At 41.7% G+C, this 60,948-nt stretch overlaps 3 protein-coding genes across 4 annotated transcripts; all 3 read left to right on the forward strand.

The window, feature by feature from the left end:
* Positions 1-2,674: 2,674 nt before the first annotated feature.
* Positions 2,675-19,798, forward strand: LOC139459869 (uncharacterized). Of its 2 annotated transcripts, none has more exons than XM_071241581.1 (5): positions 2,675-2,781; positions 12,445-12,882; positions 14,448-14,566; positions 15,088-15,215; positions 17,268-19,798. In XM_071241581.1, exons 1-5 carry the CDS (start codon positions 2,749-2,751, stop codon positions 18,245-18,247), a joined length of 1,698 nt encoding a protein of 565 aa, XP_071097682.1. In that variant the 5' UTR covers positions 2,675-2,748; the 3' UTR covers positions 18,248-19,798. The 2 variants fall into 2 exon arrangements, with proteins under 2 accessions (XP_071097682.1, XP_071097691.1); XM_071241590.1 differs by having other exon boundaries at positions 2,711-3,025.
* Positions 19,799-28,617: 8,819 nt separating this feature from the next.
* Positions 28,618-44,559, forward strand: LOC139459883 (gamma-interferon-inducible lysosomal thiol reductase-like). The gene is made up of 7 exons (XM_071241602.1): positions 28,618-28,874; positions 33,516-33,704; positions 34,729-34,803; positions 36,133-36,231; positions 37,472-37,621; positions 42,367-42,435; positions 43,359-44,559. Exons 1-7 carry the CDS (start codon positions 28,755-28,757, stop codon positions 43,413-43,415), a joined length of 759 nt encoding a protein of 252 aa, XP_071097703.1. The 5' UTR covers positions 28,618-28,754; the 3' UTR covers positions 43,416-44,559.
* A 6,955-nt stretch (positions 44,560-51,514) lies between these two features.
* Positions 51,515-59,510, forward strand: LOC139459892 (gamma-interferon-inducible lysosomal thiol reductase-like). Its single transcript, XM_071241611.1, has 5 exons — positions 51,515-51,632; positions 52,577-52,744; positions 56,495-56,569; positions 56,773-56,880; positions 59,161-59,510. The coding sequence occupies exons 1-5, from the start codon at positions 51,561-51,563 to the stop codon at positions 59,422-59,424; spliced, it is 687 nt and encodes a 228-aa protein (XP_071097712.1). The 5' UTR covers positions 51,515-51,560; the 3' UTR covers positions 59,425-59,510.
* Positions 59,511-60,948: the final 1,438 nt, after the last annotated feature.

Genomic DNA, 60,948 nt, shown 5'->3' on the forward strand with positions numbered 1-60,948 from the left:
AGCAGTTGCGTTTTTGTGACTTGATTCCATAAATGACACTAAAATATTGGTGTCACAGGAACTTTTGTTGTTGAGTATATTTTTTAAAAAATGGATCGATATTCATGGTGTTAATCAAGAACGTGTCTGGCTCATACTCGATTATGTATAGCTATCGTTATATAGATGGAATGATGCGGCGTGCGGCGTGCGGCGTTACACACCAAAATAAATAAACACTAGCGTGCATAAGGTTCCATCTGCAATGATCAACACCGATAACGGTCATATCATTAAGTTTTGGTTATTTCTTCCCTGCACACGGAATAATTCAGACTTGACAAAACAATCTAAATCTGATACGTGCATTTCTGCATTCACTAGTTATTAAGTCGTTTAAGTACCTCCCAGGGTCAAGACATGGTCATGTATCTTTAACATCAGATATAGAGCTGTAATTTAAGTAGCATACCCATTCCTGAGAAAACGTATCAGAGTAGTTGCAGTATACTCTTCGTTGTAGTAGAATGATTACAATGGTACCTGTGAAGATCCGGGGTAGAACAGGACTTCAGCAACCCATGCTTGCCGTAACAGACGACGAAGAGGCGACTAACGGGATCGGGTGGTCAGGTTCGCATGTCATCGTATCCCAATTGCGTGGATCGATGCTCATGACATCAATCACTGGATTGTCTGGTCCAGACTCGATTATTTACAGCCCGCCGTCATATAGCTGGACTACTGCTGAGTGCGGCGTTGAACAACAAACAAAGAAAGATAAGAAAAATTGCAATGGAAATCGAATGACGCGTCACGGTCTATGATTTCACGTGCATGGACACACTAGTGTTGGGGACCGTTGCGTTTGGGCGAAGCTGTCCAATACAAGGAACAACCTCACACTTTTCGTCCCATTTCGCTTACTTATCATTCAGCTCTGCGCTATTATCCCTCCAGGCTCAGATGTAGTTGATGGACATTTTAAATGTTTTGAACACATCTCACCAAATGAGTTATATGTGGTAATACAATGAATTTTCACGTAATAAATAATAGATACATTACTTATCTCAAGAGATATTACTTGTCTTTTATATTTTGGACAACCTAGCTGCGTGCTCATTGCTGCATGTGCGAAATTGATTGGCGACTGTCGAATCCATATGGCCAATCATTTAAGTATTGTTTTTTGCTCAATATTTGACATATTTCCTGAATTCATTCTGACATATTTGATCATTGCTGGTCGATATGAAAGCAAGATAAAAACTATCCTACCCGGTTGTGCATAGGATTGTAAACCTTGGAGACCAGAGCCTCGGGGCCAGACGTCGTGCATCGCCCCAGGTCTTACTTTCCTCGCCTTTCTGCCACCCGCTTTTGCAATCTCAGTTGTCTTATTTCAAGTGTAACCTCGGGGCTCTGTTTAGCCTGACCATAGTCAATAATGGTTTGCTTGCGTTACGTGACCGAAGGCCACATGTCAACGTGTAAACATTTAATTAAAATATCACTGACCCGGGGGACTTGTATATCTTTGGACTAGCATTAATAACAGCTCGATTGTATTCCATGTTCTTATCATGCCAAGGGCCCGTGTTCGATTACTAAATGGGTACAATGTGTGAAACCATATCTGGTGTCCACCTCTGTGTTATTGCTGAAATATTGCTAAAAGAAGAGTAAAAAAGAACTCACTCACTTTTCAATGTTTGCCGAACGATTATAATTTAGCTATTGAACAAGCTTGACATTTTTAACATAAGAATAGGTACAAAACTCGAAAAGTTGTTTAGTTAAGTCTCACTTTCTGAACAGTATTGTGTTACACCTTGTCTCTCCTACAGACCCTAAAACAAATACAGTAAACTACGGTTATAGCGAACACGCTTATAACGAACTGACCGATATAACGAACTTATTTTTTAGTCCCGGTCATTTGTTGTATATATGCTGTATATATGCTTATAACGAACTACGGTTATAACGAACTAAAATGAGTGGTCCCTTTGAGTTCGTTATAACCGTAGTTTACTGTATATCCAATAGGATATCCATGAAAAGTCTACTATACTTGGCAAGTCTAGAGTATTGTAGTTTCTGAAAATGAAGTCTCTGGGCTCCTTTTTGTCATATTATTTTAGATAATTTAACAACTGTTTTTGTTTTGTTTTAAATAATTAAGAGACTAGATGTTAGTCTACCATAGACTAACATCTAGTCTCTTAATTATTTACCTGTCTACGTCACTTAAAAAGTCTTAAAGAGTTTGCTAATCCTCTTTGCTGTGTCAACAAGGGCTGTATGTGCACAGGTATATGCCAATAAGGATTAAGCTATTGTTCCTTATGTCTTGATTAAAATGAGGTGTCAACCACTGGCAATTAGAGCGTTTGTTGACGACGAGACGCAGCGTTTATATAAAACCTTTAGGGAAGCTAATTACTCGACGTTTCTTTTGTTTCCATGTTTCCAACGTGCCCTGCGGCCTTTAAACAAACATATCTCCCAGGCATGCGGAACTGCATTTAAGACATACAGCGTTATAACGAGGATCGAGTGTATATAAAGACGGTATACCAGCCACCCGTGACCTAATTTCAGCTGTAGGTGTGGTTCGTGTTGTTTGAATACCGGCAACGGAAATAACACACAGCATTGAACACGGCGTCTGAGTCGCGTTATACCGAGGCGTAGGTCTATAAAGCAGTAGACTGCATGGTGACATTTTGCTCACGTTGACAGCAGAGTCATACTTGACTGGTCATGAAGTTGACACAGGGAACATCCCTGAACTCGGTATGTATCAAACTGTCTGTACACGACTCGCGACCTATGAGGTTAAACATTGTTTGAGGATATACCTCTGTGTGTGTGTACTGTCCACGTAGCCGCAATTCTAGTCATACCTAGATCGATATTCCGAGATTGCACGTTTGTACAGGAGCACTCGTGTCGTTACGGACTAGGTCAGTTGCTCTGTATGTATTTCCCTGGACATGCACGAGGAGGACATTTTTTAATGTAAAGAAGTAGCTTCAAGGTAAGTTTTACCGCTATTTAGCGGATGTTAATCGGCAGGACGATGGTGTGGCGTCAACCGGAGTGTCGCCAGGAGCATGTCAGTGCAAGATGCACAATTCGATAAATCTATAAAACTCACTGATTAGGTGATATAGCAGTGTTCTGAGTATACCTTTGAATATATCATGCCTTACTTGATTAATAGAGTTTAATGTTACATATAAATATACCTGGGTCATATCTACTTTAAAACATAGATGACATTTGTTTATTAGTCAACACGTTTATTAGGCCTGTGATTATGGCGTCACTCGATATGCTTGAGGAAGACCAGCTCTCTGCTTTGGGGATCTACATCTAAACTGCCATTTCTCTGTCAGGAGTTTGATGTTAAAATTCTGTATTATTTTGCGTTTTAAATGTATTGTTATTAGAGATATACATACCTAAAGACCATAAACTGCTTTTCCCCACAAGCCATACAAACTCATTATTTAAGTTGTTAAACTCACGAATCGCTATGCTTGAATAACCATATATCTTGTCCATAACTTTAAAGCGACCAAACCCTTTCTATATTCATAACGGATATTAGATCAAATTGTTTCTTTCACATATAAGGTTATGATATCAAAACCGTGTTGTTTGGAAATATAACTCTGTCATCTGAAACACATATATTACCCTAACAAAACGCCTTGAAAGCCTTTTAAGTATGTTAGACATTTTATGTTCATTTATATATATTTGATGTTGATCATTTTATATTCCACTGTGTCTTGTGCTATTTTATATGAATATTCTTGTGTCGGAGAGGTCTTTAAATAGACACTGTGCCTGTGGACCAATCCAATTTGCAGAAAATAAAAGATTGTTTAAACCATATTCATAAGAAATATCTGCCAAAACAGTCGACTGTACGATGAACACGATAAATATAAATCATAGATTGAAGCTCGAGTGTTGTACATCCAACCGCGGGCTGTTTTGTATATGGAACGGTCTTGATACTGACAAATTGCCAGCTGACCAATCCATTTGCTATAAACACTTCTAAATAATTAAGTAGGGATAAGAAATTTATTGATGAACAACTTCTTTATTCTAAATAATTGCTCAGGCCATTTAATCAATTTCCCCAAACTTACTTTCTCAAGGTGTCCTCTTATACCCTGAACCTAACTGTGTTGAAATCAATTTAGTAATACTAAATACAAAGTGAGTGATGTGAACTATATTTCTTCACAGATTGATTAATGTAACTGTGAAGATACACACCAAAAACAGTTAGCCTCATGTTGTTCCGAGCATAAGCGTCCGGATTAACAAATGTCCGGATTAACGAATCATTGGTATGTAGTAATGTCTTTAATGAGGTCCGGATTAACGAGGTTTGAGCATGTTAGGGTAAAGCAGAGAGTCATATTAAGTTTTGATTTCTTTCAATCCCTGCCCTCTATCTCGACTGGAAATATATTTTCAGAGACTAAGCGTGAGTCTACCAGCTTTATCTGCACGGGAACATTATCTCCACAATGTAATCATCTCAGGTAAACAGTAGCAATTTAACAAAGCAGGCATAGTCAGGGATGAGTGACTTTGCTGGTTGCACAAAGTAGGCATGTTTGATCTACCCATTTTATTGTTAGCAGGGGTGCTCAAAATTGAAAGAAAAGACATTTTTTTATTGCATCATTTATTTATCTTTTTATCTAACAAAGATACCTTCATTGTTCGCAAGAAAAAGATTAATCAAAGTCAAGCATACTCTCCTAGAAGATGTGCAACTCTGTCAGTATAGTTCAACTTTTGTCCTCGCCTCTAAGACCCTGCTCCACTGCCGCATACTGTCTGCGTCTCGTAGGTAATATTAATCTCTTTATTGACAAACTATCTTTGTTCACTTACATTTCTTTAATTAATCATATCCCATTTCTAATATAAGCAATATCTTAAGCTGTCCCCATCCAAACACCTCTAAGCCCACTGATAATCTCTCCCAAACAGATAATACGAGTCAGTGACTACACGGAAAACACGGGGCCATGCAGAAACCACTGGCATGGTCAGACAACCTAGGCATAGTGAAGCTCTATAACGCAGGCGACCCCGTTGTAGTCGAGTTAACGATGGTTGTCTATATCACTTGAATGACACGCCGGGTCACGCATCGTTATAAAAGATAACGCCAAGTGGTCGTTTAGTACTTTAGCAACTGGCATGTCAGTTGGAACCCAATACAGACAACCAAGGGCAATATCTCATCATTATACCACGACGGATTGAAGTCAGTAATATCTCAGACTTATATCACGGCGGACTGAAGTCAGTAATATCTCAGCATTATATCACGGCGGACTGAAGTCAGTAATATCTCAGACCTATACCACCGCGGACTGAAGTCAGAAATATCTCAGCATTATATCACGGCGGACTGAAGTCGGTAATATCTCAGACTTATACCACGACGGACTGAAGTCAGTAATATCTCAGACTTATGCCAATGTGACAAGGCATCTGCATTGGGGATTCGGCATCGATGAGGAGTTGTCTGCGTTGCAGAATCTCATTGTCAACTCGCCGATATTTTTCGTATACGGACACTGCTAGACTGTTCTTTAGTAAGTAAAAAAACTGAATAGGTTGTGATGAGACTGTCCAACGTTAGCTATCTAGTGTAACATACTCAATATTCACTAGAGCATGAGCCATGTTGAATGACAGCGCAATGGGGGAATTCTCTATTTGAAGGTCTAGTGTACTGTTATAAATGCTCTTAATTTCTGAAGGTCGCAAAGGGGGAATAGTTAGCTGGTTTCAGCTGAGCTCATTAGTGAGGGCTTGGATCGGCTGAAAGACAGACAGATTTTTATTATATACTTCAGTGTGAAAGACTGAGTTTTCTGAAGTTGAGAAAGGTGATATTTTCATTGCAGTAGATACAACACTTGATATTTCACTACAGTGAACATAACACTTGATAGTTCACTGCAGTGAACATAACACATGATGTTTCACTGAAGTGAACATAGCACTTGATATTTCACTACAGTGAACATAACACTTGATAGTTCACTGCAGTGAACATAACATGATGTTTCACTGAAGTGAACATAGCGCTTGATATTTCACTACAGTGAACATAACACTTGATATTTCACTACAGTGAACATAACACTTGATAGTTCACTGCAGTGAACATAGGACTTTGATGGAACTATTGTCATACAAGCGCTACCTCTCCCTTTATCGTAAGTGTTCAGTCCGTACACAAACTGTTGACTTCCTCTTCACGTTATTTCCACATTGACAAGGTAAAATAAGGACAGATCGTCATTTATGGAGTTAATGTCACTTCTTGCCGTTTGTTATTATTATTATTTAAATTTTTCGTTATAAACTGTACATTTCTCATTTAACTCGTCAATTTGTTACTTGACCAGCGTGCATTCCTTCGCTTCCAACAGCGGTCTTGTAGCTTTCAAGAATATATATTTTTGAAGTTGATTTTCTATATTATCATATCCAAATGTGATATTCCATGTGTCTCGTGAAATATCATTTTCTTTAACTCGTGACGGAGGAAAGGAGATATTTAACTCGACACATTGAATATCCTGTATTTATTGCAGTATCACCAATCCATTACACTGTTACATAATAAAATGCATATATGGGCCCCTCCTTACGGACGTAAGAGAGACCCTTCTAAAATGTATATTAAAAATAGAAGCTGACTAGCAGCTGTATAAAACACTTCCCTTTTTGTAAAATGTCATTGCAGGTTTTGTCGGTAAGAGGACATAAAATAATATCTGACAAAATAGAGGTTATTTTCTGTACATCACACACTGGTTGATCAAATTTGGTGTCACTTAATTAGGAGACCATGTCGCCCAACAATATACACATGACACCAATGGCATGACATTCATCTTCGACGGCGTTAAGACACCGAAAACCCTTCCTGTCCCCTAAAGGCATCTGAATGAATGAATGAATGAATGAATTGTTCATTTAAGTGTCACACATAAAAATACATTAGTTATATACGTCATAAAAACATGTTTATATTTTTATGCAAGGCCAATATAAGCCGACGCCAAACCATGAGACTCAAAACTATGTTTTTAACATAAATATAGAATTACAGTAGGTGTAAAAAATAGAACTTTGCTAAAAAATTTTTTGTTAAACAACGTTTAAAAAACGTTTTTGCCGGGCATAAATATTAAAACACATTTTACCTAAGTCAGCGATATTTGAGGCAGTTGGCATGAATATCCCGTCTTAATATACCGCCCTAATTCAATTTCAATAGGAGCGGTGCCACATCTGAATTTAGCCACAGCGCTACACAGCAAAGACATCTACTTGTGATAAGAACCCTTCTTAATGCCCAACAAGCTGCCCGCACGGCTGATCCATCCATCCATGCATTAAGGCATTTGTCTCCACAAGGTAGATGTGAGGTTTAACCTCACTGCGCCTTGGGATTAAGAGCTCAATTAAGATTAACAGACCCACTGTATACCATTGTGACTCCAGCATTCACCCGGTCAACCATTCACTCAGTTATATACTTATTCAGACGGAAACTAATAATGTATTTTTTAAAATAGTTTGAGCAATATTCTATTACTGTGAAGGAAATATGGGTTGGCTAACAGACGTAATGCCTGTTTGAAGACCTCCCCAGTACACGTATCATCAATAGAAATTTCAGAACAACACACTACGCACTGTTGCATAATATCAATATGTAAATAGTATTATTTAGCTCGACTTAGGCATTAAACCATACTTTTACACAATGTTATCATTTTGTATAAACATGTAACACTTATAAGCTACGGGGGTAATTTGTTTTGGTAAAATATTGATGGACATATCTGAATTACAGAACCATATAATCGTATACCATTGAAATACATTGTAGTTATACTAGATGGATGCAAGCGGTCCAGATCCTGCATGTCTTCAGTATCAGTGAGTGAGTTAAGATTTAACGTCACATCGGCAGTATTTCAGCCATATCGTGACGAGAAGTACATTAATAATACACATAATTATACGAAATAAAAACCTGTCGACGAAGGACAGTAGAATAACTAGAATATCACAGACTTGATTTAAAACTAGTTGTGAATAATAAAAACAGTAAGCATTAATGAACATCACAATATAAAAATGGGCTAGAAATCGTCAGCCACTGAAAGGAGATCACCATACTGGGGACCATGGGGACTTACAGTACCTTAGCTTCCTGCACGGACCCCGGCAGGATTTATATCATCCCTTCAGTCACTGACGACAGTGTATCAATTAAGCCTCAGATTAAAATAACGAATATACTACGTTTAAAAGCCTGGTATGCAGAAAAATACCTGGAATGAAATGGGACTTACATACCCTCTAAGGGGGACAATAATTTTACGCTACTTCAACCCCCCTTGAGGGTATAGCCACTAACAATCTAAGTTATTAAATTGCACTACCAATTTTTAAAACAATACAGTTAGCACATCAAAATCTATGAAAAAGCTCTATTTCTTTTAAAAAACATAACAATAAACGAGAATTAACATCATTAAAAAGGTCCTTAATTGTTTTAACATTGAAATATTTATCCCTTGTGATGGAAAAATCAATACAATCAAGCAGGACATGCTTGACTGTGATTCTTTCATCACAAGGGATGCAAAACGGAGGATCCTCACCATTTAAAAGATACTCATGTGTATATCTTGAATGGCCAATACGACATCGTCGCATAATGACCTCTTCAAATCTGGACTGACAGCCCAAGTAGGTGTAACCGATATTTGGTTTAATTTCATGTAATTTATTGATACCTACTTGAGTGTCCCACTTCTTTTGCATTAGATCAGAAATGTAACATCTAATTATGGGTTTATAATCAGTGTATGGTAGAAGAAGTGGTGTCACAGATTTGGTGAGTGCTGCTTTTGCAGCAGCATCGGCCATTGTATTACCATTGATACCAACATGGCTTGGTAACCAACAAAAGACGATGTCGTACTGGCCAGTAGCAAGATCATTTTGTAGTTCAATGATTTCACGTAAAAGTGGATGATGACAAGAGATATTATTAATTGCCTGAAGACAGGAAAGTGAATCAGAAAAGATAATGAACCGTTTATGTTTAGATTGGGTATTTATATATTTAAGAGCAGTTAATATTGCCTGCGATTCTGCTGTAAAAATAGAACTGTCATTCGGTAATCTAGATGATATGGTTCTGGATCCAATGACAGTGGCGCTGGCAACAGCGGCACCATCCTTGGATCCATCAGTAAATATGGATTTGTAAGTATTATATGTGTTCCGCTATTGCGAACAGATGGGCGGTAAATGTGGCGCGCGACAGGTGTGCGAAGTTATTGCTAGTCATCATAATGCCTTCATATGCTATAATCGTCAATGGAAACATATTGCGGTTATTGTTCTCATCTCAGGGACGAGCTCGTGGCATGGAGCTTTTCAAGGACCGGCCATTTTGCTCTGGGACCAGCTGCAGCTGCAAAAACAGATATTTTATTTAATTAAAACTATGAGCCAAACTATTTTTTTCTCCAAAAACACGTTGCAACAATGTAATATTTGCGGTAGACATTTTTTTATTTTTCCAACAATATGACAGTGAAAGGATTTTAGTACTTTAATGTCACGTATATAGTAATGGAAAACTGCATTATTTAGACACCAACGACTTCAATATATTGGCTTCATGTATTTCATTTTTGCAATTTGTAACTAGTATTTACGTTTAGCACTATCTTATAAAACCAGCTGTGTTTATGTTATTACCTGGAGAGGTATTTACATGAGCTAGTTTTGCTTGTTTACCGATCCTTTTGAAATAATAAAATGTATGTAAGCCAAAATTCAAATAAAATTACATATTTGCGATATTAGTTACTCGGCAATAATATTCTCTTTCTGAACTGCCGTTTTCTGTGAAAAAAATGTGCAATATGAAATATGGACTGCGTCGTGTATATTCTCGGTCTAAAGTTATACGCAGACGCTTATAGAGAGTACTTACATATTGATATTAAAGTTGGCCTGGGGGCGTTTATTGGACACGGGAGCTTAATACGGCGAATACGGTACGTGTAAGAACCAACCAAAATGACTCGGGTGGCTAGGTGACAGCGATATCTGCATGTTATCGTTTCCCGTAGGCGTTGATCGTTGCTCATAATATCAGTCACTGGTTTGTCTGGTCCAGATTGTTCACATGACGGCGTGATGGGTATTGCTCATTCGTGACCAACTCGTGTTATTCCGGGACAAGCCGAATAGGTTACGGAAAGGGGCGAGTGGTGACGGAGGCCGAACAAGTATACGACCTCCTCCCAACCGCCGTACCCACCGAGCCGACGATTTACGCCAGAATCTCCACGCGGTTATTGTAAAGGGACATCGCCCCCCATCACGCGTTATTGTAAACTATACTCGCTTTTTGTTGGGCTTAATGTATTCACCAACCCCACCCAACCGAGTTACCGAACACGTTCAGATCTTAGTGTCTTGTTTAAGTTTAACACACACCCATACCCCAATACAAACTATAGTTTGTTGTTTAGCTTTGAGTGATGTGTCCAGTGTTTTTGTCTTGTTGAGCAGGGTGTAGAATATAAACACACAAGTACAAGTATTGTGTTGTGTAGGTTTTAGAATATAAATCCACGTGTACAGGTATTGTGTTGTGCAGGGTATAAACTCACAAGTACAAGTATTGTGTTGTGTAGGTTGTAGAATATAAATCCACGTGTAAAGGTATTGTGTTGTGTAGGGTATAAACTAACAACTACAAGTATTGTGTTGTGCAGGGTATAAACTCACAACTACATGTATTGTGTTGTGTAGGGTATAAACTCACAACTACAAGTATTGTGTTGTGTAGGGTATAAACTAACAACTACAAGTATTGTGTTGAGAAGGGTATAAACTAACAACTACAAGTATTGTGTTGAGAAGGGTATAAACTAACAACTACAAGTATTGTGTTGAGAAGGGTATAAACTCACAAGTACAAGTATTGTGTTGAGAAGGGTATAAACTCACAACTACAGGTATTGTGTTGAGAAGGGTATAAACTAACAAATACAAGTATTGTGTTGAGAAGGGTATAAACTAACAACTACAAGTATTGTGTTGAGAAGGGTATAAACTAACAACTACAAGTATTGTGTTGAGAAGGGTATAAACTAACAACTACAAGTATTGTGTTGAGAAGGGTATAAACTAACAACTACAAGTATTTTGTTGAGAAGGGTATAAACTAACAAATACAAGTATTGTGTTGAGAAGGGTATAAACTAACAACTACAAGTATTGTGTTGAGAAGGGTATAAACTAACAACTACAAGTATTGTGTTGAGAAGGGTATAAACTAACAACTACAAGTATTGTGTTGAGAAGGGTATAAACTAACAGCTACAAGTATTGTGTTGAGAAGGGTATAAACTAACAACTACAAGTATTGTGTTGTGCAGGGTATAAACTAACAAATGCAAGTATTGTGTTGAGAAGGGTATAAACTAACAACTACAAGTATTGTGTTGAGAAGGGTATCAACTCACAAGCACAGGTATTGTGTTGTGCAGGGTATAAACTCACAAGTACAGGTATTGTATTGTGTAGGGTATAAACTCACAAGCACAGATATTGTATTGTGTAGGGTATAAACTCACAAGCACAGGTATTGGGCTGTGTAGGGTATAAACTCACAAGTACAAGTATTGTGTTGTGTAGGGTATATATTCACAAGTGCAGTTATTGTGATGTGTAGGGTATAAACTCAAAAGAACAGGTATTGTGTTGTGTAGGGTATAAACTCACAAGTACAGGTATTGTGTTGTGTAGGGTATAAACTCACAAGTACAAGTATTGTGTTGTGCAGGTACAGGTACAAGTATTGTGTTCTGCAGGGGGTAGTGACTAAATTCACAAAAACACCCTTTTTATTTCGAAAAAAATCTTTATTTCTGTATAAATTACCACCAAAGACAATAAATAGATCTTAATTGTGCAGCCCCCCCCCCCCCCCCCCTTTTCAAAAAGCTGTATCCGCCCATGCAAGTGTTGTGTTGTGCAGGGTTTATGGTAGTCTGTCTTACAGACCCTGATACATTTATATCAACTACAGCCCATGCAAGTCTATAATGTTTGGCAAGTCTAGATTACTGCAGGTCTGAAAATGAAGAGAATCACTGGGCTCCCTTTTTATTAGATTTTTATTAAGATAACTGAACAACTGTTTTTTTTCTGTACGATATGTTCATTTCAGAGACTATATGTTAGTCTAGGTTTATGGTCAAGGGTCAGAACAGGTAGAATCTGGGATTCAGACCCACGAAAACGCTCTGATAGAATTGAATACAATGATGATAAACGTATCTGTTCCAGTCCATGGGTAGTCATTTCATCGATCACGTCATCAAAAAGAGCATGGAGGGACTCTCGTCAGACAAGTACGCTGTGTTTGACGATCACACACATCCTCACCATGAAGTCACGTTGTGTCAGATGACGTTGTTTGTTATCTACGTCGGCGTGACGTTCCTGTACGCAGTCAGAGCGCCACGCTCCTTCGTCAGAGGCAAACAAGCCGAACCCGAACCGGATGTGGAAAGAACACGTGACACAAAGCCAGTCACCAATCACGTTGCAGTAGAAGTTAAGGATGCTAATGACTCAAACGTTGACAAAGAGAGCGAGAAAGAAAGTGTCCAAACCCCGAAGAGGCCCCCACCACCTCCACCTCCAACTTTCGACGCTTTCCTCAAATACATCATTGTGTTTGGTGCCATCATGGGGTATTACTTTCTCTGCGATTACATCAAGGTATGTCCATTGTGGTCTCCCAAAACGACCCGTTGTTATTCATTCATAGCTTATTCTCTCTATGGCAACCCCGTATCCACCCGAGACTTGTCGTACGAGGCGCTTACACGGATCGGATGGTCAGGATGGTTGTGTGCCAGCATTTGTTTAACGGACGTTGCTCATAATATCAATCACTGGATAATCTGGTCTATTATTAACAGACTGCCGTCACAGAGCTGGAATATTGCTGATTTTCACCTTGAACATTAAAAAAAAAAAAGAAAAAAAAAAGTAACAAAATAAACATTGTTTCATATGCGAACAATGAATATTATAATATGCGCATTTTCAGAATGAGTCTTTTGACTCCCAGTGGGAATTTCCTGGTAGAATAATAGGTCCCAAGTACCCATGCTTGTCTACACACTAGACTTCTGTAAGGTGTGATCTGGCTGAGTGCATGCCATCCTTTCCGACGGTGTGTATCATTGCTCATTGTTTCAACCACTGTTTTGCTTGACAAAGACTCGACCACATGTACTTACAGGCCGTGAAGATCCGGGTTAGGTCCATGCTTGCTGTAAAAGGCGACTATGCTTGTCCTAAGAGGCGACTAACGGGTGGTCATGCTCGCTGACTTGGTTGATACATGTCATCGTATCCGAATTGCGATCACTGGATTCACTGGTCCAGATTCAATTATTTACAGACTGCCGTCAAATAGCTTGAATATAGTTGAGTGCGGAGTTAAACAACAAACAAACAAACATATTTACTGACCGTGAAAAGACGTCGCTGATATATTGAATATTGTGGAACATAATCACATTCACGCATTGACGGGAAACGATGCGACACGTTGTATTGTTATAAAAATCGAAACAACAGCTGACTGACCATAATATTCAATCTATCATTGATAATATAACAGCTCCTTAAACAGTGAAAATGGCCGATCTTGAAAGACCAACACAAGCATTACTGAAACACTGTTCCAGGTGGCTTTAAACCCAACCCAATAACAGTTCTCTTGTCCAGCTAATATTGATTCCACATTAGGCAAATATTATTTCTTCACGAATGTTTGTCGCTACAAACCATGTAAGCTTCGTTCACTATGGTGCTCTTGGGGCACGGTTTGCCTGGTCGTCAGAGGCGGCGCAATTTGTTGCGTCCCTTAGGCGGGCCAGAAGTCTATGATCATGGGTTCGAATGCTGGTTATGATTATGGAAGCATCATACCCGTGCTCGTGGATTTGACTGAAGTGGTAATCATCTCGTCTAAAACCTGCATCACATCTGCTGTCGGGCACTGCAACAGCAGTCGTCTAAGGCGCCCGCGATTCACTGTGCAGAGTTGCGTCCCTTGGGCACGCCAGAAACCTATGATTGTGGGTTCGCCCCGATTATGTTTCGGCGTTAAACCCAACTCACTCACTCACACATCATGATGACGTGACGTGATATAACTGCAATAACGGCGTTTAACTAAACCCACTAACTTATTTTGATTTTGTGCTTGAGAATGCTGAGACTGTCAGCAACATTATGAAACAACCTACTATGTGACGTGTCTCCTGCAGGTGTTCCCCGCCGAACCCCGCGTGTACAGCCGGGACACCTTTCTGTTCCTGGTGTTCCTCCTGTTCCTCGTCGCGTGTGTGTTCACCATCCGGCCAACCAAGGACATCATTCTTAACAGGTGAGACGCCTCTACTGTTTAGGGTGAGCTTCACAAGGTCAGGTGTAAACATATACCTGCTTCCTCTGCGATATATAGATATATATACTGTTTAGATCTGTGTGACTGTTGGCAGTAGATTTATTTCAACAGACATGCAGATCGCAACCGATAGGCTGTGATATCTTACGCAAATGGCCCTAAAAGGATTCCGTTCCATTATGACACTATTGTCTGCACGGACCATGTCCAGATGGATTTGGTAATTTATAATAAGCATAAGCATCGTAATCTGTATAAATGTTAGGGACGGCTACATCGATCGGGTAGTAGGGCTTGGTGACTTGGATGACTGCATGTCATCGTCATAATATCAATCACTCGATGGTCTTTATGTTCAGGCCGCCTACTACAGCTGGAATATTGCTGAATTTGCCGTCAGAAGATAAACAGTTCATGATGGGCAAATTATGAATAGTATAACATATATAAGCCCATGTACACACATTAATTATGTCTGCATAACGTTGTCTCGTGTCCAGGGAGCAGACGGAGGAATGGAAGGGCTGGATGCAGGTGATGTTTGTGTGGTACCACTACTTCGCGGCCAAGGAGTGGTACAACTGGATCCGAGTCTACATCGCCTGCTATGTCTGGATGACAGGATTCGGTGGGTAATAGGGGTGGGTTGGAGTCTAAATTACAGGATTCGGTAGGTAATAGGGGTGGGTTGGAGTCTCAATGACAGGATTCGGTAGGTAATAGGGGTGGGTTGGAGTCTAAATGACAGGATTCGGTGGGTAGTAGAGGGGGGTTGGAGTCTAAATGACAGGATTCGGTAGGTAATAGGGGTGGGTTGGAGTCTAAATTACAGGATTCGGTAGGTAATAGGGGTGGGTTGGAGTCTAAATGACAGAATTCGGTAGGTGATAGGGGTGGGTTGGAGTCTAAATGACAGGATTCGGTGGGTAGTAGGGAGGGGTTGGAGTCTAAATGACAGGATTCGGTAGGTAATATGGAGGGGTTGGAGTCTAAATAACAGGATTCGGTAGGTAATATGGAGGGGTTGGAGTCTAAATGACAGGATTCGGTAGGTAATATGGAGGGGTTGCAGTCTAAATGACAGGATTCGGTGGGTAGTAGAGAGGGGTTGGAGTCTAAATGACAGGATTCGGTAGGTGATAGGGGTGGGTTGGAGTCTAAATGACAGGATTCGGTGGGTAGTAGGGAGGGATTGGAGTCTAAATGACAGGATTCGGTAGGTAATAGGGGTGGGTTGGAGTCTAAATGACAGGATTCGGTAGGTAGTAGGGAGGGGTTGGAGTCTAAATGACAGGATTCGGTAGGTAATATGGAGGGGTTGCAGTCTAAATGACAGGGATCGGTAGGTAATATGGATGGGTTGCAGTCTAAATGACAGGATTCGGTGGGTAATAGGGGTGGGATGGAGTCTAAATGACAGGATTCGGTGGGTAGTAGAGAGGGGTTTGAGTCTAAATGACAGGATTCGGTAGGTAATATGGAGGGGTTGCAGTCTCAATGACAGGATTCTGTAGGTAATAGGGGTGGGTTGGAGTCTAAATGACAGGATTCGGTGGGTAGTAGAGAGGCGTTGGAGTCTAAATGACAGGATTCGGTAGGTAATATGGAGGGGTTGCAGTCTAAATGACAGGATTCTGTAGGTAATAGGGGTGGGTTGGAGTCTAAATGACAGGATTCGGTGGGTAGTAGAGAGGCGTTGGAGTCTAAATGACAGGATTCGGTGGGTAGCAGGGAGGGGTTGGAGTCTAAATGACAGGATTCGGTAGGTAATATGGAGGGGATGGAGTCTAAATGACAGGATTCGGTAGGTAATATGGAGGGGTTGCAGTCTAAATGACAGGGATCGGTAGGTAATATGGATGGGTTGCAGTCTAAATGACAGGATTCGGTAGGTAATAGGGGTGGGATGGAGTCTAAATGACAGGATTCGGTGGGTAGTAGAGAGGGGTTTGAGTCTAAATGACAGGATTCGGTAGGTAATATGGATGGGTTGCAGTCTAAATGACAGGATTCTGTAGGTAATTGGGGTGGGTTGGAGTCTAAATGACAGGATTCGGTGGGTAATAGAGAGGGGTTGCAGTCTAAATGACAGGATTCGGTAGGTAATATGGAGGGGTTGCAGTCTAAATGACAGGATTCGGTAGGTAATAGGGGTGGGTTGGAGTCTAAATGACAGGATTCGGTAGGTAATAGGGGTGGGTTCGAGCCTATATGACAGGGATCGGTAGGTATTAGAGGGGGTTCAAGTCGCAAGATACGGCTGGGCGATTTTCGCCTGCTGTCTTTTGACAGGACTAGGGTCGAATAGTGTGTAATGTTACTGATTTAATGTAGTTCTTCGACTTTTGTTACAGTAAAGAAAAAGCGCATTTGCCTCAAAGTGGAAATTTGTGTGACAATAAGTGTGTATTATCTAATTACATTCCGTGATTCACTTAACCCAACACCATCCATCTGAAATCGGGTTCCTCTTCAGTAATCATCAAGCGATTGGAGATTAATGACAGAAATAACTAACGTATTCCATATCTGACATCATTGCTAATCTATTGCAATAAATAGCGTGTCAAGTATTTCCAGTAGGTATCAACAGTAAGGCACATTTACAAATGTATTAATCGTTTATGTTTCGTTCTTGCTAGATATCGCCTTCTAAAACGCTTTTCTTTCTATCTTTCAGGTAACTTCTCCTTCTTCTGGGTCAGGAAAGACTTTTCCCTATGGCGAATTATAAAAATGATGTTCAGACTAAACTTCCTCGTCATTTTCGTCGTCATGACAACCAACAACGAGTACATGTTGTATTACATCTGCGCCATGCACACCTACTGGTTCATCACGGTCTATGTATTCATGCGCGTTCTCAACAGCTGGAACCAGAACAGGATAAAGATGGCGGTCAAGTTTGCCGCTTACATAATATGTAACGCCCTTATATTTGAAATCTCTGGCGCGTGCTCAACCCTTTTCCGTCCATTGTGGTTCATATTTGGTCTGCACGAGACGAAACACGACATCATGCATGAATGGGAGTTCAGAGCTGGACTGGACCACTGGGCGTGTCTGACCGGGATGCTATGCGCCTACAACTATCCTTACTTTGAGGCTTTATTGAAACGACTTGAAAAGGAAGCAAACAGCAGGAGACAAAAATACACTCAAATAGGCGTCAAGATTATCATGATCGTAGTTGCCCTAGCGGTCGGTGTGCTGTGGTATACAACGTTCATGCGTAAAGACAAATATGCGTACAACAGAACACACTGTTACTCATCGATGATCCCAATACTTGTTTTCATTGTGCTAAGGAACTGCTTTCCTGTCCTCCGACGACACTATATCCATATGTTCGCGTGGCTAGGCAAGATCACCCTGGAGACATATCTCTCACAGCTCCATATATATCTCCAGTCGAATGCCAAGGATTTGCTAGGCTATCTTGTAGATCAGCCGCTTCTGAATTTTGCTTTAGCAACCATCATTTACCTGCTCGTCTCATACATGTTGTTTCATCTAACCACGGAATTCAGTTCATTCTTGATACCCAAAGACTTGAGCGTGGTGTCCAAATACGCCGTCACCGGTGCCATCGTTGTTGCTGTTGCTGCCGCAGTTGCATTTGGGATTCAGGTGTCTCTAGGGGGACATATTCGTGTGTGAATGTCACTGATGGTATAGAAGAATGAAATGACACTTGCAGTGCTTGCATTCATTATGGGTATATGATAAGGTGACATTTACTCTGGGAATTTTTTATCATTTATTTATTACATTTTTGCGAGTGGTATATTATGTTCTTTGCGAATGCAGTGGAAGAACCTGTTGATTATGACTGAACCCGATGGATATGAGTGATGGGTGGGACCACAACGCGAGTAGTAATGGCCTTCAATTATCTTTTCACGCTTTTCCCTGCCACGCTCTCTCCTCTAGTATAACACGTTGATTAGGGAGGTATGGTTGGCCAAATAGTGGAAAGAAGCGCATCTCGCTCTACACAACCTCCAGCTAGTCGTAGCAGGATCCGCTGATCTCGGGCTCTCATCTCTGCATCATGCTCAAACAGTCAGCAATTACTCATGCGCGTGAGTTTCAAAGTGTTACTCTACAATACTGTCCGAAGTAGGGTTACACCCGAATCGCTCGCTCATTCGAACGTGTCACTGTTGCACTGTGGTATTCTGGGATTCGAGATAAGGCCTGACTGTATTGTGTTGATATTTACGTATCGGAACGTTTAGTGTGGATCTCTTTTACAGACTACAGTATTGCATGTTGACATAGCTGGAACAAGTGATGTATGTCATGTATTGTATCGGGATAGCATATGTTCGTTGTGCCATGTCTTCGTTATAGGGACCGACCATTGGATATTTGTGTTTATGTCCGTTTATTCTGGGGTTTACGATAATATGTTTCTGCTACAGTTGCAAAACCAGATATTTCTTAATCAAAACCATCAGCCCCTGAATATTTTTTTTAAAGATAAACACCTTGCAATATTGTAGATTTTGTGGCAGATAATTTATTTTCTTCATCAGTCTCAATGATTATCATAATTATGGGACAATGGGACATTTTTTATATCATTTGGTCGGTTCAGCGGAAATTCCGTGTCATATCAGGTCAAAATGAACCTCGCATAGTACTGGCTGCATAGAAAGAGTAAAGAGCTATAGATCGACGTCAGGGCTGAACTGGACATAGCACGAGGGAGTGTGTTAGTGCAGTTGTGTGATTGAGTGTAGTCAGTGTGAAATCTTTAATAACACAATATATTTCTCTCCTCTAAAATTAAAACATAATTTTCCTGATGTTGGAAATATTAACAAGCTTGACATATTCCAGACCATTCATCTTAAGGAAGCATCAGATTCAATACTACGGATTCAATACGACACGATTCAATACTACAGATTCAATTCCACACGATCCAATACCACACGATTCAATAATATACGATTCAATACCACATGATTCAATACTACACGATTCAATACTACACGATTCAATATCACATGATTCAAGACTGAGCCTCTTCAGAGCTATAAAAAGAGCTGGCATGAGCTGGCTCGACTTGCTTTTGTATATATAGCTATATTGGTTTGTTTTCATAAAATAAATATATTCCACAGTCATGGCGCAGGACTAAGTGAGAGATTGAATGTAGTGATTGGTTGGTTGAGTGATTGGTTGGTTGAGTGATTGGTTGGTTGGTTGGTTGGATGGGCGGGTGGGTGAGTGAGTGAGTGAGTGAGTGAGTGAGTGAGTGAGTGAGTGAGTGCGTGCGTGCGTGCGTGAGTGTGTGAATGGCTGCTTGGTGGAATGTATGGTTTTAGTAACAGGGTAATTTGACTTTAATGTAAATTATGTATATTCGCAATCAGACGATGACGCTACGTGTGGACACTAATATCTAATACATCGAACTGAAGTTAAAAAGACACATGTATACGGTAACTGTTTCTTCACTGGTCGACTAACACCCATTCCACTTAACATGTAATATATGTTGCACAGACATATTGCACAGAAGTGTTGTTTCTACTCCTGCCTTAGACTCGTTAGAGCTGATATCTACTTGTTATTTAACTTTGCATGTCACATGGTGGACATATCATTGGGGATAACCGAATGTGATGGTATATTTTCTGGAAAATATATATTTTTATATTTTTATTTTTATGTGGGTCTTTTTTGTGTGCATTAAATGCATTGGTCTATTGTTGTTGGGTGTTCCTTGTGTTTTTGAGCAGTACAATGTCCCGATGAGTATTGTCATCTGCCGGGAAAAGTACCCGATTAGTATAGTTATCTGTCAGAAAGATGACCTGATGAGCATTATCATCTCCAAGAACAATGTCCCAATGTATATTATCCTCTGCAAGAACAATTACCTGATGACTATTTTTATCCGTCAGAAAAATGACCTGATGAGAATTATTATCTGTCAGAAAGATGACCTGATGGTCATTGTCCTCTGCAATGACCTAATGAGTATAATTATGTATCGGAACAATGACCTGATGAGTGTTGTCTACCAGAACAATGACCTGATGAGTGTTGTCTACCAGAACAATGACCTGATGAGTGTTGTCTACCAGAACAATGACCTGATGAGTGTTGTCTACCAGAACAATGACCTGATGAGTGTTGTCTACCAGAACAATAACCTGATGAGTGTTGTCTACCAGAACAATGACCTGATGAGTGTTGTCTACCAGAACAATGACCTGATGAGTGTTGTCTACCAGAACAATGACCTGATGAGTTGTTGTCTACCAGAACAATGACCTGATGAGTTATGAGTATCCAGGACAATCACCTTATTAGTATTGTTATGTGCAAGAACAATGCTCCAATGAGTAATTGTATCAGATCGTGACAACAACGCCAGGGAGCTTGTATCAGATTGCGACAACATTGCCAGGGTGCTTGTATCAGATCGTGACATTGCCAGGGAGCTTGTATCAGATCGTGACAATATCGCCTTGTACTTGTATCAGGTCGCGACAGCATCGCCAAGGAGCTTGTATCAGTTGCGACAACATTGCCAGGGAGCTTGTATCAGTTGCGACAACATTGCCAGGGAGCTTGTATCAGTTGCGATAACATTGCCAGGGAGCTTGTATCAGATTGCGACAACATTGCCAGGGAGCTTGTATCAGTTGCGACAACATTGCCAGGGAGCTTGTATCAGATTGCGACAACATTGCCAGGGAGCTTGTATCAGATCGCGACAACATCGCCAGGTAGCTGGTATCAGATTGCGACAACATTGCCAGGGAGCTTGTATCAGATTGCGACAACATTGCCAGGGAGCTTGTATCAGATCGCGACAACATCGCCAGGTAGCTGGTATCAGATCGTGACAACATCGCCAGGGAGCTTGTATCAGATCGCGACAACATCACGAGGGAGCTTGTATCAGTTGCGACAACATTGCCAGGGAGCTTGTATCAGTTGCGATAACATTGCCAGGGAGCTTGTATCAGATCGCGACAACATCACGAGGGAGCTTGTATCAGATCGTGACAACATCACGAGGGAGCTTGTATCAGATCGTGACAACATCACGAGGGAGCTTGTATCAGATCGCGACAACATCGCCAGGGAGCTTGTATCAGATCGTGAGAACATCACCAGGAGCTTGTATCAGATCGTGACAACATCACCAGGGAGCTTGTATCAGATCGTGACAACATCACGAGGGAGCTTGTATCAGATTGCGACAACATCACGAAGGAGCTTGTATCAGATCGCGACAGCATCGCCAGGGAGCTTGTATCAGATCGTGACAATATTGCCAGGGAGCTTGTATCAGATCGTGGCGACATTGCCAGGGAGCTCGTATCAGATCGCGACAACATCGCCAAGTGACTTTAATAAAAAAAACTCGCTAGCGGTATATAAATCCAAGAGGATAAGCATATCGTGCATCTTGTCCCGGTATGCATCACAAGATCCGAACACACTGACACGAAGATCATATTAATCACACTTCAGGTGTCTCTCTGTCCGTCCTGACCTCAGGTCAGTGTTGTAAATCACACACTTTGCGCTATAAATCAGGTGAGGTGAGATGAAATTGGGTTTAACGTCGCGTCCAAAATTATTGCACTTATATAGCGACGTGCATGTACCTGTGTGTGTGTGGTTGCTTGTACCTGTGTGTGAGGCGGTCACTATAATATAGGAGACAAATCTATTTAAAGCGGCATGCTTATGAAGAACAACGTGCTTGAGTACAGGGCATGCATGTTGTGTAGGGAGTCGGTATGTTTTCCCAGCGTGTGTCCTGAATGGAAGGAATTGCGAACTGTTGAAATATTTTGTTGTGTATCACATGATGGCATAGAGGTATATCCACAACAACTTGAATAAATTAAGCAAGTTGTTTCGTCAGTAATAACAGCAGTGGTCTGTGACCTTTGACAAATGGACAAACATGAGGAACATGCAGTGATCAAGTGCTTGCAGAAAATGGGCTTAACGCCAAAGACATCCATATCCATATCCATATCCTTCACACACTGTGCCCATGTCGGGAATCGAAGCCGGATCTTCGGCGTGACGAGCGAAAGCTTTACCCACTAGGCTACCCGACCGTTACACAGCAAACAAACAAACTATACTGAACCAAATTAAAAACTTCTCAATCCTAAATTTTTAACATTTTGATCAGTTATCCTTGTGGGCCCTTATTGTGTATTGAAACAGTAATGGCCACGTATTGTCTTCAGATAACAGTCGTTTTTGTGCAGGTGAATCGATCAAAATCATGTGCACAGCACTATAGTGGCAAAAGTGGTTTTTCACGTGCAACTGGTCACGTGGCCATAATACCGCACGTGTTTTCAGCCATACTTGTTAGCAGTCATTAACAAAAATAGAAAAACACAGGAAAACAAAAGTCTTTACGTCCATTTGTCATGTCACGCCTTTCAAATGTGCAACGTGAACGTGCCATCGGCATGTTGCAGACGGGAACGTCCGTAGCTGAAGTCGCAAGGACGATGGGTTGTAGTCAACGGACTGTTTATGATTTACAGACGCGTCTACAGCAAACGGGTACCACCGCTGATCGCCCTCGGCCAGGTCGACCACGTGTGACGTCACATGCAGATGATCGTCAGATTGTCTTACGTCACCTCCGTAACCGATTTTAGACGGCTACATCAACCAGAAATGAACTGTTTAGGGGTAGACTGAGTGCGCAAACTGTTCGAAACCGTCTGAGAACTGCTCACCTTCAAGCACGACAGCCATACTGCGGGCCCATTCTGACTCAATTACACAGACATCAACGTCAATTGTGGGCACAGTGACATTTATGATGGACTCCGAGGAATTGGAATCAAGTCGACTTCAGTGATGAATCCCGATTTAATCATCGATTTGCTGATGGTAGGGCGAGGGTGTGGAGGCGCCGTCATGAACATTACGCCCAGTGTTGTGTACAGGAAGTTGACAGATTTCGAGGCGGAAGTGTCATGGTGTGGGGTGCTTTCTGTGGCAATGCACGTTCCAGGCCTCTTTGTCATCCTGGCAACCTCAACGCTGATTCTTACCGCGACCAGGTACTGGCACCAGAACTTCTGCCTTTTATGGCAGCACATGGACCCGGTTTGATCTTCCAACACGACAATGCCAGCCCCCACACAGCAATTTTGACAAGGAACTTCCTTCAGAATGCGGGAGTCAACGTCATGGACTGGCCGTCAAGGTCTCCCGACCTCAATCCCATCGAACACGTCTGGGATGCTCTTGGCAGAAGTCTGCGCACTCTCCAGAACCAACCACAGAATTTGCAAGATCTTGGCACCATTTTGCAGCAACAATGGCGTCGTCTTCCCAATCATGTGTTCACAAGCATCACAAGGTCCATGCGGAGGCGTTGTGTGGCAGTTGTCAACGCACATGGTGGCCATACACGCTACTGAACTTGTGTGCCATCAGATTCTCGTGCTTGGGACTTATGATTTAAACTGTTGATGTTATTACCGAATACCGTAGGTGCTTGGAACAAATGATGGTTACCACCGTTAATTAAAATCCTTCTTTGGACATTAATGATTAAAAATTACCTTCTCTGATACATTTGTCCGTTGTATATCATATATGGGATTACTTTTTAAAATGTGAAGTTTTTAATTTGACTCAGTATATATGGGAGATTTTTTAGGGTTGGTTACTCGATGGTTCCTTTCTAGAAATATTTTATTTAACCATATATACTCTCACGCAAAAGAAAGGCAAGTCGAGTATGCAGTATACATGTTATTTATTTTCAACAGTAAAGACAAGAAATACTAATAGGGCAAGATTGACAAAAATCTGACTGAAGACAGATGACCACCATAAGCATTGATCACTGCCACACATCTCCTATACATTGAGTGGATCAGACGATTTGCGAAGGCCCTAGGGATCCTCCTGCGCACATCCAGAGCAGCTGTGCGTAGTTCATCAGCAGTTGTAGGGACTGGGCGCACATTGTGCAGACGCCTTTGAACCCCACCCCACAAATTGTCGATGGGGTTCAGATCAGGGCTGAGGGCTGGCCACGGTAGAACACGGATGTTGTGTTGTTGCAGAAAGGCCATGGTAGCACTGGCAACATGGGGACGAGCGTTGTCCTGCTGGAAAATGTGTTGTTGGTGTTGTGCAAAAAAAATGGAACAACGTGGGGTCTGATCACTTGGTCGATATACCGCTGAGCAGTGATGCCGTGTCCCCGACCTTGACCAACATTCAGAAATGGGTCCAAGTCTCGCATTAAGTCCAATCCCTGCCCATATTATGACGCTATGTCCACCCCATGGATCCCTTTCCACAACGTTACTGTCAGCGAAACGAGCACCTCGATGCTACCAAATTCTGACTCTTCCGTCTGCATGGGAGACACAAAAGCGACTTTCATCAGAGAAGATGACATGCTTCCACTCACGATGACGCCAATTGCGACGACCCTGTGCCCACTGAAGTCGTGCTTGTCGATGCCGTGGTTGGAGAACAGGACGACGTGCTGATCAGCGACATTTGAGGTTATTGGAACGGAGACGTCGGATCACAGTGTCCCGGCTAATGTGTCGATTATGTGTTCCTATAGTCTGTCGAGCACTTTCACTTGCAGTTAGTCGCTGGTGTTGACGGGTAATCTGCCGATCTTGTCGAGGTGTGGTGACCCTAGGACGACCGCTCCGAGGAAGGTAATCTGTGGTCTGTGTAGCATTGTATCGATGCAGGAGACGGTAAATTGTGGTTAACGTTGAAATGTCATAACGTTGAAATGACAGGTAACATCTTGGACAGACCCTCCAGCTTCCAAACGTCCAATAGCCTGGTTTCTCTGGATTTGAATTAGGCGTGGCATTGTTGACCAAGGAGTGGTAGGTCCAAGAATCGGCCACAGTTTTATACCCTCTACAGTTCGTGACAGTTCGTGCATTTTCAATTTCGCGAGAAATGGGTGCATGAAACCCACATATTCATTGAAATGGTGCGTTTTGGCGATTCGTTTTTTAGAATCTAGTTCAAAGTTTGAATCAAATATGTCTTTGATATTTCATCAATATTTAATAGTCTATGAGTTGAATGTTCACACAAGGTTCAAATTAAAGCTTCAAAGTAGTTTGTAACTTACTGGTACAATATACGTGTCACAAGTGCAACACGGGTTGTAATGGTTGTCATATAAATAAATCCATGGTCATTCCCTTCGTCCGACCCTGCTGTTTAGAACACTGATATTAAAGATCATATCCCGTGGCTATCAGCGAGCGGTCATATGGTGTGTTTTACTTTAAAATAGTATCATCTGTGTTAGCCGACAGCTAGCTAATGAGTCATGATATAAACACTGTGTGCATTGACAAGGTATGGACCTGGCACGTGTCAATCATTCTGTGTCTTCACGTTTTCAGCATGCAGCGAACACCTCAACTGCTGTGAGGATTTGCGGTGGAAGATTATAATTGACATCGTGAGAATATGCACTTCCTCGAATTATCTGCAAGTTCTTTTTCTAAAACTTCGGACTATATTTTCTCAACTGTTCCTTTTGTAGTCGTGATTATCACAAAAACGAGGCCTTAATGCTAACGTGTGGAACGCAATATATGTATGAGGCTGCCAACCCCCTTTAGGTACGGGGATTCGGGGATATATTTAGAGGGAATTCGGGACTAGGAAGTGTGGTACGAGGGACGCAAATAACATAGTACTCAGATTCAACATTTAGACAAAAAATAATTCTGGACGTAAAAGTTTCCTTTATAATCTTTTATTTATTTCGATATTTTTTCAGTGATTTAACTTCAATTCGCTGAAATTGCTTTTTCTCAATCCTTTTTGAGATTTGTGTCAAGGGGTGAACCATCTGCAACACTTATTTATTTATAATCATTTCAAATCTTCCATTTCAAGATGCCATATTATGCAAGTCACGGTGTCGTATTCTTGGACATGGTTATTGACTCCACTTGTCCAGCTGTGATGTGATTATAACAGTTGTTGACTGTGCTGTAAATTGCCCTTTAAGCATCATTTTCCCTTGCTTGGAATAATAATAACCTAAACTGACGAACATAAGAAATGTTACCAACCAACACTTTTAGTTCCTTGCTCCTAAACCCAGAACTAGCGTCGAGAAAGATAATTGTGTCATGAATTGAGACATGGATTATATATCAACATCATTACAAGTTATGCCATGATTGAGAACAAATATGAAGGTATTGTGTCCATAGTTTGGAGGATGGGGACAATTGTTCAGTATTAGATCGATCATCAAGGCGGATATCAGCACATGGAACTCCCTTTGATCCTTCAGAATGCCACAATTGTCAGTCAGTATATATTGTGTAAGCCAACAATGGGAATCAATTCACGCCCCAAGACGAGGAGAAAAAGATCACATGAAATGGATTCAACGCCATTCTTCTCTGGCGCCTGGGCTGACTGATTCTTGTTATAAGGGCAACCTGGTCGTGTTCTAATTTGACAGTCAAGGTGACCCCACAAGTGTTTGATAGGTTATAAGTCTGATGATTGTGCAGGCCAAGGCAACACGTTGTATGAGGCCTTGTGTTATCTTGTTGAGACAGGGTCTGTCATGTTCTGTCGCAAGAACGGTAGTACAACAGGGTAGAGGAATTTCCAATTGAACGCTCTCCAGTGATGTTTCTTTCCAAAATCACCAGATCTGTCTTGACAGATAAAAATGCTGCATTGACAGGACTAACGGTGCTGCATTGACAGGACTAATGGTGCTGCATTGACAGGACTAATGATGTTGCATTGACAGGACTAATGGTGCTGCATTGACAGGACTAATGATGTTGCATTGACAGGACTAACGGTGCTGCATTGACAGGACTAACGGTGCTGCATTGACAGGACTAATGATGTTGCATTGACAGGACTAACGGTGCTGCATTGACAGGACTAATGGTGCTGCATTGACAGGACTAATGATGTTGCATTGACAGGACTAACGGTGCTGCATTGACAGGACTAATGGTGCTGCATTGACAGGACTAATGATGTTGCATTGACAGGACTAACGGTGCTGCATTGACAGGACTAATGGTGCTGCATTGACAGGACTAATGGTGCTGCATTGACAGGACTAACGGTGCTGCATTGACAGGACTGATGGTGCTGCATTGAAGGAACAAAGATGCCGCACTGATACACAATTTTTATATATAAATGCTGTATTATACTGCTATTTTCATTGTTCTGTTTTAAAATCACATATGTCCGTGCTGTTCAAATGAACAGTGAGAAAAAAATTAACATTCTTTCTGCATGTTGAATTTGAAATGTGACGTAAAAGAAATCTCAGCTCTAAAAGTGAAGAAAACACAACATGACTCTAACCTTCAAACCCGGGTCCAGATCAGACAACACAGTGAATGACATCATGAGCATCGATCTACGCATTAGGGATAAGGTGACATGCATCAACCAAGCCAGCGAGCCTGGCCACCCGTCAGTTGCCTCTTTCGACAAAGGGATCGTGCACTACATTGGTTGCTGAAGATGAATTCTGACCCGGAACGTCACGGGTAGCATGGGATGATGGGGGACACATAACCTCGGATACCCACTCGGAAATGTAGGTATGGATTGACACTGCTACAACCAGGTTAAGGTTTCTCTCGTCATTATATGGGCATTTGCAAATTTCCTATTTTTTTCACTCTGTGTCAATCCCTACCTATATACCCATGGGGTATTTTAATATCTCCAAATAAAGCAAAAATCCTTATTTTCCAGCAATTTAATCCAGAAACATTTCTTTTCAAACTTGCCGAGACGTGTAATTTCGTTGTACATACCACCCATACAAATTTTAATGATATAGAAATGAAAAATATGAACAAAAACTTGAAATACACCATTAACCGCCGTTTTTAACCTCACGTACATTTGATATGCTGAAGTCTAGATTTGTGAAACACACTATAGCCTGCCAACGCCACGTGATCTATCACATGATCTGCAAAAATCATGTGATCTCATTGAGCGATAAACAAATTTCATTCAAAATGTGCCAGTCACTTTGACGTGTGCTGATTACAGATACGTATACATTTAAGTAGAATATTCGAGTCCTCAATTGCCAGTTCTCTTTTTGTAGCCATCCAAGACCTACAAGATGCAAGTCAACTTTGTTCTAGCATTGATGTTGTGTGCGGTGGTGGGGGCCCTGGCGTCTGAGTGCTCACTCCCCCCGTCGCTATGGTGCAGTTCCTACGAGGTTGCAGAAGCGTGCAAGGTCAGTCATTAATGATAGCACTTTAGTAGCAGTTTGTGTGTGTGTATGAGTATATCTGATCTGTGTTGTTATTAAGACAGTGCCGCCACATCGTAATAGTAATTTAAGTTGGTCCTTGACAGCTGCTTGATGAAATGTGATCTCCGGTGAGATATATTGCGTGAGTATAGCGGGGTCTAGGCTGTCAGTGTCCTGTGAGATATGGCTTGATTATGTCGGGCTTAAGGCATTCAGTGTCCTGTGAGATATGGCTTGATTATGTCAGGGTCTAGACAATCAGTGTCCAGTCAGATATGGCTTGAGTATGTCAAGGTCTAGGCTATCAGTGTCCGGCGAGATATGGCTGGATTATGTCAGGGTCTAGACAATCTGTGTCCTGTGAGATATGGCTTGAGAATGTCATTGTCTAGACAGTCAGTGTCCTGTGAGATATGGCTTGATTATGTCGTTGTCTAGACAATCAGTGTCTAGTGAGATATGGCTTGAGTATGTCAGGGTCTAGGCTATCAGTGTCCTGTGAGATATGGCTTGATTATGTCGTTGTCTAGACAATCAGTGTCAAGTGAGATATGGCTTGATTATGTCTGGATCTAGGCATTCAGTGTCCTGTGAGATATGGCTTGATTATGTCAGGGTCAAGACAATCTGTGTCCTGTGAAATATGGCTTGATTATGTCAGAGTCTAGGCTATCAGTGTCCAGTGAGATATGGCTTGATTATGTCAGGGTCTAGACAGTAAGTGTCTTGTGAGATATGGCTTGATTATGTCAGGGTCAAGACAATCTTTGTCCAGTGAGATATGGTTTGATTATGTCAGTGTCTAGACCATCTGTGTCCAGTGAGATATGGCTTGATTATGTCATTGTCTAGGCATTCAGTGTCCAGTGAAAAATGGTTTGATTATGTCAGGGTCTAGGCTATCAGTGCCTGGTGAGATATGGCTTGAGTATCTTATTGTCTAGACAATCAGTGTCATGTGAGATATGGCTTGATTATGTCAGGGTCTAGACATTCAGTGTCCTGTGAGATATGGCTTGATTATGTCAGGGTCTAGACTATCAGTGTCCAGTGAGATATGGCTTGATTATGTCAGGGTCTAGGCAATCTGTGTCCTGTGAGATATGGCTTGATTATGTCGTTGTCTAGACAATCAGTGTCATGTGAGATATGGCTTGATTATGTCGTTGTCTAGACAATCAGTGTCCAGTGAGATATGGCTTGATTATGTCTGGATCTAGGCATTCAGTGTCCTGTGAGATATGGCTTGATTATGTCAGGGTCAAGACAATCTTTGTCCAGTGAGATATGGTTTGATTATGTCAGTGTCTAGACCATCTGTGTCCAGTGAGATATGGCTTGATTATGTCAGTGTCTAGGCTATCAGTGTCCAGTGAGATATGGCTTGATTTTGTCAGGGTCTAGACTGTCAGTGTCCTGTGAGATATGGCTTGATTATGTCGGGATCTAGGCATTCAGTGTCCAGTGAAAAATGGTTTGATTATGTCAGGGTCTAGGCTATCAGTGCCTGGTGAGATATGGCTTGAGTATCTTATTGTCTAGACAATCTGTGTCCATTGATATATGGCTTGATTATGTCAGTGTCTAGACAATCAGTGTCATGTGAGATATGGCTTGATTATGTCAAGGTCTAGACATTCAGTGTCCTGTGAGATATGGCTTGATTTTGTCAGGGTCTAGACAATCAGTGTCCTGTGAGATATGGCTTGATTATGTCTGGATCTAGGCATTCAGTGTCCTGTGAGATATGGCTTGATTGTGTCAGGGTCAAGACAATCTGTGTCCAGTGAAATATGGCTTGATTATGTCAGGGTCTAGGCTATCAGTGTCTAGTGAGATATGGCTTGAGTATCTTATTATTTAGGCAATCTGTGTCCATTGATATATGGCTTGATTATGTCAGTGTCAGAGGCTATCAGTGTCCTGTGAGATATGGCTTGATTATGTCAGGGTCTAGACAATCAGTGTCATGTGAGATATGGCTTGATTATGTCAGGGTCTAGACATTCAGTGTCCTGTGAGATATGGCTTGATTATGTCAGGGTCTAGACTATCAGTGTCCAGTGAGATATGGCTTGATTATGTCAGGGTCTAGGCAATCTGTGTCCTGTGAGATATGGCTTGATTATGTCGTTGTCTAGACAATCAGTGTCATGTGAGATATGGCTTGATTATGTCGTTGTCTAGACAATCAGTGTCCAGTGAGATATGGCTTGATTATGTCTGGATCTAGGCATTCAGTGTCCTGTGAGATATGGCTTGATTATGTCAGGGTCAAGACAATCTGTGTCCAGTGAAATATGGCTTGATTATGTCAGAGTCTAGGCTATCAGTGTCCAGTGAGATATGGCTTGATTATGTCAGGGTCTAGACAGTAAGTGTCTTGTGAGATATGGCTTGATTATGTCAGGGTCAAGACAATCTTTGTCCAGTGAGATATGGTTTGATTATGTCAGTGTCTAGACCATCTGTGTCCAGTGAGATATGGCTTGATTATGTCAGTGTCTAGGCTATCAGTGTCCAGTGAGATATGGCTTGATTTTGTCAGGGTCTAGACTGTCAGTGTCCTGTGAGATATGGCTTGATTATGTCGGGATCTAGGCATTCAGTGTCCAGTGAAAAATGGTTTGATTATGTCAGGGTCTAGGCTATCAGTGCCTAGTGAGATATGGCTTGAGTATCTTATTGTCTACACAATCTGTGTCCATTGATATATGGCTTGATTATGTCAGTGTCAGAGGCTATCAGTGTCCAGTGAGATATGGCTTGATTATGTCAGTGTCTAGACAATCAGTGTCATGTGAGATATGGCTTGATTATGTCAAGGTCTAGACATTCAGTGTCCTGTGAGATATGGCTTGATTTTGTCAGGGTCTAGACAATCAGTGTCCTGTGAGATATGGCTTGATTATGTCGGGATCTAGGTATTCAGTGTCCTGTGAGATATGGCTTGATTGTGTCGGGGTCAAGACAATCTGTGTCCAGTGAAATATGGCTTGATTATGTCAGGGTCTAGGCTATCAGTGTCTAGTGAGATATGGCTTGAGTATCTTATTATTTAGGCAATCTGTGTCCATTGATATATGGCTTGATTATGTCAGTGTCGGAGGCTATCAGTGTCCTGTGAGATATGGCTTGATTATGTCAGGGTCTAGACAATCAGTGTCATGTGAGATATGGCTTGATTATGTCAGGGTCTAGACATTCAGTGTCCTGTGAGATATGGCTTGATTATGTCAGGGTCTAGACTATCAGTGTCTTGTGAGATATGGCTTGATTATGTCAGGGTCTAGACAATCTGTGTCCTGTGAGATATGGCTTGATTATGTCAAGGTCTAGGCTATCAGTGTCCTGTGAGATATGGCTTGATTATGTCAGGGTCTAGATAATCTGTGTCCTGTGAGATATGGCTTGATTATGTCAGGGTCTAGATAATCTGTGTCCTGTGAGATATGACTTGATTATGTCATTGTCTAGACAATCAGTGTCCTGTGAGATATGGCTTGATTATGTCGTTGTCTAGACAATCAGTGTCCATTGATATATTGCTTGATTATGTCAGTGTCAGAGGCTATCAGTGTCCAGTGAGATATGGCTTGATTATGTCAGGGTCTAGACAATCTGTGTTCAGTGAGATATGGCTTGATTATGTCAGGGTCTCGACAATCTGTGTCCTGGGAGATATGGCTTGATTATGTCAGGGTCTAGGCAATCTGTATCCTGTGAGATATGGCTTGATTATGTCAAGGTCTAGGCTATCAGTGTCCTGTGAGATATGGCTTGATTATGTCAGGGTCTAGATAATCTGTGTCCTGTGAGATATGGCTTGATTATGTCAGGGTCTAGATAATCTGTGTCCTGTGAGATATGACTTGATTATGTCAGGGTCTAGACAATCTTTGTCCTGTGAGATATGGCTTGATTATGTCGTTGTCTAGACAATCAGTGTCCATTGATATATTGCTTGATTATGTCAGTGTCAGAGGCTATCAGTGTCCTGTGAGATATGGCTTGATTATGTCAGGGTCTAGACAATCAGTGTCCTGTGAGATATGGCTTGATTATGTCAGGGTCTAGACTATCAGTGTCCTGTGAGATAAGGCTTGATTATGTCAGGGTCTAGGCTATCAGTGTCTTGTGAGATATGGCTTGATTATGTCAGGGTCTAGACAATCTGTGTCCTGTGAGATATGGCTTGATCATGTCAGGGTCTAGACTATCAGTGTCCTGTGAGATATGGCTTGATTATGTCAAGGTCTAGGCTATCAGTGTCCTGTGAGATATGGCTTGATTATGTCAGGGTCTCGACAATCTGTGTCCTGGGAGATATGACTTGATTATGTCAGGGTCTAGACAATCTGTGTCCTGTGAGATATGGCTTGATTATGTCATTGTCTAGACAATCTGTGTCCTGTGAGATATGGCTTGATTATGTCAGGGTCTAGACAATCTTTGTCCTGTGAGATATGGCTTGATTATGGAATTGTCTAGACAATCTGTGTCCAGTGAAATATGGCTTGATTATGTCATTGTCTAGCCTACCAGTGTCCAGTGAAATATGGCTTGATTATGTCAGGGTCTAGACAGTCATAGATGAGTAAAGGACCTGACTCTTTGTTATAGGTGACGGCACAGTGTAGGAGAACGGTGTGGAGCCCAGTGCGTGGCCCTGCCCCCCTCGTCAACTTCACGCTGTACTATGAGTCCCTGTGTCCAGACTGCCGAGACTTCATCAAGAAACAACTGTTCCCAGCATTCACTGCAGTCCGCAGCATCTTCAACCTCACGCTGGTCCCGTATGGGAATGCAGAGGTCCGACATGCATATTTAATAGCCCCTACCCTTACTAGAGCCTGGCTCTTATTAGACACCGCCCACATAAGACCCTGGCCCTTGTTAGACCCTACCTTTGTTAAAGCCTGGTTCTTTTTAGACCCTGCCCTTGTTAGTCACCTGGCACATCTACCTGTTTTATCTGATACGCGAAGTGATGACAAGCGACTGCTTAGTTTAGCAGGGGCGGTCGGGTAGCCTAGTGGTTAAAGCATTCACTCGTCACGCCGAAGACCCAGGTTCGAATCCCCACATGGGTACAATGTGTGAAGCCCATTTCTGGTGTCCCCCACCGTGATATTGCTGGAATATTGCTAACAGCGGCGTAAAACCAAACTCACTCACTCACTCACTTAGTTTAACAAACTTTATAGTATTCATTTTTAAAGATGCATTTTCCCATGAACTTCAATGCAATTATTTGTGTGATTTAGACAGGCTTTATCAATGTATGATGGTGTTTGTATCTACATGAACTCGAACAAGAGCCAGGCTTTAACAAGGAAGGGTGTAATAATATATTTGAGAGGAGTATACAGCCTAAGCATATAGTGAGTGAGTTTGGTTTTACGCCGCTTTTAGCAATATTCCAGCAATATCATGGCGGGGGACACCAGAAATGGGCTTCACACATTGTACCCATGTCGGGAATCGAACCTGGGTCTTCGGCGTGACGAGCGAACGCTTTAACCACTGGGCTAACCGACCGCCCCCTAAGCATATAGCCACATATAGTTCAGTAAGTTGTGTTTGCAGTCTGTTTATATTGGTACAGCAAGCACCTAAACATGCACTAGATGCTAGTTAAACCTGTGTTCTTAGTACAAGCCTTTAGTCCAACAGTGACAAGATAACACGTATATGTTCACAAGAGCCAGGTATTCTGCCATCGCCTTTCAGCAGCCAAGTATCACAACATTTGATATAGTGTCAATATATTTTCACAATCAGGGTGCAACCGAATAAGACATTGTACTATGTTTTCTATGCCTGTGTGTTGCAGGAGAAGAAAGATGGCGACAAGTGGGTGTTTGATTGTCAGCATGGAGAAGAAGAGTGTGCTGAAAACCTGTTGGATGTGAGTTGCCTGAGTATTGAAGCTATTCCACCATGATAACATCTTAATCCTTCATTTCCGCCGAAAGTTATCAGAGGATGATAGTGCCAGGCTTCCTTAGTTTCTTGCTTTACAGATGTTTGTGTGAAAAACTTGAAGTTGGTAGGTTAAAACTAAATACATAAAAAAAGACTTTTCATTTTATTATTCTTGTTCTTCCAACAGTTGTCTCATTATTTTACTGTGGGGCAGGGTTAGTTAAGACTGCTTATTGTAAAACATTATTCATAAAAAATGTTGCATCCAATGATCTTTTTCTTCATGTATTAACATATACATCAACTCGGAAAGTGAATGATATCACACGCCTTGTCGAGAAAGTGAATGATATCACACGCCTTGTCGGGAAAGTGAATGATATCGCACGCCTAATCAGGATAATGAATGATCTCAGATGCCTCATCAGGATAATGAATGATATCACATGCTTAATCAGGATAGTGAATGATATCGCATGCCTTATCAGGATAATGAATGATCTCAGATGCCTAATCAGGATAATGAATGATATCACATGTATAATCAGAATAGTGAATGATATCACATGCCTACTCGGGATAATGAATGATGTCAAATGCCTTATCAGGATAGTGAATGATAGCACATGCCTAATCATGATAATGAATGATATTACATGCCTAATCAGGATAGTGAATGATATCACATGGCAAATCAGGATGGTGAATGATATCACATGCCTGATCAGGATAATGAATGATATCACATGCCTAATCAGGATAGTGAATGGTAGTACATGCCTAATCAGGATAATGAATGTTATCATCCAAAACTGGCTCCCACAGGAGATATCGCTTGGATTAGATCAAGCGATATCTACACTTTAGATATCGCTGCAATGAAATTACATCACAATGCTTTGCAGACCATTGTGACATCACTGGTTACCATGACATTACAATCAAATGACATCACTAATGGCTCTGCTACTGAAGCTGTTAGCAGTACTTTTTACACTGAAGACGCTGCTAATTACTGTCGAATAATGTTGAATGATAAATAAAATCTCACCCGAGTGTCTTTTGATATCAAATATATCAACACTCGTTGATAAAAGTGCCAAAAGTCCTCGGCAAGCCTTGGGAGTTTTTCCACTTTTATCAACTCGTGTTGATATATTTGATATCAAAAGACACTCGGGTGAGATTCTCGATATATCACATGCCTAATCATGATAGTGAATGATATCACATGCCTAATCATGATAGTGAATGATATCACATGACTATTCAGGATAATGAATGATAAGACTGCCATTCTGTGTGTTTTCAGACTTGTCTTCTCAACATAGTGAATGATATCAACAAGGCCTTCCCATTCATTCACTGTATGGAAGAAGGCCCAGAGCGGTCAAGAACAGCATTTCGAGAGGTCAGTGACATGTCTGTTACATATCTACCTCAGTGCTGATGGGGCAACTTGAGGCAAACTAAGTCACTGAGCCTGACCACCTAATCTATTTAGAAGCCTTTTATGACAAGCACAGGTTTCAGGGGACTAATTTTAACTCGGAATCCCCACCGCAGTGATAGAAACGAAAACGTTTAGTCCACTAGTCCTTATAGAGATGTCATATAGCAAAACCTTAACGATAGCACATTTTTACTCTTCCTTTTGATTCCTTACCTATTGGGCAGTTAGGCAAGGTCTATAGGACTAGCAAGGTCTATAGGACTAGTGTTCATTTCTATCACTGTACCAGTAACAAAATTTGGACACTCAATGAGAAAATGAAAAAAAGATTTAGCCTAAATAATGGCTTGCTTTTTTCCAGCTTTAAAGAGCCTGATCATTTTTCAGAGTTTTGTTTGAAATGGAAATCAGACTAAAAAGTAATTCATTCATAAACCATTCATTATGCAGAGATGACTGGGCATTATACTAAAGTGATATCCCAAAATGGCTGTCACCTAAAAATAGCATCATCCAAATAGATCATGACTTGAATGTGCCTCTAGACATCATAATGATGACAGAATGCATATACAGCCAGCTTCCAGTCTATTGAGGTAGCCCAGTGGTAAAAAAAAGGTGGTTTGTCACGTTGAAGGTCTGGGTTCTATTTAGGGCTGGGATGAGTCCAATTTACTACCCGGGTACCCGATCCCCTATTACCCGGCCCTACCTGGGTACCCACAGCAGGTCTCAAGAGTTGGGGACAAAATGTCTGATTGGGAATTGTTTTATCGCAGCCCTGGCAAAAACGATTTAGATTCATGTATCAAACAATCAGTACACTGAAGTTGACTGAAGCTTTATCTTTACTCAGACATATACAAGTCAAAAGGAATGTGTGCATTGTCAGAAAGAAATGCGAACATAAGTGACTTGTAGTGTAACCACTCTAGTGAGTTTTTGTCATCAAACAATATATCACGTGACTAACCACGGTTCCGGGTAGTCCTGTGGGTACCAGGGTCCTACTCAGGACCCACCCGACCCGAGTACCTGAGTTACCCGTCCCAGCCCTAGTTCTATTCCCACCTAGGTACATTGTATGAATATGGCTGAATTATTGCCAAAAGCAGTCTAGTTCACTCACTCAGTCAAACAATATGCATATGTGATTGAAGTTATCCTAGAGTGTCAGTTAGCTTTGTTTTCCATCTAGTGTGCCAAGAAGTTCCCTGCCATCCCGGCTGATCAGATTGAAGCTTGCGCCAACAGTTCCCAGGGCAACCAGTGGGAGCACGAGATGGCGATGAAGACAGACGCACTCAACCCCCAGCATAAATATGTGCCCTGGGTCACGCTCAACGGGGTAAGTAGGTCAACTACCATCCTGATAATCTGATGATAACTATAACAATAAAAAAGATAAAGATGAATCACTGAAAATTATCATCGTAAAAAGTTGATGGTAACTATGTTCATAATTATCGGATTTGATTGATTTAATTACTCTGATGGTAAGGCAACATAAAATTAATTATTGTTAGAATTTCATCCAAACTGTTTAAATGTGAGCATGGAGGTTTAATTTTAAGAAACACTTTTTACAACATCTGTGTACACTTAGTGACGATGGAAGTGATTCACATGAAAGGGTGGGGTGGGGTGTTTGGACTGTGTATATGGTGTATTTCTTCAAGTAAATAAAATGGATGTCAACACACATTTCTTCATCTGTCGGTTCGTGGGGACAATAAAATGATGCAAGGTGGGGGATTGAATTCCAATAATATCATAATGACCAATGGCTGTTTTCATCAATATTATTTCAATTAGCATCTCATCCATATGTTATTCTGTTTTATATTGTGATACTAACTCTTAACATATATTATTCATATAATATAAATAATTGATAATAATAATATGAGTTTTATTCATGAAACTTTCATGAAATGATAATCCTTGTCCCGGACTCTATCTCGTCCCATTGGCTGAAAGTGCACAGGTGACCACTTTGTCACATTAGATGTTGTATATATTGATAATGAAAAAACTCAATAAATAATCAATTTGAGAGGTCTGATTATCAATAGGAATATTGATAACTAGAACTATTCAAGTCAGGCCACTGCCACATGTTGGTAGAGGATATAATGTAACCCATTTGAGCTAGTGGCTTGATCCTGCAATAAGCCAGTCCTAGCAGCATCAATCTTATTATATCAGAAGAATTGAAAATCTGGTTACACCTCTATAGAATGTTGCGATAGGTCATACATACATGCCAGTGCTGTAGCACTTGCCCCCCTGGATTTTTTATAGAAAACAGTTTTATTTGAATCATGAAGAAGAAAGTTAACTACGGCCTTGCATGCATGTGAAAAACTGAAAAGACTTACTAATGTAAACCATAACAATGGCTTGAATTTCTGTGGGTTGAACCCAATTGAGTGTTGTCTTGCCATGTGCCTTATATGGATGCAATGTATGGGGCAACTTACTGGTCGAGAGTATTAACTGCTGGAAATACCACAGCGCAACTTCAGTAAAAAAGAACAGGGTCTACCAAGACTTACATCAAGCGAAGTTGTATTGGATAACCTGGATCTTATAACCATTTAGGCATACATTGATAAAAAAGATCTGCTCTTATTTGGCAAACTATGTCGATCTAGCTGTGACTTCTATTTCAAACAACTATTTATTGGCAGACTTGGGCAATACAAATGTCAACCAGATTTGGACAAAAGATGTTATAAATCTCCCTGTTTCAACATGCTGACCCATGCTCATAAATATGATCTTTTCCATGTCTTGAATGATTACATAGTAAATGTAAATGGACTAGTCTTGAATAAATTCATACACTCACAATATATTTATCTATAATCAGTATAAGAATGTTCACTCAAAAGTATGAGTATCTAAATTCACATCAGTTGATCAGTGACGGTAATTGATAACCAGCAGACATGATTTTACCAGGGGCCCTTTAACCAGAACAGACTTTAGCCGGCCAACCACCCATGAGCTATTATTAATCCAGATTACTTCAGATTACCTGATTGGCTACACGGGATTGACCCAGAGGTCAACACTGAGCAAACTTTGACTGCCCAATCAAAATAAAGGATGTGTTGTTTCTTGGCCAAATAGATGCTATCTTTCTAAAACAGTTTGGCTTCTTTTCTTTATCACCTTGATTAGGAAATTTCTATCTTAGCAAAAGAACCAACAGAACACTTTCCATTGTACGTCCGTTTGAGTTTAGATGCCAAGAAACAACTCGCAGGGACAACAGGATGTATAAACTATCCACAATAATATAGTAGCAGTGAGGCTTCTTGTCTTTGCTTTTGAGATGTAGAAATAGGATATGCTTGTCTGAATGCTTTGCTCACTTGTACCAAAAATTTAGAAGCTTTGACACTGATTGGCTGAGTAGAATGTTCACAAGACGCGACCTCCTATGAAGGTGTTCTCAGATTTTCACACAGAATGTCCATCAATAGGTGATATCACATCTACACGTCTAGTCTGTCTTACAGACCCTGATACATTTATATCAACTACAGCCCATGCAAGTCTATAATGTTTGGCAAGTCTAGATTACTGAAGAGAATCACTGGGCTCCCTTTTTATTAGATTTTTATTTTCTGTATGATATGTTCATTTCAGAGACTATATGTTAGTCTAATACACGTCAGACAAGCACCATGGGTTTCTTGGTTATTCTGACATATGTTCAGATACAAATCTGGGAAACAGCTGTCAAACTGATTAAAACATCACAGCTGGTTACATATTTGAGCATGTCACATTCTATGATTTGAATCCCTTGCAGTGACTGTAGGTGGCATGTGATGACGCAGTGTTCTTGGTCCCTATTACTTGTTGTACAGAGTTGTCTCCCCTAGCTGCCAGGATTTGCTGGTAATGGGGTCAAATCCAACATCTCTCATGGATTAGGACTCTATTAGTGGTCAGCCCCATATCCAGCTTTCAGAAAAGAACATCACTTTTGTTTTTTCCGACAATACAAGCTGACCATCACGATATGTTTTCTTCTCAGGATCAGTAAAATGAAAGATTAAAGAAAAATGTAATGACCCAATTAAAATAGAAACCCTAGAAAAAAACTCAATTGCTCAAAATGTTACTGGAGCTCTGCCACCACAGCAAGGGTGGTTGGACAAATATGAAAAAATTAAAACTATTTTGATTTGATTTTTGGATTGTAATCCCTTCTTGGTGATCGGGTCTGTAAAGTGAAGTGTCACCTAAACATTGTGCCAGGTGAGCTACACCCGGCTGTATGTAGTATATATATAGTATATACCCACTATAGTGGATAGTGGATATATGTGGATAGTGTCAGGGCATTTCTGTCCTTTATACTCAGTTGGATCCTAAATGTCCTTTCTTCCTGTTTACGACAATACAGCAAGCAATAAAAAAACAGCCTTGATGTAATCTGGATGTGTTGAGAATCTGACCCTGCACTTTGAAGATTTGCTGTCTGTGGGGGATTAAGACATGTTTGAGTGGATGTCGACATGTGTTTCCTTGTGACTAGCTGCACACATCCTGGGGATTTGCTTGTCTGAATGTGTTGTGCAATCTGTGTCTCCAAGTGAGATACTATGTCGCCAAGTGAGATACTATGTCGCCAAGTGAGATACTATGTCGCCAAGTGAGATACTATGTCAGCATCATGGTTCGGATGAGAGAGATGGGGGAACTGGGAGGGAAGGGCACTAGTCTAATCTGGAACTTGTTTTGATAAATGTGATGTACAGCTGATTTATCAACAAAATATATCATGATGCACTCATAAACTGCTAATCTTTTGATACAGTTGCTGAGATTGTTGCTGAGGGGGTTTCTGAGCGTCACTTATGATCAACTATTCCAGTGTCAAACCAGTCTCTTTCATCCCCTGTTACAGTGTGAAACGAGACTCTTTGATCCACTATTCCAGTGTTAAACCAGTCGCTTTGAGCCACTATTCCTGTGTGAAACCAGTCTCTTTGATCCACTATTCCAGTGTTAAAGCAGTGTCTCTGATCCACTATTCCAGTGTTAAACAACTCTTTGATCCACTATTCCAGTGTTAAACCACTCTTTGACCCACTATTCCAGTCTTAAACCAGTCTCTTTGATGCACTATTCCAGTGTTAAACCATTATCATGATCCACTGTTCCAGTGTTAAACCAGTCTCTTTGATCCACTGTTCCAGTGTTAAACCAGTATCATGATCTACTATTCCAGTGTTAAACCAGTCTCTTTGATCCACTATTCCAGTGTTAAACCAGTCTCTTTGATCCACTATTCCAGTGTTAAACCAGTCTCTTTGATCCACTTTTCTAGTGTTAAACCAGTCTCTTTGATCCACTGTTCCAGTGTTAAACCAGTCGCTTTGAGCCACTATTCCTGTGTTAAACCAGTCTCTTTGATCCACTATTCCAGTGTTAAAGCAGTGTCTCTGATCCACTATTCCAGTGTTAAACAACTCTTTGATCCACTATTCCAGTGTTAAACCACTCTTTGACCCACTATTCCAGTCTTAAACCAGTCTCTTTGATGCACTATTCCAGTGTTAAACCATTATCATGATCCACTGTTCCAGTGTTAAACCAGTCTCTTTGATCCACTATTCCAGTGTTAAACCAGTCTCTTTGATCCACTTTTCTAGTGTTAAACCAGTCTCTTTGATCCACTGTTCCAGTGTTAAACCAGTCTCTTTGATCCACTATTCCAGTGTTAAACCAGTATCATGATCCACTATTCCAGTGTTAAACCAGTATCATGATCCACTCTTCCAGTGTTAAACCAATCTCTTTGATCCACTATTCCAGTGTTAAACCAGTCTCTTTGATCCACTCTTCCAGTGTTTAACCAGTCTCTTTGATCCACTATTCCTGTGTTAAACCAGTCTCTTTGATCCACTATTCCTGTTTTAAACCAGTTTCATGATCCACTATTCCCGTTTTAAAACATTTTATGTTATCAACTGTTCCAGTGTTAAAGTTTACAGTCTTGCCATCTGTTCTGTGCTAGGATCATGTGACTTGACTTGACATACGTGAGTGGACATACTACTGTTTCAGGTTCACAATGAGAAGATTCAGAATGAAGCCCAGAACAATCTTATAAAGCTGCTCTGTGACACATATACAGTAAGTACATCCACGATACACTTGTACCACGATACACTTGTACCATACAGCAAGAAGAGAGATGTGCTGTCACCTGGAGAACCCATTTCACCAAGGCTGGCATTTGGAGTTATCCCAGAATGCCCTGGTTGTATCCGCCAAGGAGTTTCAGGGCCACATAACACATCTATAACACATCTATAACACCTCCATTACACCTAAAAAAAGGCAACTATTCTTGTCATAAGAGGCGACTAAAGGGATCGGGTGGTCATGCTCGCCGACTTGGTTGATGCATGTCATCGTATCCCAAATGGATGGATTGATGCTCATGATGTCAATCACTGGATTGTCTGGTCCAGACTCGATTATTTACATGGACCACCCTTATATAGCTGGAATATTGCTGAGTGCGGTGTTAAGCAACAAATACACAAACAAACAGCTCTAGTGCATGCATCTGTCTGTAACCAGAGGTAACTGACAGGGGATTGGTGTTGAAACTATCTTCAGTGTATGACTGATGTAACTCAAAGGACCAACTCTCAAACATATCAAATGAATCAATTGATTTTGTACATCATTGTAACCTGATGACACAGATGCATTTTCTATATCTCCAGGAGTCACATTTTGGTTAACCACAGACCTATATCCGAGTCTGTTATACAAGTCTTTGGCTAAACCTACACCAACCCATGGATCCAATTCTGTGGTTCTCAAATTATCCGTCCTTGATTTTCATAGACATTTTACTGACCAGATTCAGTATTAAGCAATATTCACCCACTCAGTCTTCCTTTCACTTCAGCTTTCCTCCCATATCAAGCTGACATGCCATGATATGACTGAAATAATGTTTACTGAAATAATGTTCAAGGCAGTGTCAAGCCAAACTCACTCACTCACTCACTCACTCACTCACTCACTCCATTGTGTTTCAGGGCACCAAGCCATCAGGATGCCAACAAAGACGTGGGACTAGCTGTGCCAGGAAGTAGAGTATTCAGAAGCAACTTGTAGAATCATGGAGACACTTTGCAAAAAGTTCAATATTGTCAGAGCAAAAACAACCTTTGTTTTTTCTTAAAACCTTCTTTTATTTCACTTTTCAATATTCCATCCGTGTTGACGTGGGTTTTGTCGATGCTGTCTTCTGTTAACTCTGAGAGATTAATTTCAGAAAAAAACATGTTTTTTTAATTTTTATTTTGCCCACCAAACATACAGTTTTGTTAAAAGTATGGTAAATGAGATAATTAAAAAAGATTCTTTTCAAACAGATCATTTTTTTTGGTTTCAGTAGCTCCTGACTATGTTGCAATGTTTATATGTAGCAGAACTGATTTTTTGTAACATAACAGTCTAATTTCTGGTCTGTGATCTTCAGAAACAACTTATTACTGCTGACATAAATTCGGGTACTACCGGGTATATATAATATAAAGTATACATTACTTGTTTCCTTCTTTTCTTCCTATTGGTGTGGACATTGGTGCTTAAAATTTGAATATACTTCAATCTCGGAAACATGCTAATCACAATTTAGTAAAAAAAATTCCATTTCCCTTTTTTTCTATTTCATTTAATGAGGAAACATCTTAGCGTTGTTTACAAAATGACTCATATTAAAATTTAGAAAATTAGAAAATCAAAATTGATCGTCATGTTATGTGAGTGCTTCATTTGACTACCATTTCGACTGCATCCCCTGCTACACTACATCCTCCTCTACACTGCATCCCGTAATACGACCCAGTATGTGCAACCATGTGGCAAAACATGTAGTGTTCTTGTTCCAACTGCAAGAGGTATGGGCGTGTACATTTTGTCAAAATGTCATGTGTAGATTTTTCCTATGAGGTCTATGAGTTGGGTGTATGCAAATAAAGAACTAATGGTACTTTTTCCCAGGTGTATTTGTCCATCCATATCTTGTTCAGACCTTGACAAATGGCAGAAAGTAGTAGTCTTGAGAGTTGTGTAACAACCCCAGGCTTGAGGTTTTGTATGTTGAAGTGAATCTGTTTCCCTATAAAGAGCTAATGTCGAGATGTTTACATGTACATATCATTCCTATTATTTCAGGGAGAAGAGACTTAATACATATGTACGTTATTTTTATACAGTGGTAATAAAATTAAATTGGGGAATATTTTGTGTTTCCATTTCTGAAACCTAGCATGCCCAAGGGACGCAACTCTGCCCTATGTAACGAGAGTTGGCGATGAGGCTCATCACATCTTTAAATGTATACGTTGACCAAGAAGGGCGTTTGCCTAAAGAAACGCGAAGGCGAACCCAATCCCAGTCTCTGATATGTAATGAGTGAGTGAGCTTTGGTTCAACGCCATTTTTTTAATTTGTAACAGCATATTAGCTTGGTGTGTGGAGCATGCCCGAAGCGATGCAGGCTTTAGTTAAACCCACGAGCACGGGAATAGTGCTGACAAACTTACAAACATAATCAGGGCGAACCAGGATTCGAGGTGTCCAACATGACCAAGGGACGCAACTCTGCCTATGTAATGGGGGTTGGCGATTAGATTCTTCACATCTTCAAATGTAGCCACATTAGCCAAGAAGGCATGTGTAGTTCCCAAAGCGCTATACGAAAAATTCACATATCCAAATTAGTTTCCAAAACCTAAAGTATGCTCACATAAAAGCTTTACAATGTTTCCAAGGGAGTTCCATTAGCTCCCCTTACACAATCATTTGACAAGAGGCTGCAGACACACGAATCCCAAGTTCTGAATTTATGTTAGGTTCGCATCAAACACTGCCACTGTTGTGCTTACCATGAATACCGTTTGCAATCTGGTTAAGGGTCCTGCATGCTCACATTTCTGGAATATGGGATAACAACGCTATCATGACAATGGTAAAGCTCAGGTCTTTGAAAGGCATTTAGAAGTGATACACATGAGGAAGAGAATATATGGATGTCACCTGAAGAAGGAGTAAGCATATACTCCGAAACGTTGTGTTGCTCATAATAAAGAAGCTGACATCCATATATTCTCTTCCTTGATGGTTAAGTGAGTGAGTGAGTACTGCTTTACGCCGCTTTTAGCAATATTCCAGCAATATCACGGCGGGGGACACCAGAAATGGGCTTCACACATTGTACCCATGTCGGGAATCGAACCCGGGTCTTCGGCGTGACGAGCGAACGCTTTAACCACTAGGCTACCCGACCGCCCCTTAATGGTTAAGCTGAATCCAGGCTTATTGTTTGCTGCATCTGCAGGCATAGTGTTCAAATGCCATCAATGAATATGTCCATTGTAGTTAAGGGACCAGTTCAATGTTGATTCCTTGATCAGGTGACTGGTCTGAAAGCCTTCCATTCGATACAAGTAAACTCTTCTGTTTAGGCCATTACTAGACAGGTCTAATCATCACACGTGTACACTCAATATGAGGGGCGGTCGGGTAGCCTAGTGGTTAAAGCGTTCGCTCGTCACGTTGAAGACCGGGTTCGGTTCCCGACATGGGTACAATGTGTGAAGCCCATTTCTGGTGTCCCCCGCCGTGACATTTCTGGATATTGCTAAAAGTGGCGTAAAACCATGCTCACCCACTCACTCAAAATGAGCGTATCCGTCATAATGCATTATGTACAACACGAGTTGACATACTGGAAAGCCCAGCTCCAGGTTTATGAATCATTGCAAACATGTTCACAATTTATTTAGGATGGGCTGGGAGTGTATCTCAAAACTTTAACTGGAGGAATTATGTTTTATCCTGCATTGAACTTTTCAATTGCCCCCTTAGATAGTCATGAACTGTGAGATTAATATACACGATAAGATTAGAGCAGACATTTTAAGTTGGTTTTGAACTATACTACTCAAAAGAAGTTAAAGAACACCCGCTTATTTCATATAGCTATAGTTAATCCGTAATCGCCTGAGAGATTAACTATGATAATGTGAAAGAATCGGGTGTTCTTTAATTTCTTTAGAAGTATATTTCCATCAAAGTAAAGCTTCAGTCACACAGACAATGCGACCGCGATGCAACCCATTTGCGACTGATTTCCTTTGCGGCCGACTGAGATCGCTGAGACCGGTGCAACTACTTCTGTCCATATTTGGAAAAAGCGTATGATCGCCGATCAATCAGCGATAGGTTTTGCAACTTGTCAGTGATTGATCGGCAACTGTTCACCGCAGATACGGCGAAATGTTTGCAACCGGATGAGACCATCTTCCCGAGGCAAGAGCGTTAACTTACTTTAAAAGTCCAGTTTCCACCCTTGCCGAACTAGGCTGGAATTTTTGGGCTGATCGTAGCGCCACCAGTGGCTATAACGAGTTATGTCCATTCTATGCCTCTCCCATATGGACCAATCAGATTCCACCTCTCGTATCACATGCATTTGCTTCAAACACAATAGTAGCGCCCTGTCAAGACGATCTGATCTACCATCAAGATCTATTTGGTGATAAAACGGTTCTTACTTCGCGAAGTACATCAAATCACGTGAGCACCTAGATTAAAAACATGAAAAGATTTGGAAAATACCTGTTGACAACGAGTTGGCGATGCACATGTTTTGCAAATCCTGCAATCGACCAAACTCTGCATGACAGTTTACGAACCGGATTTCGATTTCGGTGCGCGATTTTGATTGGACTATGCATAGACTCGTTAGTCCAGCCAAAATCTAACTCCATAATCCCAGCCTAGTTCGGCAAGGGTGGAAACTGGACTTTTATAGTCAGTTAACTCTCTTGCCTCGGGAAGATGGTTGAGACCGATCGGTGACTAGTCAGCGAATCGTCGGTGACTTGTTGCAACTGAACGGGGACTGGTCCGTGACTAGTTGGTGATCTAGTTGGTTGATAAACTACCATTAATAAATACTCTTTGGCAACGGGCTGACAGATAACTACGACACCAAGCTAATAATTTACCAGTTATACCATATTGTTGAAGTTTATGCAATGTACCTTTGTGCTATACCCTTTCGAATGTCTTAGAAATATCACAGAATATCATACAAAAATATTTATGATCATGAAGTGAATTACAAATGTGATGGTGAATTTCAATTAATTGATATGTAGTACAATTGTTTGGCATGAATCCCGATTGATATTTGGAAAGTAGTTTATTCTCCAGAAAGTAATTATACATTCTTTTAAAAATGAGTCTTTCAAATAATTTCCCAAGACAAGATAACAGTGAAATAGGCCTGTAGTTGGAAGGGTTGGATTTATCTCCCTTTTTGTACAAAGGCATTACATTAGCAAGTTTCCACTGTGATGGGAATGTGCTTTGTTCAAGAGACAAATCAAATAACAAGCGTAAAGGATTGGCTATGGGTAGTGATATATATTTAAATAATCTGTGATACAGGTTGTCGGGACCGCTTGCTTTATTTACCGGTAGTGACTTTATGAGATCTGTTATTTCTTGACTCTTAATAATGGTATAATCCAATTCATGTTCACATAGTTTAACAAATGATGGTAGTGAGGCGCCTTCATCAACATTGGAAACTGACGTAAACTAATCGTTGAGAGCTTCAGCTTTATCAAAATCAGAAAATGCTTCAGGTACAGTGTTGTTGTTAGTGACCAGAGGTGGGATCACGGTGCTGGCTCCAGACTCTTTGATCAACTGACGGAGGAGTTTCCAATAATTAGAACTGTTTTCCTTGATTTGTGTAGATAATAATTCATCTAAGTTAAGATAAAAGTTTTCCTTGGCAGCTTTCTTCAAATTGTTTACTTTATTTCTTTGTTTTCTATATTTAGATAAACCGCGTTCATTGCATGTTCGTCTAGCTTTTTTTCTCAGTCGATCTCTTATTCTTATTTCTCTACGTAGTTCACTATCAAACCATGGTTTATCTTTTGGCCTTATTGTGACAGCACGGCTTGGTATGCATAAACTTATATAGTTTTTAAATGTGGACAGAAAAATATCACATATTTCATCAATAGACTCGCAGCTATAAACATGCACATCCAATCAGTTTTCAATCAGTTCATTTAACTTCGCATAGTCACCATCTTTATAAATTAGAACCTCTCTCACACAGGATTTTTTCCTGTCAATGCAGTTCGTTAGCGAAACAAAAACTCCCTTGTGGTCACTTATATCCGTGCTGAAGTCGACAACACTCGACTCTATACAATTGCAATCGTCACTGATAACAATAGGGTCAAGCAGAGTTTGTGAATGCTGAGTGACGGTCGGCTCTTTGATTACATTACGTAAACTCATCCTCACTAAAATATCGTGCAGATGGTGGAGGTTGCTGTTGAGTATATCTTCGTTAAAATCACCGAGTAGAACAACGTAAGGCGAATAAGCCAGAACAGTTTCAAGTGAGTGTTCTAGTTGATCTCAATACAACACAGGGGTGTTAGGTGGTCTGTACCACGCACATAATAATATTCTCTTCTCAGGCAAGAAAACCTCGAAACACATATTTTCATAATTATATAATTCTAAATCTTCCCTACGTTTAACGTACAACAATGCCGAGAAATAAACCACCACCAAAACAATTCCTATCCCTCCTATAAGGAGAATGATAAAGGTCTATTTTCAGGTTATTTGTGTTTACAGAATCGCCAAGGTGTGTCTTTGTAAAACATACAATGTCATATTCAGAGATTTGCTCAGAAATACGAGGGGCGGCCGGGTAGCCTAGTGGTTAAAGCGTTCGCGCGAAGACCCGGGTTCGATTCCCGACATGGGTACAGTGTGTAAGCCCATTTCTAGTGTCGGAATATTGCTAAAAGCGGCGTAAAACCCCACTCACTCAGAAATACGACGTAGTTTATATCGGAGACTTCTTACATTTAAGTGGAATATGGATATTTCCTTATTGTGCGAGTTTACTGAAACAGGGCCAGGATTCTGCTCGACTTCTCCAGCAATATTGAGAAGTAAGATGAGGACTGGTATAATATTGAGTTAGTGGAAGCCTGTCCCGAACAGATGTATATTTGAACAAGACTACAGCTGATGGATAAATAAAAGGGTTCAAAACATCCATGAAATAACCAACTAAAGTAGGCAGTGGATGATTGATTGATAATACGGGATTTTCCCTTTTTTAGGTGAGTTGAATAACATTTGTTGTAGTGCAAACCTATCGATGCTCTGTACGCACTCAAATCAGTCATTGGCTAAAACAAGTTATAAACCTCCAGTGATGCATTACCATTGTTACAACAGGTTGTTCTTTTCTCCGAAAATCCCTCTGCCCACGGGATTCTCGAGCTGTGCGCTTTTGACTGAGAACTTTCGAGCGCTACAATTGAAATTTCAGAATTTCAGTTATATCATATAAACAAAAAAGCATCTTCATATCTGTCGGTTTATAAGTCAGATATAAACCTTCTCCTATGGCTATCCGTGAAAATAATGCACTCCAGCGCAGGAAAAGCCCTTGGGCCTACGGCCCGCGGGCTTTTGCTTTGCCGGACTGCATTATTTTCACGGATAGCCCGCGGATGCGGTTTATATCCTATACAAATAGTATTATCCAGGCAAGGGCACCGACAGGTTTGCTATTGTTTATGTTAAGTGAATTGAAGTTAATTTGTCTATTCCAAGTAGGAATCGTACACCAGATACAGTATCTCAAAGTTCTATAATTAAAACTTGTAAAAGTAGAACACCATTGTACCACCAAACACATGAGTAAATGAAGGGTATTTACATGCAATGAACTACTTGTGTGTGCACACCAGGGGTTAAGTCTCCAGGGGCGGAGCAAGACACACACACACACACACACACACACACATCCCACACACCCCGGGCCACCCTGGTAGCATATGTGCATTCCTCTGATTATACTCAGCAATAGTACATATGGTTATACGGTCGGGATTTTAACTATGTTTAAGTATAAAATTCTTTTCCCTCCCATTTGTACAATTATGAATTCTCACCACCGAAGAAAGCTTCCAATCCATCTTAGTTCCAGAGAAGAAGTCGCTTAAAGCAATATACCCAAATTACCCCTATTTGTTCCCGCCCCTCAGCTCCTTGGTGTGTCAGCCCCTCCATTTGTACAATTTTGAATCCTCACCACCGGAGAATGCTTCCAACCATATTTGGTCGATATCTATCTTTAGTTCCAGAGAAGGAGTCGTTACCACTTGTACAACTCCCACCACCTAGGGATGCTTCCAACCAAATATGGTTGATATCTATTTCTTAGTTCCAGGGAAGAAGTCGTTTAAAGCAATATAGCCAAATTACCTCTATTTGGCCCCGCCCCTGAGTCTCCTGGGGGGTCAGCGCCACCATTTAGGGATGCTTCCAGTCAAATTTCGTTAATTTCGTTAATTAATGGTTCAGAAAAACGTCGTTTGAAAAAAATGTTGACGTACGGACGACGGACGCCACGGTATGGTATAAGCTCACGTTGGTCCTTCGGACCCGGTGAGCTAATAAAATGTGAATTAATGAAATCAATGAATAAATCTAGATGTTGTTTCGTGATCGGATCCACGACAGTCAAAACTGTAAATGTTAAGTGCAGAGTGTATAATATCCTTTTAAGAAGCTTACACTCTTCATAGAAAGCCGGGAGAGCGGAAGGTCGGGGTTCGATCCCACATCGCGTCATACCAAAATGGGGGCGGTCGGGTAGCCTTGTTGTCCCTGAAAGCGTTCGCTCGTCACGCCGGGTTCGATTCCCGACATGGATACAATGTGTGAAGCCATTTGTGGTGTCCTCCGCCGTGATATTGCTGGAATATTGCTAAAAGCGGCATAAAATATAGCTCACTCACTCATGCATACCAAAATGCGTTAAAAGATGGTACATGTTGTTACACCCCCCCAAAAAAACAAACAAAACAACAACAACAACAACAAACAAAACAACAACAACAAAAACAACAAAAACAACAAACAAACAACACACACACGTGCATGCAAGTGCAGTAATCTTGGACGCTACGTTAAACCGTTTCACCTCATCTACGCTCTTCATTTTGCTGGGTCATCATGCGTTTGCAAACATCTTATAACTTTTCTAGGTGAACTGAGATAGTTAACTGTGACGACCAAGTCTGAGATAACCAAGGGAACAACCAGGTGCCACGTTATACTTCACCTGCAAGTCTTTTACATATCTCAGTAAATCAGTGTTGGTCATGATGGCGTGTCGAGGCATTGCAGCGTTATTGGTTTGTGTCGTGGGCGTCACTGCTGCTGATCTGTGTGTGGTGAGTGAATCCTACAAACATTACATTTCAGTAGAAGGTTGGAAACTAGTCACCACATGGAGAGTCCTATTTACCAGCAATGTCTTCCGCCGTATTTGGCACGACCCGTTCAGGGACCAACCATTTAATTTTCTAGGTTGAGGCTGGGATTGTGTATAGATTTTGTTTCTTAGCAACAAAACCAGATATTTTGTATTTAAAACTAAGAGCCTGAATGTTCTTGTTTTTTTGTTTTTTTAAAAAAACCTTGCAATTATGTAATTTTTGTGACAGGCAATTTTTTTTTCAACAGTCGGAAGGATAATTTATTTTTTTAAAGTATTTTCGTGGATAATTCATTTTTTTCGATAGAATCCTAGCCCGAACCCCTAGAATATCAAATTGTCGATCCTATAAATGAGACCATTTCAACGAAACCTATACACTTGAACTCCATTAAAGATAGTCATCGAGTCATATTAAAAGACTGGAAGCCCTGAAGTTACCTGACCTAACATGTCTCAATGCAATTCCTTCTCTGCACTCGTAAGCAGTACTACATCTTGGGAAAATAGTATCTCGCAAAACAAACAAATAATTGAGCTGACATTATACTACCCTGTGTTTTTTTACAGAAAAGGCAACATCCACACCGTTTATTAAATGACCGATCTAGGGCTACCATTAACTTAAAATATCGCGAGTAAAACTTAGTGCTTGTGATGAAATCCTTATCAACACTTTATATATGATCAGTTATCAGCACAGTGGTTGTCGTGAAATACAGAAGCTTGAGTTCACGAGATTTCACAGCATATTGCACGGTTCTTATATATGGGCATGAGCTTGATACCAAGGTGGCATTAATTATCCAAATTCTGTATTGAAATAGGCATCCGAGTTAGTGGCTGTTTCTATTTTTGACGTTTGTCAAGCGATAACAGTACATGAACCCTCTGTTTCAGGATTGTCAAGAGGACACTACCACTGCTGAGCCAGTAGACCTTGTTCTGTATTATGAGTCTATGTGCCCCTACTGTCGCACGTTCATCACCACCCAACTCTACCCTACCTTCACCGCTCTACCTTCTCGTGTTCTCAATGTCACAATAGTGCCCTACGGTAACGCTAGGGTAGGTACTGTGTCTTGTGTTCTCAATGTCACAATAGTGCCCTACGGTAACGCTAGGATAGGTATTCTGTCTTCTTGTGTTCTCAATGTCACAATAGTGCCCTACGGTAACGCTAGGGTAGGTACTGTGTCTTGTGTTCTCAAAGTCACAATAGTGCCCTACGGTAACGCTAGGGTAGGTACTGTGTCTTGTGTTCTCAATGTCACAATAGTGCCCTACGGTAACGCTAGGGTAGGTACTGTGTCTTGTGTTCTCAAAGTCACAATAGTGCCCTAGGGTAACGCTAGGGTAGGAACTGTGTCTTGTGTTCTAAGTGTCACAATAGTGCCCTACGGTAACGCTAGGGTAGGTACTGTGTCTTGTGTTCTAAGTGTCACAATAGAGCCCTACGGTAACGTTAGGGTAGGTACTGTGTCTTGTGTTCTAAGTGTCACAATAGTACCCTACGGTAACGCTAGGGTAGGTACTGTGTCTTGTGTTCTAAGTGTCACAATAGAGCCCTACGGTAACGCTAGGGTAGGTACTGTGTCTTGTGTTCTAAGTGTTACAATAGTGCCCTAGGGTAACGCTAGGGTAGGTACTGTGTCTTGTGTTCTCAATGTCACAATAGTGCCCTACGGTAACGCTAGGGTAGGTATTCTGTCTTCTTGTGTTCTCAATGTCACAATAGTGCCCTACGGTAACGCTAGGGTAGGTACTGTGTCTTGTGTTCTAAGTGTCACAATAGAGCCCTACGGTAACGTTAGGGTAGGTACTGTGTCTTGTGTTCTAAGTGTCACAATAGTGCCCTACGGAAACGCTAGGGTAGGTACTGTGTCTTGTGTTCTAAGTGTCACAATAGAGCCCTACGGTAACGCTAGGGTAGGTACTGTGTCTTGTGTTCTAAGTGTCACAATAGTGCCCTACGGTAACGCTAGGGTAGGTACTGTGTCTTGTGTTCTAAGTGTCACAATAGTGCCCTACGGTAACGCTAGGGTAGGTACTGTGTCTTGTGTTCTAAGTGTCACAATAGTGCCCTACGGTAACGCTAGGGTAGGTACTGTGTCTTGTGTTCTAAGTGTCACAATAGAGCCCTACGGTAACGCTAGGGTAGGTACTGTGTCTTGTGTTCTAAGTGTCACAATAGTGCCCTACGGAAACGCTAGGGTAGGTACTGTGTCTTGTGTTCTTGGGGTCACAATAGTGCCCTACGGTAACGCTAGGGTAGGTACTGTGTCTTGTGTTCTCAATGTCACAATAGAGCCCTACGGTAACGCTAGGGTAGGTACTGTGTCTTGTGTTCTAAGTGTCACAATAGTGCCCTACGGAAACGCTAGGGTAGGTACTGTGTCTTGTGTTCTTGGGGTCACAATAGTGCCCTACGGTAACACTAGGGTAGGTACTGTGTCTTGTGTTCTAAGTGCCACAATAGAGCCCTACGGTAACGCTAGGGTAGGTACTGTGTCTTGTGTTCTAAGTGTCACAATAGTGCCCTACGGTAACGCTAGGGTAGGTACTGTGTCTTGTGTTCTAAGTGTCACAATAGTGCCCTACGGTAACGCTAGGGTAGGAACTGTGTCTTGTGTTCTAAGTGTCACAATAGTGCCCTACGGTAACGCTAGGGTAGGTACTGTGTCTTGTGTTCTAAGTGTCACAATAGAGCCCTACGGTAACGTTAGGGTAGGTACTGTGTCTTGTGTTCTAAGTGTCACAATAGTACCCTACGGTAACGCTAGGGTAGGTACTGTGTCTTGTGTTCTAAGTGTCACAATAGAGCCCTACGGTAACGCTAGGGTAGGTACTGTGTCTTGTGTTCTAAGTGTTACAATAGTGCCCTAGGGTAACGCTAGGGTAGGTACTGTGTCTTGTGTTCTCAATGTCACAATAGTGCCCTACGGTAACGCTAGGGTAGGTATTCTGTCTTCTTGTGTTCTCAATGTCACAATAGTGCCCTACGGTAACGCTAGGGTAGGTACTGTGTCTTGTGTTCTAAGTGTCACAATAGAGCCCTACGGTAACGTTAGGGTAGGTACTGTGTCTTGTGTTCTAAGTGTCACAATAGTGCCCTACGGAAACGCTAGGGTAGGTACTGTGTCTTGTGTTCTAAGTGTCACAATAGAGCCCTACGGTAACGCTAGGGTAGGTACTGTGTCTTGTGTTCTAAGTGTCACAATAGTGCCCTACGGTAACGCTAGGGTAGGTACTGTGTCTTGTGTTCTAAGTGTCACAATAGTGCCCTACGGTAACGCTAGGGTAGGTACTGTGTCTTGTGTTCTAAGTGTCACAATAGTGCCCTACGGTAACGCTAGGGTAGGTACTGTGTCTTGTGTTCTAAGTGTCACAATAGTGCCCTACGGTAACGCTAGGGTAGGTACTGTGTCTTGTGTTCTTGGGGTCACAATAGTGCCCTACGGTAACGCTAGGGTAGGTACTGTGTCTTGTGTTCTAAGTGTCACAATAGTGCCCTACGGTAACGCTAGGGTAGGTACTGTGTCTTGTGTTCTAAGTGTCACAATAGAGCCCTACGGTAACGTTAGGGTAGGTACTGTGTCTTGTGTTCTAAGTGTCACAATAGTGCCCTACGGAAACGCTAGGGTAGGTACTGTGTCTTGTGTTCTAAGTGTCACAATAGAGCCCTACGGTAACGCTAGGGTAGGTACTGTGTCTTGTGTTCTAAGTGTCACAATAGTGCCCTACGGTAACGCTAGGGTAGGTACTGTGTCTTGTGTTCTAAGTGTCACAATAGTGCCCTACGGTAACGCTAGGGTAGGTACTGTGTCTTGTGTTCTAAGTGTCACAATAGTGCCCTACGGTAACGCTAGGGTAGGTACTGTGTCTTGTGTTCTAAGTGTCACAATAGTGCCCTACGGTAACGCTAGGGTAGGTACTGTGTCTTGTGTTCTTGGGGTCACAATAGTGCCCTACGGTAACGCTAGGGTAGGTACTGTGTCTTGTGTTCTAAGTGTCACAATAGTGCCCTACGGTAACGCTAGGGTAGGTACTGTGTCTTGTGTTCTAAGTGTCACAATAGTGCCCTACGGAAACGCTAGGGTAGGTACTGTGTCTTGTGTTCTTGGGGTCACAATAGTGCCTTACGGTAACGCTAGGGTAGGTACTGTGTCTTGTGTTCTCAATGTCACAATAGAGCCCTACGGTAACGCTAGGGTAGGTACTGTGTCTTGTGTTCTAAGTGTCACAATAGTGCCCTACGGAAACGTTAGGGTAGGTACTGTGTCTTGTGTTCTTGGGGTCACAATAGTGCCCTACGGTAACACTAGGGTAGGTACTGTGTCTTGTGTTCTAAGTGCCACAATAGAGCCCTACGGTAATGCTAGGGTAGGTACTGTGTCTTGTGTTCTAAGTGTCACAATAGTGCCCTACGGTAACGCTAGGGTAGGTACTGTGTCTTGTGTTCTAAGTGTCACAATAGTGCCCTACGGTAACGCTAGGGTAGGTACTGTGTCTTGTGTTTAAGTGTCACAATAGTGCCCTACGGTAACGCTAGGGTAGGTACTGTGTCTTGTGTTCTAAGTGTCACAATAGAGCCCTACGGTAACGCTAGGGTAAGTATTCTGTCTTTCACAATCAATGTCAACTTTAGAGCCTTACGGTTACGCCAAGGTAGGTATTCTGTCTTCTTGTGTTCTCAATGACACAATAGAGCCCAATGTAGATATTTTGTTTTTTCAAGGTCACGATAGTAAAGGACAATAAGATACTTAAATCGTAATGATACTAAGAGACAATATTTTACAAATGAAACTGTTTCAGGAAAGGCAGCGGAACGGCACCTGGGAATTCGCCTGTCAGCACGGCTCTGTGGAGTGTCTTGGTAACCTTATCGCCGTGAGTTCGAGAATGTCTTCATTGCAGATTTTGCAATTTCAAAATACATATTCAGTGTAACCCCTAATTTCTATTTCATAACTGTGACATGTGACAGATAAAACCTGATTATGAACTAAGACTGCATCTAGTCATCAGTGATAGTTCAGAGAAGAATGTACAGATTTCTATGAACAGTTGGTCATTTTGTATTTTATCTTCAGACATGCGCCCTCAACTATACCTCCTATACACCCAGTGACTACATGCCGTTCATCAACTGTATGGAGACCAGTACGGTTCATGGTCACGAGTTGACCGCCTTACACAAGGTACCCGTCGTTACCCTTTGGGTCAGAAGGCTTCAACGTATTTTCACCTTGGATAGGTCAAGACCAACCTGATCTTCTAGTGCTGTTAAATCGGTCTATACTAAGTGATTGCTGCATCCGTGGATGCCGTGAGGGGGAGTCGTTCACATGCATGTGACAATGCAATGGCCTGCGCCCGTTGTTAATGTCTTGCCGTATATACGCGTGCATGGAACTCCGTCAAAGTAGCGGTGAGGGTTGCTCGTAGGAGTGCACGCGACTACGTGAAGGTTGCAATCGTACGTGTATGGGACCACCGTGTATGGTAGCTGCGTCCGTGGTTGCAATTAAGGGAATGGGGTGGGTGGTGCTGTGGTTGCAAGTAGAGGAATGGGGTGGGTGGTGTCGGCAGCAATGAGGTAATAGAGGTAGAAGAGGGGTGGGGGTGTGGCTGCAAGGGGAATGGGGTGTGGTGGTTGCAAGGAGGGGAATGGGTTGTGGTGATTGCAATGGGGCTATTGGGCGGGTTGTGGTTGCAATGAGGGATATTGGGTGGGTTGTGGTGGTTGCAATGAGGGGTATGGGGTGGGTGGTGGTTGCAATGAAGGGTATGGGGTGGGTGGTGGTTGCAATGGGGGAATAGGGTGGGTTGTGGTGGTTGCAAGGAGGGGAATGGGGTGTGGTGGTTGCAATGGGGGAATAGGGTGGGTTGTGGTGGTTGCAATGGGGGAATAGGGTGGGTTGTGATGGTTGCAATGGGGGAATAGGGTGGGTTGTGGTGGTTGCAATGGGGGAATAGGTTGGGTTGTGGTGGTTGCAATGGGGGAATAGGTTGGGTTGTGGTGGTTGCAATGGGGGAATAGGGTGGGTTGTGGTGGTTGCAAGGAGGGGAATGGGGTGTGGTGGTTGCAATGGGGGAATAGGTGGTTGTGGTGGTTGCAATGGGGGAATAGGGTGGGTTGTGATGGTTGCAATGGGGGAATAGGGTGGGTTGTGGTGGTTGCAATGGGGGAATAGGTTGGGTTGTGGTGGTTGCAATGGGGGAATAGGTTGGGTTGTGGTGGTTGCAATGGGGGAATAGGGTGGGTTGTGGTGGTTGCAATGGGGGAATAGGGTGGGTTGTGGTGGTTGCAATGAGGGGTAAGGGGTGTGGTGGTTGCAGTGGGGAAGAGGGTGGGTTGTGGTTGTTGTAAGGCGGGGAATGGGGTGTGATGGTTGCAAATGGGGGTAAGAGGTGGGTTGTGGTGGTTGCAATGAGGGGTAAGGGGTGTGGTGGTTGCAATGGGGAAGAGGGTGGGTTGTGGTGGTTGCAATGAGGGGTAAGGGGTGTGGTGGTTGCAATGGGGAAGAGGGTAGGTTGTGGTGGTTGCAATGTGTAAGGGGTGTGGTGGTTGCAATGAGGGGTATGGGGTGGGTGGTGGTGGTTGCAATGAAGGGTATGGGGTGGGTGGTGGTGGTTGCAATGAGGGGTATGGGGTGGGTCGTGGTGGTTGCAATGAAGGGTATGGGGTGGGTGGTGGTTGCAATGAAGGGTATGGGGTGGGTGGTGGTGGTTGCAATGAGGGGTATGGGGTGGGTGGTGGTGGTTGCAGTGAGGTGTAAGGGGTGTGGTGGTTGCAATGAGGGGTATGGGGTGGGTGGTGGTGGTTGCAATGAAGGGTATGGGGTGGGTGGTGGTTGCAATGAAGGGTATGGGGTGGGTGGTGGTGGTTGCAATGAGGGGTATGGGGTGGGTTATGGTTGCAAGGAGGGAAATGAGGTGGTGTGTGTTGGTTGCAATAAGGGGAATGGGGTGGGTGGTTGCAATTAGGTGTAAGGGGTGTGGTGGTTGCAATGAGGGGTAAGGGGTGGGTGGTGGTTGCAATGAAGGGTATGGGGTGGGTGGTGTTGGTTGCAATGAGGGGTATGGGGTGGGTTATGGTTGCAAGGAGGGAAATGAGGTGGTGTGTGTTGGTTGCAATAAGGGGAATGGGGTGGGTGGTTGCAATGAGGGGTATGGGGTGGTGGTGGTGGTTGCAATTAGGGGTATGGGGTGGGTGGTGGTTGCTGTCTCCATGGTTACAAGGATGGGAATGTTAGTAATGCCGAACTTTGGTTGTTGGTTGCAATTTCGTGTCGTTTTATAGTTCGATCTTTTTCGCTGTCACAATATGGCTGAACATTACATTAAACTCACTAACTTACTCACTAACTTACTCACTAACTTACTCACTAACTTACTCTCTAACCTACCCACTAACTTACTCACTCGCTGCTAGGCACAATGGCCCTCAATACAGATGCCCCTTGTCGTCGTTTCAGTGTGCGGCTGCAAACAACATGTCCGAGGCCGACCTATTGACTTGTTTGAAGAATGAAGATTCCGGGGTGCTGATGCACCAGATGGCGCTGACCACGGAGAAAGCGAAAATCAACTTCGTCCCTTGGATTGTCGTGAACGGCCAACACACCACCAGCATACAGAACAGCGTCTACAGGGGGTTGATGAGTTTTGTCTGCAAGACGTACTCTGGGCCAAAGCCGACTGCCTGTAAAGACGTTACAGATGCACCAGTCATAGGTTGACGTTCTCGACAACTCGTCACGTGGGATGTGGCTGTTATATTTTCGATGCTTTCGCAAGGGACACTGACATTTCCCATTAAAACATCCGTCTTTCTTTGACGTTAGTTTTTCTTACAAGGATACTGATTTTGTAGTATCATATTACTGCGCCTGCTAAACATACTGATATTTTCAAACAAGTATTACATTCATGGAGTACAGGAGCTGGATATGAATATTTATTCTTTCTTTAAAACAATTTCTGTAACAATAATGGTGTAAAATGTATTTGACATTTTCCGAAACTGAACAAGATAAATAGTTCTGAGTGTTTGTTTTAATTACTACAATGTCAGTAACTACAATGAGTGAGTGAGTTTGGTTTGACGCCGCTTTTAGCAATATTCCAGCAATATCACGGCGGGGGACACCAGAAATGGGCTTCACACATTGTACCCATGTCGGGATTCGAACCCGGGTCTTCGGCGTGACGAGCGAACGCTTTAACCACAAGGCTACCCGAACGACCCGTAACTTACAATGAGCTGAAATACTAGGTATGTTGTCTAAATGACTGGACAACCTCCGGTGATCACCAGGGTGAGAACAAATGTCACATCAAGGTTTTCCCTTTTTACTGTTTTCCTATTTCTTGGTATATGGTGAGCTTTGAAGCTTCATATGTCTGCCTCAGAGAAAAATATATTTTTTCTCTACAGAGAACATGTATACACGATTATAACACAATTCTCCAATTTACTTCAAGATTCTGATACACGACCTCGCTGGATGCAATTTTAAAACTGTATTAGACGAGTCTCGATTTGTCGAGAGGTTTTGTGAATTTCCTGTAAATTAACAGACATGGCTTGACAAAATTAGTACTCAGATATATGAAAACGTTTCACCAAAAATAACTTTCCAGTCTATCGTGCTTGTCAATGAAGTTACTGTGCTTTAGAACATTATGTCATCGTTTGCCCAAAGAAACGCGAAGGAGAACTCAAACCCTGTCACTGATATTGTACTGAATGAGTGAAGTTTTGTTTAACGCCGCTCCGAACAGTTTTTCATTTGCTTCACAGCGTACGTATTATCTTGGTGTGGGAGGGAATAATGCAGGTTTTAGTGAAACCCACGGGCATAGGAACAGTGCTGACAAACATATTCAGGGTGAACCACAATCATAGGTTTCTAGCATGCCCAAGGGACGCAACTCTGTCCTATGTTATGAGAGTTGGCGATTATCATGGGCTATCCTCACTCTATTGGATTCACATTGAACCCTTTCCACTCCATTATCTGGTAGTTGACACGGGCACTATGGTATCTTGCGGCTGCAGAGGTTGTTGGCAAAGTTTATGGCTCTGCGTGTGATCAATTATTCGTCACCTTCTCCCAAAAGTCGCTTGTATCATAAGCTATGCAGTCCTTCCACCTTACATCCGCCATATAAAGACATACGTTCACCTGCTTCGGTGATGACTTTTTCTCCCCAGCTTCTTCTGTTTGGCTGAAGTGTTTAGCCTGATGGCAGAAGACGGC

This window comes from Haliotis cracherodii, unplaced genomic scaffold (genome assembly GCF_022045235.1).
Source record: "Haliotis cracherodii isolate W230 unplaced genomic scaffold, xgHalCrac1.p SCAF_1, whole genome shotgun sequence".
Classification (NCBI taxonomy): Eukaryota; Metazoa; Mollusca; class Gastropoda; order Lepetellida; family Haliotidae; genus Haliotis; species Haliotis cracherodii.

What these genes read in the sequence shown, in the direction of transcription:
- LOC139459869 (XM_071241581.1), top strand. Translation starts at nt 2,749, where the DNA reads ATGAAGTTGACACAGGGAACATCCCTGAACTCG. An exon ending in AGGGAACATCCCTGAACTCG is followed by an intron (nt 2,782 to 12,444) that starts GTATGTATCAAA and finishes TATCTGTTCCAG; the next exon opens with TCCATGGGTAGTCATTTCAT. An exon ending in AAGGACATCATTCTTAACAG is followed by an intron (nt 14,567 to 15,087) that starts GTGAGACGCCTC and finishes TCTCGTGTCCAG; the next exon opens with GGAGCAGACGGAGGAATGGA.
- LOC139459883 (XM_071241602.1), top strand. Translation starts at nt 28,755, where the DNA reads ATGCAAGTCAACTTTGTTCTAGCATTGATGTTGTGTGCGGTGGTGGGG. An exon ending in AGGTTGCAGAAGCGTGCAAG is followed by an intron (nt 28,875 to 33,515) that starts GTCAGTCATTAA and finishes TCTTTGTTATAG; the next exon opens with GTGACGGCACAGTGTAGGAG. An exon ending in CCTGGGTCACGCTCAACGGG is followed by an intron (nt 37,622 to 42,366) that starts GTAAGTAGGTCA and finishes CTACTGTTTCAG; the next exon opens with GTTCACAATGAGAAGATTCA.
- LOC139459892 (XM_071241611.1), top strand. Translation starts at nt 51,561, where the DNA reads ATGATGGCGTGTCGAGGCATTGCAGCGTTATTGGTTTGTGTCGTGGGC. An exon ending in CTGCTGCTGATCTGTGTGTG is followed by an intron (nt 51,633 to 52,576) that starts GTGAGTGAATCC and finishes CCTCTGTTTCAG; the next exon opens with GATTGTCAAGAGGACACTAC. An exon ending in TGCCCTACGGTAACGCTAGG is followed by an intron (nt 52,745 to 56,494) that starts GTAGGTACTGTG and finishes AAACTGTTTCAG; the next exon opens with GAAAGGCAGCGGAACGGCAC.